The 59,551-nt window shown below is 38.1% G+C and overlaps 1 protein-coding gene across 1 annotated transcript; it reads left to right on the top strand.

The window, feature by feature from the left end:
- The first annotated feature begins 211 nt into the window (after positions 1 to 211).
- Positions 212 to 59,277, top strand: ABCA6 (ATP binding cassette subfamily A member 6). The gene is made up of 38 exons (XM_039229786.1): positions 212 to 307; positions 1,819 to 2,024; positions 3,095 to 3,252; positions 5,420 to 5,523; positions 5,916 to 6,142; positions 9,545 to 9,686; positions 10,527 to 10,712; positions 16,348 to 16,495; positions 18,073 to 18,238; positions 20,598 to 20,656; positions 24,168 to 24,278; positions 24,677 to 24,852; positions 25,062 to 25,181; positions 25,435 to 25,573; positions 26,337 to 26,427; positions 27,601 to 27,740; positions 31,609 to 31,725; positions 32,764 to 32,947; positions 33,341 to 33,507; positions 35,890 to 36,023; positions 36,786 to 36,923; positions 39,510 to 39,617; positions 40,488 to 40,661; positions 40,876 to 40,989; positions 44,216 to 44,335; positions 45,945 to 46,025; positions 47,544 to 47,635; positions 48,248 to 48,368; positions 49,190 to 49,307; positions 50,642 to 50,733; positions 51,450 to 51,628; positions 52,061 to 52,136; positions 52,214 to 52,308; positions 53,496 to 53,615; positions 54,029 to 54,169; positions 55,592 to 55,671; positions 58,010 to 58,065; positions 58,198 to 59,277. Exons 1-38 carry the CDS (start codon positions 212 to 214, stop codon positions 58,297 to 58,299), a joined length of 4,878 nt encoding a protein of 1,625 aa, XP_039085717.1. The 3' UTR covers positions 58,300 to 59,277.
- Positions 59,278 to 59,551: the final 274 nt, after the last annotated feature.

Below are 59,551 nucleotides of genomic sequence, written 5' to 3'. Positions count from 1 at the left end.
ACCGACTAAGCCACCCAGGCGCCCCTAAAATGATACTTTAAAGTCATTTTTTGTAGTCCTTAAAGGCAGGAACTATTTCCCTCCAAAATATGATCAAGGTTTTTCTTTTTGCTTTTCTCCCATTCTCCCCAAGGTGTTTCTTATTACACTTATTTTTCTGATTTATGCCACACCTTGTTAATTTTCGCCTTGTTTGTTCAATGCAGACTAAATGAATATGAAACAGAAAAGTGTGTACCAGCAAACTCAAGCACTTCTGTACAAGAATTTGCTTAAGAAATGGAGAATGAAAAGAGAGAGCTTATTGGTATGTTTGAAAGTTTACCTCTTTCTACAGCTCACATTATTCTTTTATTACCTGATGATGCACTCATTTTATATTTTAAGTAACAGACTGGATTTATTGATTTTGAGGTTGCCTCTAACTGTACTTTGCAAACTGAGAGTTTCATAGCAGTCCCCGAAAAATAATGTCACATTGCAGAGACTAAAAATATTCCTCATATTGTTTTTAAAAAAGAGATTAAATGAGAATTCAATTGTATGGGAAATTATTAGCAACTATTAATTTTTATTAGCAACTATTTATTTTATTAGCAACTATTTATAATTTTTTAAAAAATTATTGTTTATTTATTTTTGAGAGAGAGAGAGAGAGACACAGAGTGTGAGTGGAGAAGGGGCAGAGAGAGGGAGACACAGAATCCAAAGCAGGCACAGAGCCTGACACTGGGACTTGAACTCACGCACCAGGAGATTATGACCTGAGCCGAAGTCAGACTTAACCAACGGAGCCACCCAGGTGCCCCAGGGAATTCTAGCAGCTACAAAAGCTGCTACCATATGTAACAAAATTAGAGTAAAGAAATAATAAAAATGGTCCCTAGCAGAAACTGAGAAATTTTAATTTGGGGCACTGATTTTCAAAGCCATGAATTTTCCATGTAGGGATTATTTCCGAGAATTACGACCAAGTAACACCAGTGATTGTCAGTTTGCATTAGGTAGGTGGACTGTCGACAGGCTATTGCCCCAAATCTCAGAGGCTTAACTCAGACTTTGCCCAGAGTCTAAATAAGGTTGGCAGCGAAACTGAAGTGGGTCTGGTAGGTGAAGGAATGGGACCCTGCCATTTCCCTAGATCTTGGAGATCTCCCCTGGATGGTCTGAATCTAGTCAGAACATCAGAAAGTACAGGGATGGAGACAGAATATCGAAGGTTGTGCATGGGTCCACAAGCCAGGCCTTGAAGGATGCACATCATTTCTGCTCATGTTCCGTTGGTTAGAACTCAATCACTCAATCACTTGGTCCGACTCCATTTCCAGAGACTGGGAATGTAGTCTAGCATTGTGCTAAGCAGGAAGAGATTACTGATATTGGTGAACCACTGGGCAATATCTTAACTCTCAGTTCCTTTTCATGTGTTTTGATTTCCAATACAAGAATGTGACAAGTGACAAAAATGCTGCTATTTGCCACCATGTACTCCATCTGGGATCCTCTGTGTCTTAGAGACTATAACGTCAGATGCCCAGGCATAGGGATTGTCATCCTATTTGTCACCCCATTGGTTTTTATGATGGCTTCTGCAGTAGTTCATGTGTTAATGCAAAAGTTCATTTCTATTGTTAGAGAATGATCTATGTGGCCATCATCTCAGTTTGCATCTTTTTTGGGTCCCCTTTGATCTGAAGAATAGAGAGCAAAGAGAAGACAACCAAGTGGCATAATTGAAGTCTATCTTCGACAGCTCTTTGGCATTGGCTGAGCGTTTTAAGGGAATATACTCTAAATTCATTTTTCTCCCTGTTATAGGAATGGATGTTCCCAATACTTCTGGGACTGTATATGGGACTATTTTCACATTTCAAAGAAAAGACATATCTTCCTGAAATTCCTCCTCAGACTCTGGGAAGGGCAGATAACTTTAATAACTCTATAGGTGTTGTATATACACCTATCTCTGATATTGCACAGCAGATAGTGAACAAAACGACATTTGCTCCCTTTGTGAAAGGTAGGTGTACTAATGGCAACAAAGAATTACTGATATTATTTCATATCTTTTTGATATTTCATATCTTTTGAATTGATGTATACATGTTTATATCAAACTGACGGTGATCTCTTATGGAAATTATTTAGGTTATCAAGATAGCCTACAAATTTGGTTCCTTTTTCCTTTCCCTCATAACAATTGGTTTTTTAAAGGCTTTTAAGCCTTTGAGCTTGATGGGGATCCAGTTTAGGGAGGTCTACATTTCTTTTGGAATTTACCTAAAATAATCAATTTATAATTTCACATTTGCAGAATAGTGTCTAGGAGAATATGCCCTTTGTGGGTGTGGATGCTCATAACATTGAAATACAGTGATTAAGATTTATAACTTGGGAAAAAACATTTAAATAAAAGAAAATAAATCTGGTTATTAAGTAATAATGTCAGAACTATGAAAAGTAAGGATGGATAATCTAAAGATACTCTGTCCACAGATGGTATACTTTGTAAACATCTTTAAATGAAATCCTTCTAAATGAAATCACTATGTAACCAAGAAAACTAAGATAAAATGTGTATTTCACTCACAGGCACGGTGGGTGCAGTTTAGTGGTCTACTCTTTAATCTTCAATTTCTAACAGGTGACTTTGCTGGCTGTTAGAAATACACTTACTTGGCGATCTTAGCTGCCACATAAAGCAAAAATCAGATGAGGTGTCTTTGCTTCAGTAAATCTGAGATCTGGAATCCCCTGACTATACAGTAACTATTCCCATTACCTCTACTTTGTATCCTAATTCTCTTATGCATGCTTACCCTAGTATAATCCTTCTATATACCTAAAATTTGCCACAATACACGTCATTATTAAAAGAAAACACTCAACTCTCATGCATGTCTTCTGATTCTAGAATCTAAAGCATTAAAAAAAAAAATCTCCCTTTGCCTTTTGGGGTAAGTTTCATTTAAATGGAAAATGACTTTAGTGTAATTCCAGTGAAATATATATGATGACACAGTTGGATACCATATTCTATGGCGGTGAAACTGTACAATCCTCTGTCTATTTTTACCTTGTCATTCACAGAAAGCAGAATCATTGGAGTACCGAATCAAAAATCCATGGATAAAATACTTCTAGACAGTTTCTCAGACCTGGTGGGAATCATCTTTAATGATGCTTTCTCTTATAAGTTAAAATTTATTCAGGGATATCACATTCCATTTTTGAAGGAAGATCTTTTCACAGGTGACTTTCCATATAAAATATCATTATGGTACTTTTCATGTTTTTAACATAAGGAGTGGGTTGGGATGGACAACAGAGATGCTCTTGATAGAACATGATAAAATAGGGGCACCTGGGTGGCTTAGTCGGTTGAGCGTCTGACTTTCGCTTAGGTCATGATCTCGCGGTTCGTGGGTTTGAGCCCCGCGTCTGGCTCTGTGCTGACTGCCAGCTCAGAGCCTGGAACCTGTTTCAGAGTCTGTGTCTCCCTCTCTTTCTGACCCTCCCCTGCTCACGCTGTCTCTCTCTCTCTCCTAGAAATAAATAAAAATATTAAAAAAAAAAAAGAACATGATAAAATAGAGCACATTGTATCGCTGAACTTATTTCAAGGTCAATCGTATCTTCCCACTATAAAACATTATGGAGTCATTGGAGCGCCTAGGTGGCTCAGTTGGTTAAGTGTCCGACTTTGGCTCAGGTCACAGTCTCACATTCCATGGGTTCGAGCCCCACGTTAGGCTCCATGCTGACAGTTCAGAGTCTGGAGCCTGCTTCAGATTCTGTCTCTCTCTCTCTCTCTGCCCCTCCCTCGCTCGCTCTCTGTCTCTCAAAATAAAATAAAGCCATAAAAAATTGAAAAAAAAACATTATGGAGTCATCCAATGGATATAAAGTGAGCACACAGGGGCATGTTGCAAAGGATACAGAGTGATCAACACTGAGAGGTCCTGGCCTCAGGTGAGGTTCCAGGTTAGCAGGAAAAGTAGACATTGAACAGTTAAATGACAAGTGCAAAGAGAGGTGCTGAGTGGGTGGGAGATTTAGACCCGGGGTTCCTAATAAGCTGTGGGATTTGAGAAGTCTTATAGGGTGAAGTGATGTTTAAAACTAACTAGAAGGAAAAGCGCATGGAGGTGGCGGGGTGGGAAAAGCCTTGTATTTCAGAGAGAGGGAGGGCAGGTGTGAAAATCCTGAGATGCCAAGGGCATCTCTTAGTATACATGGAAGAAGATCAGTATAGCTGAACGGAGGACATGGAAACGAATGTGACAGAAGAATGAGGCTGAAATTAACTGAAGGGCTAGATCCCATGATGTTCTACAAACCTAGAGTGTTGGGGAGCCATTGAGGTACTTTAATCAGGGCAGAGAAGAGCTTAGACTCCCAAGCCTAAGGGAGCTCTCTGGATATAGCCCATGGAATGGATTGCAGAGGGGTCAGGGAGAGCATAGTGAAACATAACCAGGGAGCCAAAGTCAGCTTGGACAAGGCTGAGGCACCTGAAAAGGAGAGTGAACAGGTTTGAGGGCCTTTCAGGAAGCAGAATTGATGTGGCTAATAGAATCGGTTCTTTTCCATTTATTTACCAAGTGTCTTCTATGTGTCCTGCACTGTTCTGGCCCTGGGGTGGGAGTAAGCCAGACACAGAGGAGAGCCTGTTTGCATGAATCATTTGAGTCAGAGACAGGGAATGGGATAAAAAACTCTGCCAAGTGGTGATAAAACAACAAAGTAGAATAGAACAGGCTTGGAAGATAGAGTCTAAATGCTCTTTCAGATATTTTTATTTATGGTGGCCAGGGAAGACCTCTGTGCTGAGCTCACTTTTGAGAAGAGATGAGGATAGAGGGAAGGAGTGAGCCACGTATCCATCAGGAGGGAGAGCATCTGAGCAAAAAAAGTTCTAGCACAAGAGTGCGTTTAGCATCTTGAGGTACAGCAAGGAATCCAGCATGGTAGGAGCAGAGTGTTCGTTTTCATCTTTTAAAAAATATTTATTTATTTTTGAGACAGCACAGTTGGGGGAGGGGCAGAGAAAGGGGGGCAGAGGATCCAAAGCAGATTCTTTGCTGTCAGCAGCAAGCCCAGTGGGGAATGGGGGCTCGAGCTCATGAACTGTGAGATCATGACCAGAGCTGAAGTCAGACGCTCAACTGACTGAGCCACCCAGGCCCTCCAGCTTTCATCTTCTTTTAATTTCTAAGGCTTCCTATGCATGCTACAGTCTCCATGAATAAAATTGCCTTATTAAGAACTTGATTTGCTTTTTTTTTTCTCTATGGTTATAAATTCTGACTGGTGGAGGCTCCTCTAGATGGCTTTCTCTTCTATTCTTGTTTCTTATTCTCTAATGGCTTTCACCCGATAATGTTGCTTATGGTTATGCCTCCCTTTGTGCTTGTAGCTCATTGTTGGAAAGTGCATGGTGACTTTTCCTGTTCTTTGGCCAAATACTGGAATGGAGGATTTGTGACTTTGCAAACTGCAATTAACGCTGCTATTATACAAGTAAGAAAAGTTCTAATAATTAAACTCATTCCACAGGTATTGAGATTTTGATGAAAGATGATATATGCTCAGGTTTTCATACGTTTATATAATGAAGCAGGCATACAAATGCTGAAACTGGATTTATCAAAGGAATACACTGCTTTCGTTTTTAACTTTAAATTTTCAAGGGATTTCAGCATGACAGGAAATTCCAAAAACCAATGTACAGGAAGGTCTGTGTATCCACCTTCCAGTTTCTTCTAATGGTAACATCTGATATAACCACAGAACAATATTAAAATCAGGAACTTGATAATGGTATAATCTTCAGAGGGTGTTCAGATTTCACTACAGCTTACTCAGTTCCTATTTTTCAAATAATGATTTTATTTGTTTAAACCCTACTCTAGATTGCAACAAACCATTCTGTGACAGAAGAGTTGATGTCAGTTACTGCTATAAATATGAAGACTTTACCTTTTATTGATAGTAACCTTCTTCAAAAGGAGATGTTTATTTTCTACTGCCTTCTTTACTTTTTTCCATTTATACATTTTTTATCACTTAATGTTACAAAAGAGAGAAAAAAGTGTAAGGATTTGATGAAAATGATGGGTCTACAAGATTCAGCCTTCTGGTAAGTAACCGATTCAAGCAGTACAATGAATAATCAGAAATTAGGAAGCAGTAAAAAAGTGTCATTATTTCCAAAAATTACGGGTTAAGCCTGAGACATTGGCTCCTTGTTCTTCTGTTCTGATGTTTTGATTTAGTCCTTTTAAAATTGGGCAATATAAACTATTGATCATACTTGGCTGAGCCCTTTCACCGTACCGTGAATATATGAAGCTAATGCTGTGATAGAGGTACCATTACGGTCAGAGAGAATGGAAGAGTTACCCAATGTCAAATGGATGGTATGCACCACAGCTAAGATCCAACCCAATGGTACCAGTTGCAACTCTGCAGGTTGGTCTGCCCATGGTTATCCTTTGATTCCTCCACACTTCCTCATGTTGAGGGAAATATGATCCAATAATGGCTAGCTTGTGTTCAGAGGGTTCATCAGCAGGGATATATTTTTTTTTGCAACACTTAAGTACCATGTGTTGGAGTTGAGATAGCCTATAAAATGTGCCCAGCACATACAGCTCTTAAGATATACAGCATATTGGAAGGGCTCAATAAGAACATTTGTTCATATATGGGTATATTTGTCTCTTGACTCATTCAAAAATGATTTAGATGATTTTAAATATATATTTTGGATATATTTAAACATATGTTTATTTGTATATATATGTATATTTATGTATCTATCTATGTGTGTGTATTTGTATTAAATACAAACAAATGATTGAGGAATAGAAACAAGGACCTAACAAAATGAAAACAGTTAAGACCAGAAGATAAAAATGCAAATCATACAAGCTCTAAGCTTCCTAGAGGCCAAAGCAGAGAATCTGCCATGCAATCGGTTACAAATCCACATTGTCTAGGAAAAGGAAAAATAATCTGTTTCTTTTACCCTGAAAGAAACCCTAAAAGAAACCTAACATGGGGTGCTTGGGTGGCTTGGTTTGTTAAGCATCTGACTCTTGATTTCAGGTCAGGTCATAATCTCATAGGTGGTGAGTTCAAGCTCAAATCGGGCTCTGCACTGACAATATGGAGCCTGCTTGGGATTTTCTGTCTCCTTCTCTCTCTCTCTCTCAAAATAAATATATAAACTTAAAAAAAAAGAAAGAAACCTAACATTTAACAATACTGAACCCTGGGAAATGTATCTTTGTGTAGTGCCCACATCAAGAAAATTACTCTTTATGGATGTGGAACTATCTGATATGGTTGAGGAATTGTTTATTGAACAATCATTTGTAAGTCACATGTTCCCTAAAATAAATTTATGGTCTAGGAAATTTTAAATTTTCTATAAAGTGTATTTTATTAACAAAGAGTTCTGGTTCTAACATACATTAATTGTGAAATAGAAAAAGAGGAAACTGTGTTTCTGAAATGAAAAAGAGTGGTTTGCAGTGAAACTTTGGCAAGGGCAAAGGAATGAATGGAGTCTGATGGAGGGTAGAGAGGGGACTCTGTGTAAAAAGGACCAGTTTTCAGTTCAGAGAATGTCTTTTGGGGCAGTATCCTTGTACTCCCCTGAAAACAGGTAGCACAAGTCAACTCTGGATTAAAATCAGAAAGGTATTGGATATTTAGATGTGGATTCATTCTCAGGGTAAATGCTTCTTAGTGTGCATGTAACCTAAAGTTAGCAAAATTAAAAAAATATATATATCCTTAAAACTAAGAAGGAAAAAAATCTGAAATGTTTTTATTAAGTAAGGATGTCTATTGGAAATAAATTCTATCACAACCTTTTTTTTTAAGTAATGTGAAATAACTGTGAAATATCATCAGCATTTATTATTCAAGTGTGATGACTGAATTGCTTTGTTTTTATCATGAAGGTTTTCATAGCTTTTTTAACACCCCCCCCACCCCTGCCCACCAAACTCCCTGCAAGGAGTTCCCTTTTCAAGGTAATGTTTTAAGTTCCTTTATTTGTAATTCTCCTACTCTATAGAATTTCAATTCCCACCTGTACTAGTTCCCTTCTATACTCAGGAAGTGGATTCTGCAGAATGCCATATGCTTTTCAAAAATGCTGATGTTTCTAACAAAGGCTGAATCACTGTAATCTCATGACCTTTAAAAAGAAGTCGAATAAGCAGTAATTAAACACATCGTACTGGGGCCTATTGATGCAAGTTCCTGGTTTTAATACTCTCACTTTTTTTCAGCTCTTGAACTCTTTTTTATTTTTAATTGTTTTTAACGCTTATTCATTTTTGAGAAAAAGAGACAGAGTGCAAGCAGAGGAGGGGCAGAGAGAGAGGGAGACACAGAATCCGAAGCAGGCTCCAGGATCTGAGCTGTCAGCTCAGAGCCCGATGCGGGGCTCGAACCCACAAACCGTGAGATCATGACTTGAGCCAAAGTCAGATGCTCAACCGACTAAGCTGCCCAGACGTTCCAGATGCTTATTTAGTTGGGCAGTTTCATGTAGAGTAAGAGGACTGAGAAGAACGTGCACTGTCATCCCAGCTTTGTTACTGTTCTACCCTGTGGATCTGGAATAGGCCATGAAGTAACAGCAGGAACTACAGTTTACTTACCTGTAAAAGAGGATGCTTGTGGTCCTGTTAGATCTAAGACTGAATACCATTTCTTAAGAGCCACCTCATAAAAACATGAACACCAGCACACGTAAAGCAAAACCGTATGAACATGTAAGGCTGTATCCTAATTTATATTAGCTTTAAAAAAAAAAAAGGAAAGATGAATAGGAATAGCAAGAATAGGATCGGCCTGGAGGAGTTAGGAACTTTCAGTTTTCTACTAGGGAGAGTGGAGGTCCTACGGGCTGAAATCCTCAAGAATGATCCAATTATCATCTGCCCCCAGTGACTCCATGACTCCTTGATCCATCAGCAGCTGTTCTATTTCCTCCCACTTCTATACTTAGAACACCTTGGTAATATGTCATAACACGGAAGGCACAAAGAGCTTAATCTTTACTTCAGCAACTACACCTTTGAGACGTTTTTGTGCATTTTCACAAAAAAAGACAAGTACGAGAGTGCTCTTAGCAACAGCACATCAGAAATAAAAATTGAAACAATCTAGAAGTCCATGAGCAGGAGAATATTAGGATATAGTCAAACAATGAACTATTATACGGCAGGGTATAATATTGTATATGTCCAATGATAGAGGCAAGCAGCAGCAAAACATATACGGAGATACTATTTATGCAAGTGTTCATACTATTTATACAATAAGTGAATACAGAGCTGATGCCTAGCGAGGAGGCAGCCCCACAGCCCTGCCAGCGTAATATTAGTAATATTTTAGTTATTCATCTAAGTGGCAGGTAGAATGGTAAACACTGTATCATTCTTTAGATATTTTTGTATGTTATAAATATTTCATAATGAAGTTAAAATAATTGAAATAACTTTTTGTCTTCATTTAGGCTCTCCTGGGGTTTAATCTATGCTGGCTACATCTTCATTATTTCCATAGTCATTACAGTTGTTATAACATCTACCCAAATTATATTCATGACAGGCTTCATGGTCATACTTACACTCTTTTTCTTATATGGCTTATCTTTGGTAAGTTCATATATTTATTATCACGTTCTCTGCTTTAGATCTTAGCTAACTATGTAAAGGTAAAGTTTTCTGGAGGTTATTACAGTTCGTTATTTCCTTCATGTCCACTCTGTGCATGCGTATATGTATTTGCTTGAGAAAGTCTCTATGAGTCTTTGAGAAGATGATGTTATATGAAATCCAATTGGACCTTTCTTTTGCATAAAGGTCTGCACTTGGGATGAGCCCTGGGTGTTATATGTAAACCAACTTGACAATAAACTATTTAAGAAAAAAAAAGGTCTGCATTAATGAAATGATGCATCAAAAAGAAAAAAAAAACATTTGACTAAAAACATTTTGACTCTAAGACTTTTCTAGATGGTTAATGAGGATGCGCTTGAGGAGTGGACCCATTATGGTTTCCATAACATGGTGGCTTGCCCAGTATCTCCCTCTGACACTCCACCCTGCCCTCACTTCCCATGTCATCCTTCTTCCTTCATAAAACAAGAGCTTCTACATTCCCCCACCTCCCAGGGTGTTTTCTGGAGAGGGTACATAGGTGTTCTTTCTTAAGACATTAATTTGGTTTCTTTTGGTGTTTCCAAGTCTGCATTTCTATCCTTTTCCTCAGCACACACAGCTTTTCCCCCTGTCTTTTCTTCACCAAAAGCCTAGCAGTTGAGGAGGGCAAATAAGGATCCTCTTTACAAAGGGGTAGAGAGAAGGACTGAGCATTGTGATGCCTTAATATCTTCATTACCGTCTCATTGATAAATATTTATGTTATGATCTAAGGATCCATATTTATTGTTGAATGGCTGTTTAATAGCTAGATGTCTTCTCTTTCTCTTTCAGATAACTTTAGTATTCCTGATGAGTGTGTTGCTAAAAAAAACAGTTCTCACCAATTTGGTTATGTTTCTCCTCATTGTCTTTTGGGGGGGCGTGGGATTCGCTGCCTATTACAGACAGCTTCCGTCATCTCTGGAGTGGATTTTGAGTATTTGCAGCCCATTTACCTTCAGTGCTGGAATGAGTAAGGTAGGAGCCTAGTTAATTGTTTCATTATTGAACTTTCAAAAAAACTTGATATTTCATAACTTCATGGTTGCAAACCCTCTTTCTTTTTTTTTAATGTTTATTTATTTTTGAGAGAAACAGACAAAGAGCATGAGCAAGGGAGGGGCAGAGAGAGCTGTCAGCACAGAGGCCAATGTAGGGTTCAAACCCACGGGCTGTGAGATCATGACCTGAGCCCAAGTCAGATGCTTACCAACCTACTGAGCCACCCAGGTGCCCCTAAACACTCTTTCAAATTAAGAACGTTTTTGCTAAACAATTACAGCCTAAAGCTGGATTTAAGAATGTTATTATTACAGTGTAGAGATATCTTCATCACATAAGGAAGTTTGAATAAGAACATCTTGAATAAGACAGATTTTCCCCTCTCAAATGTATTTTCATTTTGAAGAATTTTTTTCTTGTTTCTCATATGCAACTATTTACCTTTCTTTTTTCATTATTTATTTAAATTCAAGTTAGTTCACATAGAGTGTAGTATTGGTTTCAGGAGTAGAACCCAGTGATTTATCACTTACAGATGACACCCAATGCTCATCCCAACAAGTGCCCTCCTTAATGCCCATAGTCCGTTTAGCCCATCCCCCCCCCCACTTCCCCTCTAGCACCCTTTAGTTTGTTCTCTGTATTTAAGAGTCTCTTATGGTTTGCCTCCCTCTCTGTTTTTATCTTATTTTTCCTTCCCTTCCCCTATGTTCATCTGTTTTGTTTCTTAAATTCCACATATGGGTGAGATCATATGATATTCTTTTTTACTTTATATAATGAAGGCATTCTCTATTAATTGTGTAAACCTCTTTTGGAAACCTCAAATCTGAAAAGTTTTCAAGAGTATAAATAAAGACCTTAGCAAATAGTTACTAAATATATCCAAACACTCATCAACTAGATCAAGAAATAGAAGAATGCCACAACTCCAAAGCTCCTCCGCACACTCCTTTCTCTTAAAGATAAAAGTTGTGTGATCTGCACTTCTTATTATCACCTAATGTGTGTTCCTAAGCATAATATTTAAGTGTTGCCTGTTTTCAACTTTATAGAAGTGATATTCTACCAAGTGCATGTTTGAAAATCTTGCTTTCTCCCCCACTCACCGTTATGTTTTTAGATCTCATCCATAGTTTGTATGCAGTTGTACTATGGTATTAGGTAATATTCCATTGTGTGGATATGCTGAATATGATATTGATTTTCTTATTGATGGACACATATTTTCTAGCTTTTGACTGCTATTAATTCTGCAAAAAAAAAAAAAACCTTATGCATATATCCTAGTGAATACAAGCATTCAGCTCTGTTTGGTGTATATCGAAGAGTTGAATAGTGGGTCTTAATCTTCATACCTACTGCCAAATAGTTTTCCAAAGTGGTTGAATCAATTTACTTTTGCACCAAATGTTTCAGACTTACAGTTGTTACAAATCTTTCCTGGCATTTGGTATCGTTAGTCTTCCAAACTTTAGAAATCTTGTGGATCTGAAATAATAATCCTTGGGATATTAATTTGCATTTTCCTGACTTTTGATGAAATTTAATTCTTTTTCATATACTTAGTGGCATTTTGGGTTTCCTCTTTCATAAAATGCCTATCCAGGGCATCCCCCCCCCCACTTTTTTTAGCTGACTTTTTATCTTTTCCTTACTGTTTCGTAGGAATTTCTTATATATGCTAGATATGAGACATTTGTTGCTGACATTTTTACTCTCTCAGTCATGCTTTTAATGAACAAAGGTTCTTAATTTTGGTAAGGTCCAGTTTGTCAAGTTTATTTTCTGTAGACTGCTTTTGTATCTTTAAGAAATCAGTGCATTCCCCAAGGTTATAAAGATATTCTCCCAGGGGTACCTGGATGGCTTAGTCGGTTAAGCCTCCGACTCTTGATTTTGGCTCAGGTCGTGATCTCTCAGTTCATGGGATCGAACCCTGCATCTCGCTCTGCACTGACAGTGCAGAGCCTACTTGGGATTCTCTCTCTGTCCCCTCTCTGTGCCCCTGCCCAGATCACAGGTGCACACATGCACACGTGCTTTATCTCTCAAAATAAAAGAATAAATTTAAAAAAATTTTTTAAAGATTGTCTCCCTTGTTCTTTTCTGGAAGCTCAATTGATTCTATTTTTTACATTTGGATATAAAATCCATTTCAAAATAACTTTTGGGTATCTATATGTAGAAGCAATATTAATTTTTTTACATGAATGTCCAATTTCTTCCACTTCATTTACTGAAAAGACCATCCTTTCCCTAAACAGACTACAGCATTTCCTTTGTTAGAGCTCAAGCAATCACGTATGATCCCGTCTGGTCTATTCTTGACTGTTGCCACATTATCTGAAAATTGTTTTTGCTTGGGGTGCCTGGGTGGCTTAGTTGGTTAAGCGTCCGACTTTCACTTAGGTCATGATCTCACGGTTCGTGGGTTCGAGCCCCGCGTCGGGCTCTGTGCTGACTGCCAGCTCAGAGCCTGGAGCCTGTTTCAGTCTGTGACTCCCTCTCTCCCTGACCCTCCCCTGCTCACGCTGTCTCTCTCTCTGTCTCCTAGAAACAAATAAACATTAAAAAAAAAAAGAATCATTAAAAAGAAAAAGAAAATTGTTTTTGCTTTATGTGTCTTGATATATGGTAGTAACAGTTGATTTTCTTCTCCAAAGAGAGACTTTTCTATTCTAGGTTTTTTGAATGGTGTGCATTTTAGAATTAACTTGTCAAGTGATACACACACATACGTGTGTGTGTACAAAGCTACTGACACTTGGATGCAGTTGAATTTTTCAACCAACATTTCAGGGAAACTGACACTTTTCTTTTGATCATGAATAATATATCTTCACATTCATTTTTCCTTTGTAATTGTTAATTATTGAGAGACTTACATATTTTTTATTTAGTCCAAAGTTTTATATACTTTTTAAAATACTTTTGATGTCATTATAAATACCATCTGCACTTAGACTCTTATTTTTCAATGTTTGTCGTAAATGTAGAGAGATGCAACTGATTTCTGTACATTAACACTGTATCCCGTTTCCTTGCTATCTTCTTTTAGTAAAACTAGAGGATCCTGTGTGACTCAGTTGGTTAAGCATCCAACTCTTGATTTTGGCTCAGGTAATGATCTCATGGGTTCATGAGTTCAAGCCTTACATCAGGCTCTATGCTGACAGCACAGAGTCTACTTGGGATTCTCTGTCTCCCTTGCTCTCTGCCCCTCCCGTGCTCGCTCGCTCTCTCTCTGTCTGTGTGCCAACAAACAAACAAACTTTAAAAACTAGTGTTTTTCTAGGTTTAATCCTGGGTTTTTCTTATGTATAATCATATTGTCTCCAAACAATGATGTTTATTTTTTCTTTTGCATTTTTTAATGCTAGTTACTTATTTTTCTTGCCTTTTTGCAGAGGCTGGACCTCCAGTATGTTGAATAGAAATAAATGCAAGCAGGGGCACCTGGGTGGCTTAGTAGGTTAAGCGTCCAACTTCAGCTCAGGTCATGATCTCACGGCTCATGGGTTCAAGCCCTGCATCAGGCTCTGTGCTGACAGCTAGCTCAGAACCTGGATCCTCCTTCAGATTCTGTATCTCCCTCTCTCTCTGACCCTCCCCTACTCACACTGCCTCTCTCTCTCTCTCTCTCAGAAATAAATAAAACATTAAAAAAATTTTTTTTAAAAGAAATAAATGCAAGCAAAGGAAAAGCTTTCAACATTTCATAAAAAGCATGAGTTTTGGTATTGGTCTGTGTACAATTGTTTTGCCAGGTTTAGGAAGATCACTCATCTTCTTAGTTTGTGAAGAGACTTTCTTTATTATAAGTGGATACTGAATTGTATCCTGTGCTTTTTCTGCATCTACTTCACTAACCACCTTAGTTTCCCCTTCAATCTGTTTTATGTTGAATTACATAGAGTGATCTTCAAATGTCAACCCAAGCTTGCATTCCTGGAAGGAACTCACCTTTGTCATGAAATGGTAACATTTTACAAAAATGGAGTTTGTATTGTCCAGTGTGAGGCACTGGGCTTGCCAGCTGGACTTCCTGTGTTGAGTTCAGCTTAGTCTCTTCTTACTGTGTGATTTTGACTTTGGTTGGTTAAGCTACTCAATTTCTCTGTGCTTCAATTTCACCATATGTAAAATGCACATAGAAATAATACAGCCTATCGGCACCTGGGTGGCTCAGTCAGTTGAGCATCTGACTCTTGATTTCAGCTCAGGTCATGATCTCATGGTGTGGGAGTTTGAGCTCTGCCATCAGGCTCTGCTTTGAGAACACAGAAATTGCTTGGGGCTCTCTCCCTCCCTCTGTGCTCCTTCCTCACTCTCTCTGTCTCTCTAAATAAATAAATAAATAAATAAATAAATATTTTTTTTCTATCTTTAAATTCCTTTTATTGAGGTTAAATAACAATATATTTAAACATATATTTTAGCTTGTATCATTTTGTTAAAAGAAACAGCCAAAGTACACATTTTTTTTTTATTTTTTTAACCTTTAATTCATTTACTCATTAGGAATGATTAGGAATTAGTTCACTTTAATAGGAAGACTGCAGTTAATATACCAGCTTTATTTGGTTCAAGGGTGAGCCCCTGATCTGAAAATAGTTATTGAATATTGTACCTTTTCTCCACTGGTTTAAAATGCTATCTTTTTTTTTTTTTTTTTTTTTTTTTTACAAATAGTTTATTGTCAAATTAGTTTCTACATAACACTCAGTGCTCATCCCCAAAGTGCCCTCCTTCATGCCCATCCCCCCTCTCCCCCACATCCATCAGTCCTCAGTTTTTGTCAGCATTCAAGAGTCTCTCATGGTTTGCCTCTCTCCCTTTCCCCCACCATTTCCGCCCTTCTTCTCCCCCTTGGTCCTCCGTCAAGTTCCTCCTAATCCTCCTATACGTGCAAACATATGGTATTTGTCCTTCTCTGCCTGACTTATTTCGCTCAGCATAACACCCTCAAGGTCCATCCATGTTGCTACACATGGCCAGATTTCATTGTTTCTCATTGCCATGTAGTATTCCATGGTATAGATAAACCACATCTTCTTGATCCATTCATCTGTTGATGGACACTTAGGCTCTTTCCATGTTTTAGCTAATAAATAAATATTTTTAAAAAATAATAAGACCTGCCTTATGGGATTATGATAAGGATTTAATGAGATATTATAAAAAGGTCTTAAAACAACACCTAGAACATTATACCTATTGTCACATGACAAAATTATAAACATATCTTTATTAGCAGAATAACTAGAAAAAAATGTTCTCTTATCATTATCCTACTAAGATGCTTCAAATAATTCTTCATGTTCTTTCAAACATTTGTATTTTTTTTGCTTCATAGAATAGATATTTTGCAATATTGTAGTGACTTTATGAAAACAAGAAAATTCTTAGAACATATTTTTTAAAATCAGTATTTCCTCCCAATGTTCCTTTGATTGTTGCCAAATAGAAATAGTTTCACCAATAACTTCATTATAGGGGTTTCTTGGAAAAGCTATTTAATAAAATGACAAATCTTGCTGCTGCTCTGGATTATTTTTATGTATTTAATTTAAATACTTATTAATTACTATTTTTGCTTGAATCTTAGATCATCCACTTGGATAGTACTATGAATGATGTAATTTTTCCCGACCCTTCAGGAGACTCCTATATAATGGTTGCAACTTTTTCTGTATTGGCTTTTGATGCGCTTTTCTACCTGGCACTGGCATTATATTTTGACAAAATCTTACCCTGTAAGTAAAAGTGGCATTTCTCTGACCTCTGCATATGTTGATCACATTGATTTTAACTTAAGGTTATATAAATGTACTTTAAGAAGTAAAGAATAAGGGGCATCTGGGTGGCTCAGTCTGTTAAGTGTCCGACTTTGGCTCAGGTCATAATCTCGCCATTCAGTTTGAGCCTCACATCAGGCTCTGAGCTGTCAGCACAGAGCCTGGAGCCTGCTTCAGATTCTTTGTCTCCCTCTCTCTCTGTCCCTCCCCTGCTCACACTCTGTCTCTCTCTCTGTCTCAAAAATAAACAAACATTAAAAAAATGTTAATAAAAGAAGTAAAGAATAACAAATATTTCCTATAACAAGGTGAATGAATGAGTTTTTTATTCCTACTTCATAGTTTTAACAATTTGAAGGAATTTTCATGGAAAAACAATTATTCTTCTGGTTTTAATAATATACATTATGAATATGCAGTGATTAAATAATGTTACTGTTTTCAAGAATCCCTGAAAGTATTTTCAAAGAATAATATATAAGATTTGTTTCAGAATGAGCTGAAATATATTAGTTCTTAACATGGCTTTGGCTAGTGTAGATCTATTGTATGGTGGAAGTGTTTAATAAGTAGTTCTTACAAGAATGTGGGGCAGATTGTGAACTGAACAGCTAGAAAGAGCCCCAGATCTGGAATAACCAGGTTCTCCCCTACTCCCTCTCCTTCTGGGAGGATCATTTCAAAAGGCGACATGTCCATCCTTTAAGGAAACAACAAGACAAAAATGAGAGAGGACATTTTCAGCCTTATTCTGAAATGTTTTCATATGTCGTTCATATTTACAGAACTATATTACCCAGTTAAATTTTCTCTATTTTACCAACAACCAAAAATTTCACAAGTGCAGAACTCTTTCCCACATGCTAGAATCAGGATGCCTTTTTCATGCACAATCTTGTTTACTTACCTTACTTTTTATGTTCTTTCCACTTTGTATTTAACACTGTCTTCTATATTTTATGAAATTATTTTATATATTCTTATCTTTCTGTCACTTCTGGTTTAATATCTGGAGGCCCTTAGCAACAAATACTACTTCCATGTTTTACATTTGGAAAATGACTGTATTTATCCTGAACAAATATAATTTCTTCCCATACTTTACATACACACTCCATAGGGACTTCAGTACTATGTCCAGTCATATTATTGTGATCAAGGGATTTCTTTAAGTTCATAAACATGTTTCCAGTTATTTTTAAGTGCCATATTAAGGCCTTCCCCCCTAATATTTGGTTTTATTCATTCTAAATACCTTTTAGACCACATTTTATTCAAGCCTTTGGTTTATATATATATTTTATTGAAAGTTCTATGGTATTGTTTGGCTTTTGTAATAATGTCTTATTTCCTTTGAATTTTCATTGTCTACATCATGACCAGTTTTCTTTTCAATAAAAGGAAGTTAGAAAGAAAACCATTTCTCTATGATGCTTAAGTCTAAGACATGCTGTGCTATTTTGAATAAGGCTTCTTTACTCTTGATTCTTACTAATGTTAATGATCCAATATTGTACTGCCTCTTGATTAATTAGGTGGAAATGAGTGCCATTATTCTCCATTATTTTTCCTGAACTCATCTTGTTTCCAACACCAAAGGACTAATAATAAGGTCATTGAGAAACAAATAGATCCTGAGCATCCTTCCAATGATTGTTTCGAACCAGTAGCTCCAGAATTCCAAGGAAAAGAAGCTATCAGGTAATCACACTTAAACCAACATGTGCGTGGGTGCAAGACAAATGAATTATTGACCAACAGCAACAGGATGAACCTGAGCAAAATGTTGTAGAAGAAATTTGTCTTTGTGAATGTCATTTTGAATTCTTCCATGTGACCTCCAATGGCTCTTGATTGCTCCTTGAAAGGAAAAGTCTCTTTGCTTTGCTCTGTATAATGTTACCACATCACCCGCCATCTTGTCTCCCTCCTTATCTCTCTCTCTCTTTTTTTTTTAATGTTTTATTTATTTCTAGGAGAGAGAGACAGCGTGAGCAGGGGAGGGTCAGAGAGAGAGGGAGACACAAAATCGGAAACAGGCTCCAGGCTCTGAGTGGGCAGTCAGCGCAGAGCCCGACGCGGGGCTCGAACCCACGAACCGCGAGATCATGACCTGAGCCAAAGTCGGACGCTCAACTGACTGAGCCACCCAGGCGCCCCTAAAAACGGAATTTTAAAAAAAACATTAAAACCCCACTTCAGTGGGTGTCCCACTGTGCAAAGAAAGGCAGAGATAAAATCCCATGTCGGATTCAGCACCTCTTAAGTCTTTCTCTTTTATATTTCCTGACTCTTTGATGTAACCCCACCCACTGCCAGCATCCTGGTTGAATAAATGTCCTTACTTTAATTTTGATCCATGCTCAGAAAAGAGATTGCCTAAATTCTGTTTCCTTTGAATTTCATGGTACACTGTACATGATCTTATGTAGTTCATGACATTTCTAATTTGTCGGAGCCTGGTTCCTGCCTCTTCCTGCATTAGTTCCTTTTGAGATTCTAATGTTCATTCAAGTTTGGTAATCACTCACTTATTTATTTATTTATTTATTTATTTATTTATTTATTAAATATTTTTCAACATTTAATTATTATTGAGAGAGCGAGACAGAGCATGAGCATGGGAGGGGCAGAGAGAGAGGGAGACACGGAATCTGAAGCAGGCTCCAGGCTCTGAGCTGTCAGTACAGAGCCTGATATGGGGCTCAAACTCACAAACTGCAAGATCATGCATGACCAGAGCCAAAGTCAGACACTTAACAGACTGAGCCACCCAGGCACTCCAGTCATCACCCATTTAGAGATGTGTGTGTTGGGGGAGGGGGGTGATATTCAAATGAAACCTTTAGATGTGAGAAAAGCACATCTGGCACTCGTGGAAAAGGATAGGGTCAGCATTAGGTTGGTGTTGAAGCCATGAGAATCAATGGGATAATCCATCAAGAGAGTGTAGAATGAGAAGACCATCATGTACATGGAGAACTTTGTGGAACACCAAGATGATGTGTCTGGCAAAAGAAGAGGACCTTACAAAGAAACAGAGAAGGAACACTTAGGAAAATAGGAAGAAAGCCAGTAAGTCCAATGTTACCTTGAATGTAGACACTTTCAACCAAGACACCGACACCAATATTGACCCATAATCCAACAAGTAAAGAAAGAGAAGTCTTTACTGCATTTAACAAGTAAGAGGCCACTAATGATTTCAGTATGAAGAGGTTCACTAGAATAGTGGATTCAGAATGATTGAGAAGGAAGTGAGAAAATTGACATGGTGAGATTATACTCTTGTTTTGAAAAAAAATTTTTTTTTAATTTTTTCACGTTTATTTTTGAGAAAGAGAGAGGTAGAGAGAGAGAGGGCATGAGTGGGGGAGGGGCAGAGAGGGAGACAACATAATCTGAAACAGGCTCCAGGCTCTGAGCAGTCAGCACAGAGCCCAATTTGGGGCTTGAAGGGGCTCGAACTCACCAACCGGGAGATTATGACCTGAGCCAAAGTCAGGCACTTAACCAACTGAGCCACCCAGGCGCCCCCAACATTTTTTTAAATAAGAGGAGGAGAGAAATCTGATTGTATCCAAAGCAGAGTTACAGGCCAAAGAGAATCTATTGGAGAGGAAACTATAGAAAATGGAGGTGACAGAGGGTCTGATTAATGAACAAGGCTGAAGGGGAAGGGAGGGGCTTGGAGGACATGGGACGGGGTGATAGGGGAGAGTTAAAAGGTGCAGATTAATGAGCTGACTGTGTGCAGAGTAGAAAACATCAAATATTCTAAGACCAGAGGAAGAAGGTAAGAAACAATTCCAAAGTGTTCTGCTTCTCTAAGCAAAACACTAATAATTTAATTATAACTTTCTAAAGGGACTTTTATTTTCTCCCTTGGGGAAAATGTTTAATCAAAAACAAGTTTTTGTCTTTCTGAGCAGACTGGTTATATCATCCCTTATGTCCCATAAGGTGGTTGGTGTATCTGTCACTGTGAGTGGGATTGTCCCTGACCTCTGCTGCTTTCACTGCTGTGTTGACTGAGTAAACACCACTTCTGTCATTGCAGAATCAAAAATGTTAAGAAAGAATATACAGGAAAGTCTGGAAAAACAGAAGCATTGAAAGGTAAAGAGAAACATTTCAGTGTTTCATTGACTTTTTATTGCAAAAAAAAATGGGGAGAATTCCATGTGAAAAATTAGCAAATACACGTGAGCAAAACAGAAAAAGAAAACCGAATACAAACAATCTAACTTCACCACTTGGAGGTTAACTATAATTGAGAACTGGCCATAAAATCCTTCTAGGTGTTTTTTAGATTCACTGCTGTACAGGAACGGGGTCATGCAATGAAAGGTATGATTTCATTTTGTTTTCAAAGATGAGTTTGCTAAAAACAACGTTGCATTTTATCTGCACTGCGAGGAAAGACCATCTAGACTTAAAATTGATAATTTTTTTGTACTAGCCCAGGGAATTTATATAGTTTCTATGTACTGGTGAGAGTAACTAAAACAAGGTGAGTGCAAACTGAGGGTTGCTGGAGAGGAGGTGAGTGGAGGGATGGGTTATAAGTGTGATGGGCATGAAGGGGGATGAATACTGGGTGTCACAAGTAAGAAATGAACCAATGGGATCTAGTCCTGAAACCAAATCCACACTTTATGTTAACTAACTTGTTTCAATAAGTAAAATAAATAATAAAAAATAAAGGAGTAACCCCACTGACCGTGAACAAAGCTTCACAAGTCACTATCTCCATGGCAAACACCATTATAAGTTTGAATGAACCGATGTATCTGATACTAAATTCTGACAAATCATTTTCTATAACAAATATTTAAGTAAGCATCCAAGTTAGCAGCTCCATTTTATAGAGAACAGCTTGTGTTTATTAGTAATGATTTTCAGGAAGAATGTAACTGATTTTTACAAGAGCTGGAAACCTGAAAAGCTAGAAAAGAAGAGCCAGGGAACTTTAAAGTTGAGAGTTCTCCGCCCAGTGTGTTAGGATCGCATTTTCTTTCTAGCACATAGTGTTCTCAGTGTTACTTATTCCTCTGAGATCATTTCTCACTCCGAGAATTTTGTGTATCCATGTCAGCAAATTTATTCTCCGCCCCTCCCCTCCACCCCCCCCCAGGTTTTTCCCATCCAATACCATCTAGATCTGTGGTTTCTTTCTTTAATTTTAGCCAAGGATATAGTGAAGTGTTTTTTAAATTTGTCATTTCAATTTCCAGAGTACATTATGAACTACTTTTGTACTCATCAATAACCATGAACTACTTTTGACATCCAAACATCTTCAAAAAAATTTAAAAATTAAAAGTGATGAAAATCACTGCATCGAAAAACTATATGAAAGTGACAGTTCCAGCTGCTCTTTAGGAGTAAGAGGGAACCTCAGGCTCTCAGCTTCTCCCCATGCAGCTACTTCCTATAGGAACCTTGGAACACCTTTGAGAACAGGCTTTGAAATCCTTACCTGCAGCCTATCTTTCAGTGGCTAAATAGCATTCCCTTGTGTGGACACCTCCATTGACTTACACTAGTGAATGAAATTTGGCTTGTTTCCAGTTTTTTCCTTATCATAAAAAAAAATGCTGGGAGTGCCTGGGTGGCTCAGGCAGGAGCTCAGTTCCTGATTTCAGTTCCACGGAGCCTTGCATTGAACTCTTGTCAGCATGGAGTGGCTTTGGATCCTCTTTCTCTCTCTCTCTCTCTCTCTCAAAAATAAATAAATTAACATTAAAAAAACCCACTATAATGAGGCTTCTTGTTCAATCATTGTGAATATAGTTGTAGAAGATAAATTTCTAAAAGCAGATAACTCAAAGGGACTATATTTTTAAGATTTTTTATTCATATTTCAAATTATTTCCCTCCAAGGTTGTAAAAATGTATACCCTTGTGGGAAGAAGCAATAATTAAAAACAACAACAGTAATAATAGAAACAAACACTTAAAGTTTATTGAGTACTTAGTGTGTGCCGGAAACTATGATAAGTGAGTTACACAGACTGTTTTTCATTTAATCCTAGGAGATACTTAATATCTCTTCCATTTTGTAGATGAGGTAACTGAGGCTTGTATTTCTTTTTTTCCAGTTAATATGGGTCAGTTCCAGAATAGATATCATCAGCCTTCTCTTACTTTTGAAAGCACTATTTTTTAAAACAGTAAATGTAAACTTGTTTTTTTAAAATATTTTTTAACTGTTTATTTTTGAGAGAGAGAGAGGGAGAGAGAGAGAGAGAGAGCAGGTGAGGGAAGGGCAGAGAGAGAGGGAGACAGAATCTAAAGCAGGCTCCAGGCACTGAGCTGTCAGCACAGCTCTATCATGTGGGTGGGTCTCGAACCATGAGATCATGACCTGAGCCAAAGTCTGCTGCTTAACTGACTGAGCCACCCAGGCGCCCCAATGTAAAACTTGCTAATGTACTTGTTTAGTTCTCCCAATATTTTTTATTAGTTAATTCATCTTTTTGATAAATTTAAAAGCTTATTTCATTAATCTTTATTTTTTATGTTTACTTTGGTCCATCTTAGATTTCTTTTACATTCCATAGTCAGTGTATCCTAAAGCAGTAACATATTATTTTAATTGTATTTATCCCACTGCTGTTACTATGTTACTAACATATTACTTTAATTATTATAGTTTTCCAATACTAACATATTATTTTAATTAATAATAATTTTAATAGCATGTGGCCAAGACTAATTTCTTTAATTTTTTAAATTTTCTAATAATACTATTCTTTAACTTTCTTAATTACTTGAGCTTATTTTTCCAATGATTTTTAGAATCTTTTAAGCAAATTATAAGTGAGGGTTTTAATGGATTGGATTACAATAGGAAGAATTTTCTCTTTACATGTAATTATTATTATCAGCACATTTAATAGCTAAGTAAAGTGAACCTCATAGCGTTTAGTTTATTCAAGGTCATCCAGATAGAAAATGGATGAACTGGAATTCATCCCAGTTACTAATTAATCTCAATAATGGTTGGAAGTAGGTCACATAATTTAATTGAAGGAACCTGATCTTTTAGACATAATGTATTATAAAATTCTTAAGAATTTCGTCCAACGACTTTCCATAACTGAGTCTGGTTTTCACTTGGTATAAAGAAAACAAACAAAAAATAACAATGTAAATGTTTTTTTTTTTTTTTGGCCTGTAAATGCAAAAGGTTTGTAATAAAAGAATAGAAAATTTATAACAGGAAAATAAAATGTTTGGTTGATATATTTTAAAAGGTCATCGGGGTCATGAGGAATGTTTATCATTTAATATTTGAAAATGTAGGCTAGAAAAGAATATAGAATATGGTCAGAATCTGTACAGATATATTTATGTGTTCACATACTTACACGCATATACAATGGAAGTAATTGTATTCTAATCAATACTTGAAATTGTAATTAATTTGATCTTCTTAAGTGGTTGTATTTATTTCACAAATATTCTACAGTAAGCCTATTATTTTAGCGGCCAGGAGAATATTGGATAACCTATTGAAAGAGTTGAGAATATACAACTAAAATAAATTTTCCATTCTATGTTTAGAACCAACCCTTTCTAATGCCCTCTTATTTATAATGTGAATATTTTATTCTAAAAACAGACTTACTCTTTGACATATATGAAGGGCAAATCACAGCAATTCTGGGTCATAGTGGAGCTGGCAAATCTTCCTTGCTAAACATCCTTAATGGGTCATCTGCTCCAACAGAAGGTGAGCAAAAAGAAATTTCTCAAAGGCAAGATGTCCAGTGATAGAATGAGGTCATATGTTGCCTTTCTTATTTTAAGTTTACATTTAGCTATGTAAGAGAAAATAATGCTTGCTTATCTAACATTGTTTACCAGACTGAGTGTGCATATATTTTATATTTCCCAAATTTTTATGAAAATCATTATCCTTATTCCATTGCTATGCGATATTCCAGGGAAAATATATACCACCCTGGACATACATTTATGTTAAGATGAATCAGTGGGTATTAATAAATTACAAAGTTATTATTTTAGACATCTGTGAACATATGCCAGTGTTTTCCTGTAGAAGATCTTAAGCCTTAATAAAACACATTATCTTCCCAATGTTAAATTATTTTTACCTTCTATGTTTAGGATCAGTTACCATCTATAATAAAAATCTCTCTGAAATGCAAGACTTGGAGGAAATCAGAAAGATAACTGGCGTGTGTCCTCAATGCAATGTTCACTTTGACATACTCACCGTGAAGGAAAACCTCAGGCTGTTTGCTAAAATAAAAGGGATTCGGCCACAGGAAGTGGAGCAGGAGGTAAATCAGCCTGATTACCGAGTTAAATTTGCCAAGTTTAATCAGGACCACAGAATTCCCCTCAGGGATTTACCTACCCTATCAGGAATAAAATTTAGGCAAAGAGGGCCTATTAAAAAACATATATATATCTACTACCGTCATGGGCAGTTAAAATGGTATAGTATGCATCATCTTGGATTCTAAGTTTTGTGTGCTTTCTTGCATAGGTACAAAGGATTTTATTAGAACTGGACATACAGAACATTCAGGATAACCTTGCTGAACATTTAAGTAAAGGACAGAAAAGAAAGCTGACCTTTGGGATTGCCATTTTAGGAGATCCTCAAGTAAGTGAGATGACGTGTGCGGTGGAATTCAGATTGAATATTAGTAAAAAGTCAAGCTCTTCTTTTATCCCTAAAAGTAGTAGAGATGCCATTGTAATGTATCAAGAGAGAATCTCTGGTAAACTATGATTACAAGTGTACTGGAACATAAACCCTAGAGAGTATTATTTGGTTTTGACTGTTCTCCATGCTGCCAAGTGGAAATAGTTAATGTGTGTGGGAGAGAGATTTTATATGTTATCCTCTTCTGTAGATTTTGCTATTAGATGAACCAACTGCTGGGTTGGATCCCTTTTCAAGGCATCGAGTGTGGAGCTTCCTCAAGGAACACAAAGCAGGCCGTGTGATCCTCTTGAGTACCAATCTCATGGATGAGGCTGACCTCCTCGCTGGTAATTGTTGCTGTTATCTCAGTATTACCATCAAGAATTTGGAAAATGTGTATTTCTGGGGCAAGGGTTGTGCTTTTATGACCTCGGTGCACCTTCCATGCCATAGCAGTCTGAGGAGTCTAATACCCCTATAGTCTAATACCTCATAGTCTAATAATCCTATAGTCTAATACACTATAGTCTAATACTCTGTAGTCTAATACCCCATCATCTAATAGCCTATAGTTTAATACTCCATAATCTAATACCCCATAGTCTAATACCCCATAGTCTAATACCCCATAGTCTAATACCCTATAGTCTAGGACCCTATAGTCTAATACCCCATAGTCTAATACCCCATCATCTAATACCCTATAGAACTCCACACCAACTACATTTGCTAGATTATGACCCCTAATTTTTAAAAAAAATGGATTTTTTTTAGCTTTCAATTAATCTAAATATGGAAATCAATATATATGTGGTTAAAAACTATCCACTTATTGTCTAGCATCCAGAATAGAAAATGGCTCAGTGTAATTTCTGGGAATTTTTTTTCAAGAATTATTGGAGAGCACAGAAATAGGCTGGAATTCTTAATCTCATTTTTAAATGCATCAATTTAATGTGTATTTTGAATTTTTAAATGCACATTCAATATATGTATTTCCTGTGGAACGGTTTTCCTTTGGAAATCTGAGCTTTGGCTCCTCACCTGTATTTTCTAGTGAGGGAAGAAATTACTCCCATCATCCTTTCTTTCTTGCTTCTTTTTAATCAGATAGAAAAGTGATCATGTCCAATGGGAGACTGAAGTGTGCAGGGTCTTCTGTCTTTTTGAAGAGAAAATGGGGTCTTGGATATCACTTAAGGTAAAGACTTTAAGGGTACATTGGATATAAACATATCTATGTTTTTAATGCTGGTATATCAAAAAAGCAGACCATTATGGGGGTCATCTGGCCTTGTGCTTCATATCTGCCAACCTAGTGATGTGTGCTTTCCATGTTTTTCCTGCCTCCTTGTACCTCTATTAATGCTAATGATATGCAACATTTCAGGGAGATAAGCCCAGGCTGACAGATCTCAGCGGGGCTGGACCACTTTCCAGGTAGCTGCCCTGGGCATCCTAAAGGCATCCTCAACCTCTCTCTTTTTCCCACCCTCTACTTTTCCTGGCTGATTCATACAATCCTATAACATATTTTCATTCTTTCAATGGGCAAAAATGAAATAGTTTCAGAAGCTAGTATTGTGGTAGGGACGCCTCCCTAAGGAGAGAGAAAAAAGAGAAGACTTCAAGGTCACCTAGATATGAACCTAGGTGCCTACATCCCCTATGACCTTGTAAACTGAGACACCTTAATCAGACTGCATGTTTATGTGTGTTACCATATGTGGGAGACAAAGAAATAGAAAATGTATTTTAAAACTCTGCTATGTGATGTGGGCCACTCATTTCTGTGGGTACAAACCTAACTGAGCGGTGCCAGCATGAATAAATTTGCTTCCTGGAAAGAAAAGCCTCGGTGTCACGACTCTCTGTGCGAGAATCCTGCTACAGTATCAAAAGTGGGAATAAATCGGTGGCAGAGAGGAAGAGCACTGTGTCTAACAAGAAAATGTGCCCTGATTAAAAAGAATTTTTAAAAACCCAAACCTAAAAACCCTATGACCAAACAAAACACACATGTAGGCCAAACTCTATTCATCACTAATTCCTGATATCTACACAGTTGGGTGTAGTAGTTATTTTCCCTAAGCAATTCCTTCTGCCTAATGTTCTCACCTTGCTCTGCTTATCTTCCTACTTGAAATACAGTTTCAATTACAGCATGTATTTGTATATTTGTAGTTGTTTTGAATTTTCAAACTGATGATATTATTATTACTTCTGTTGTTGCTGTTATTATTATTTACTCATTTTGTTTGTTCCCTAAAGCCAAGTAAAGCAGTACTCAAAGGCTAGGTATTCAATAAAAGCTCTTCTTTTGTGATAGCAGTAGAGAAAATACAAATCAATGATCTTTTCTTTTAAATATTAGTTTGTACAGAAATGAAATATGTGATCCAGAAAAAATAACATCCTTCATTAATCATTACATCCCTGATGCTAAATTAAAAACAGAAAACAAAGAAAAGCTTGTGTATACCTTGCCTGTGGAAAGGACAAATAAATTTCCAGGTAACTTAAGTATGATTACGATGGAATGAAATTTGGGAATAAGGGGCGCCTGGGTGGCTCAGTCGGTTGATCATCCGACTTCGACTCAGGTCATGATCTCGCGATTTGTGAGTTCAAGCCCCGCGTGGGGCTCTGTGCTGACAGCTCAGAGCCTAGAGCCTGCTTCAGATTCTGTGTCTCCCTCTCTCTGCCCCTCCCCTGCTCATGCTCTCTCTCTCTCAAAAATAAATAAACATTAAAAACATTTTTAAAAAGGAAATTTGGGATCAAGTTTCCAATTCCAAGTCACCTCATTATTAGTTTTCATTATATAATGGATTTAGATTTGGTTTTAGGTTGGGTTCTCGAGATTAAGAATTTAGTGCAATATGTTTGGTAATTGATGCCTAGAAACAGCAGTGGGGAATGGGGCATGAGAGAAGGAAACGAAGGAAACCAGGGAAGTCTGCATTATTGAGCAGGTGTTTGCAATAAGAACTTGAGATACAATATCACTGGAATAATTAAATGAATAGATGAGGAAGGGGCTCAGAGGTGTGTCACCTGAGGGGTGACGAGGCTAGGGTATTTATTCACCGCTCTCTATCCTCCATCAGTTAAGGGATGCTTCCAGCATTGTTAAATTTCTAACCCATATGACTTGTGCTCCACATAAGCTCAGCATACTTCAGAGCCCAGAAAAAAATGTCATCAGACAGATGTTAGTAAGCGGATTTATAGGTGAGTACAGAAGAGATGGGGGGTGAGGCATCAAGGTGTCTGTGATAGGTTCCCTTTTGAATTTTAATTTAATTGTCTATAGATTTATTATGCAGAAATTTATTCTACAAAAGTATTCACCATGGGTTCAGTCTGTCAGGTAGCAGTTCCAACCTAGGGTTTGTTCAATAAGCAGTTCTAACAATCGCCCACTTTTTGTACAATGTTTACTACGGGTCAGGCACTGTCCTAATTTTATATGTATAGACTATTTAGTCCTCACAACTATTCTATGAGGTACATGCTAGAGACTTCCCTATCTTAACAATGAGGAGATTATCTCAGTTCTCTTTTTATTTAAATAGCTTCCCTTTTGTTGAAATAGTTTATTAAAGGTTTAACTCTCTGCAGGCCTGATTTAAACAAACTCTTTGGATGATTCGATCTTATTAAGCAAAGATTCAGGAATTCAGATGTAGTCTCACCCCCAAATAAGGCAGCTCTCTGTGTCCTTGTAGGAGCTGGAAGGGTGTTCTCAAGTCCATTGGCTATAGTATGTTACTCTGTTCTGGGACTGATGTCCAGTGAGATGCAACTAACCTACCTTCTTTTTTGGCTGGGGAAGAAGAGTGAGTTATATGCTGATACTACCATGAGAACATGTCACACCAGAGTCCGAGGCCTCTGCAAGTCCAATGGCATACTTATGTCCTATACAAAATATGGAAGAGATAAATAATACATATTTGTTGGGAACCTCCTAAATAAAAGACGCTTCTTGAGGTACTAGGGATACAGAATTAAATAAGACATAGGAGTCCCTACCCTCTTGGAGCCTATATTCTATCGGATGGGGAGAAGTAGACACGCACAATAAGCCCAGCTATGTTACAATTTTATGATACAATAATAAACAAGGCTGTATGGGTTAGAGAGATAATGAACATCAGGGTGGGGTTTATATGGAGTGTCAGAAGTCCCAAAAAAGAAAATGATCAAAAGCATTCCAAGCAGAGGAGAGAAAGGGATATCTGGGGTGCAGTGAGTACAAGAAGAGACTGACCAATGGGGATGGGAAATGCTGTAGGGATAGATACAGGCTCGCTCATATAGAGGTTTAAAGGTTGTCATGTGGTGTTTGAATTTTATTTTAAATGCACTGATAAGCCACTGGAAGTCATTAAATGGAGGATGGATGTGATATGATGTATATTTTCATTCTTTGGCTATAAAAGAGTACTCTGAATATAGAGGAAGGAGAGACACTGGGAGACCAGCCATGTGACACGTGAAAGATGATGATCGTTGGGCTACCATGATACTGGTTGAATGATGGATAAAAGTGGGTGGCTTTGAAACCCATATATTATATAAATTTATTTACTTATTTATTTTGAGAGAGAGAGAGAGAGAAAGCAGGAGAGCAGGGGAAGTGCAGAGAGAGAGCGAGAGGAAGGATCCCAAACAGGCTTTGCACAGTATATTAGCACTTGAACTCAGGAACTTCGAGATCATGACCTGAGCCAAGATCAAGAGTCAGGCACCTCTGAAACATATTTTGAGATAAAGCCAAAGAATCTGGATGATGGCCAGTCAGTGGAGCATGTGGAAAAGTGAAAAATCCAACGAGATTTCTAGAATTTTGGCCTGAATCACCAGGTGGGAGGTGGTGTCATTTATTGTAAAATGATAAGAGAAATAGTTGGATAGAATGGAGAAGGAGGAATTGATGTTCGATTTTAGATGTTTGCTTTGAGATCCTTTTAGACTTCAAAGTGGAGATGTCAAGTAGCCAAGTATCCATTTGATTATGGGACATTGGACATCAGAGAGCACTCAAAGTGAGAATTGAACTGGGAGTCATTAGCATACAGATGGATTTAATGCAAAGGGATTGGATTTGAGTGTATGGAAAGAGAAGGTGATCTAGAACTGAGCCCTCAGGACAAAGTAGAAGAAGAGCGAGAGAATGGTGGAAATCAAGAGCCCACCCATGAACTTGAAGGAAAAACAAAAGAATATGTACATTTTTATTAACTCAAGGGAAACAATGTTTGTAGAAAGAGGAAGTAGTCAACAGCTTTGAATGTCACTGAGAGAGAGAGACAGAGACAGAGATGGGGCAGAGAGAGTTAAAAGAATGGTTTAATAAAGTCTTTGTCCATTGACTTTAAAATGTGGAATCACTGGGGCGCCTGGGTGGCTCAGTCGGTTAAGCGTCTGACTTCAACTCAGGTCATGATCTCATGGTTCGTGGGTTCCAGCCCCGCGTCGGGCTCTGTGCTGACAGCTCAGAGCCTGGAGCCTGCTTCGGATTCTGTGTCTCGCTCTCTCTCTGCTCCTCCTCAGCTCATGCTCTGTCTCTGTCTCTCAAAAATGAATAAACATTAAAAAAAAATTAAAATGTGGAATCACTGATGGCCTTGGAAAGAATAGCTTCTGTGGAAGAATAGGGATAGCATTTGGATTTGAGGAGTTCAGTTCAATAGGGTGTGACAAATTGAAGGTGGTAGAGTAGACAGATCTTTCAGCCATGGATACATGTGTGTGGTGGGGATGGGGGGTGGGAAGGAGAAGGTTAGGGTTTTTTTGTTGTTGTTGTCGTTGTTACTTGTCTTTTTTTAATGGATGACCTTACAGCATTTTGCCTGCTGCTTGAGATGGCCTAGTAGATGTGGGATAAATTGATGATACAGGCCAGAGAAGGGGAGGGGATTACTTTAGGAAGTCTTCAAGATGCCCAAATGGGATGGAATTTGGAACACAAGTCAGAGAGGTAGCCTTTGGTGGGAACAGCCATAAGTCTTCCACCCGTACAGAACGAAGACACAGAATACGGGTAGAAATGCACATTGATTTGTGATGTAGAGGTGAGAAGATGATATTCTTTCTGATTGCTCATATTTCTTCAAAGAAGTGTTCTGCAAGGTCATGAGCTGAGAATAGAAGGTAGAGTACAGATGGTTTGAGGGTAGAGGGGAAAGTTCTGACACATTCATTTCAGAGAGGAAGAGCATTCTAATAAAATGTTGCTTTTGCTTACTGTGATAGTCAAAGACATATATTCTCTGAACAAAATTCTGGACCATCTCCTAAATAAGCATTAGTTTACTGGGTTTTGTTATCAGTATGATATTTAAAATGTATCTATTCCCATCTGTTGTCTTAGACCTTTTCAGTGGTCTTGAGAAATGTTCTGGCCAGGCTGTGATCAGTTATGACATTTCCACATCAACTCTGAGTGATGTCTTCATGAAATTAGAAGGAAGATCAGCTATCGAACAAGGTAAATTCATTGTATAAATAACAGAAAATCAGTTTCCAAACAATCATGTATGAATTTAGTATTTTATAATGTCTTATGCATGATCTACACTAAAGAATGTGAATAATTCCAAATTTGACTCTGCCGTTTGGGAAAGGCTGTCATTGTTTTTCAACATGATTACTAGGACTGAACACAGATCCTTTCTTGGAATGTACCAAATTTCCCTTTGCAGATGACTTACTTCCTGTATCAGTGGTTTTCCCCTATTCCCCAGACGCCCACTGCTCCTTGGATATTTCAAGGATGTGAAAGTGTCTCAACCAAGGTCATGAAGGCTGAGCAGATGTCTCACAAAAATTGTTCTTAGCTTGTTCATGTACAGAATTCCTCTAAGGTCTTAATGGGGAAAAAGCTAGGATCATCTCCTATGTATTTTAATGGGCGATATAATCAGAGCAGTCATTTATGGAGAGGCTATGCCAGAAAATTGGATCAATATGTGGATTTAGTCATTACCTTTCTACAATAACCTTTCCAAAAAAAAAAAAAATGCCATTGGCACCATTTTACATAGGAGAAAGCTAGACCTAAGAGCTCTTACGTGATTGGTCCCAAATAATGGCACTTATCATGTGTTTGAGAATCAGGTACAGGTCTGGTGGTTTCAGAGCTCGTAATCTTTCACCTGCATTTCAGAATTATTAACAGCCTAAGAGCCAACATGTAGGCATCAATGATTGGCTTTTTCTATGGAGAATATTTCTTGAAATCCCTCAGAATATTGTTACAATATGGAATCTTCTATGCCTTATCAAATGAGATCACCCTTTACTGAATGCTTTTTTGGGTATGAATTTAGTTATATTTTATCACTGAGTTTATTGAATGTGGATATCATAAATATAATTTGTGTCTTACATTGTTTCCTTTGTAGCTATGGTAAAACAATTTTTAATTGTTACTAAAAAAAGAAAACTGTGATGCTCAAGGATGGCATTAATAATGTGTTTGTGTGTGTGTGTGTGTGTGTGTGTGTGTGTGTGTATGTGTGTGTAGATTTTGAACAAGCAGAGATGATAAGAGACACAGAAAGCCTACATGACACAGAGCCAGCTTGGTCTTCTCTCCCTGAAATGCAGAAGGCTGTGAGTGACTTTGGCCTCTGGAAAATGCAGATCTGTGCAATAGCACGGCTCCGTTTCTTAAAGTTAAAACGTGGAAAGAAAGAGCTTTTGACCTTGTGAGTATCAGTGTACCGCGATTTTGTTAGTGAGTTTCAAGAGAGGGTTGAACCAGAAGAGAATTTAAAACTAGAGCATGGTACCCAACATTCCTGCCAGAAAACAGATAAATACAACATTTCATTTTACTGACAGTCGTAGAAATGCCTGTATAGCAGCACTTGATCGGCCTCATACATAGGTCTGTTTGGTTTTTATGGTTTGATAGCCTGGTGTTTATATAGCAACACCTTTTAGTTCTCTGTGATGTGCTAAGGTCTGACTTTCAAAATTTTAGTGCCCATAATCATGGGTGGCATAGTACCCACCAAATATTTGTGAAATATTTGTGAAATGTCTGACAGCAAATGAAATTGCTACAAATACATGTTTGTTTGTTTTTTTATTGGTAGGCTCTTAGTGTTTGGAATTGCAGTGTTCCCTCTGGTTGTGGAAAAGATACTTTATGCTGTATTATATCAAAAGAGTGATTGGGAATTTAAACCTGAACTGTATTTCCTCTCTCCTGGACAACCCCCTGAAGACCCTCGTACCAGCTTATTGATCATCAATAACACAGGTGAAGAGAAAAACAAGACTTTAATCTATAACCAAGTTATTTTTATGGAGAGGGGGAAAAAACATAAATAAGAAAATAAAATGTGTGGTTAGACTTCATTTATAGAAAACAGCTGAGGAACTATGCATATTTGCTCTGATTTTGGAGATGAGGTGTGATAAGACAGAAGGAATGTGGGATCACTAGTTAACCTGGTTAAAGAAGAACTGCCTATCTCCCCGACCACCCCAAGCTATTATGCGAGAAGGAAACAAACTTCAGTATTGACTGAACTACTCTATTTGAGGTCTCTTTGTTACAGCAGCCTAACCTGTTCCATAAATATTATACACACTGATTGCTGGGAAAAGAACATATTGTTGTACCCTAGGCCCCTCCAGTAGGATCTAGGAAGATTCCTCAAGACAGAAATGTACGGAGCTCCCTACTTCTCCGCCATCTTGCCTCTCCACTTAAACTTTTTTCAGGACTCCTCAAGACAGTCTGGTACCCATGCTCTTTTAATTCTAAATTATGGGTAATTGACTTTGTCTAACTTCTTGTTTAACTTTGAGGAACATTTTGTTTCCACCGAAGATGTCAAGCATATATATATGTTTCAGCATAGGAGTCCTCTCTAGATGAGTAACCCAGCCCATTCCAATATTCATATGTATCTGTGGCCTCAGGTTGTAGGTTCTCCTCTTTAAACAAAGGTGGCCCTTTAATTTCTGTTTCTCATTTTTCTTTTCAATTTGGGTTTTAGAAAGTAAATTTTAGTCTCACTCTGCTACCTAAAATAGGAAGTCTTGCTACTTGCATATTTTATTTCTAAGATCTAGAAATGTTCAGCCTATTTTTATCAGCCTATTTATTTTATTTATCAGCCTGTTGTTGTCTCATGTATACACTTTCCAGTTGTTCTAAGAACAATCTACTTGGATTAACTTGTTTTATTTTTCTTCCCTGTCCTCAGTTGTGAGGTATTTTGTGATTTAAGCTTGGGGCTTCTGTGCCATCTTGTTCCTCTTTTCTCAGAATATGATGATTCTTGGTAAGATGTTCATCTTTAAATCAAAGAATCTCTGTTTGCCTAAGTGAGTGTGGGTAACCATTAAGGTTTCCTTCCTTCAGCGACTATGGAAATGGGGTGTAGCACACGGTGCCTCAGGATGCCTGGAAAGCTTATCTTCTATGTGTCCATTCCTTTCCCACCTGGTGGGGGTCCTAATTCATCTAGGGCTTGACTCTGTGTATCTGATCCCAGAACCCCTTCTGAGTCACAGTATAAATTCCATTTCAAAGTCCAAATGAGCACAAAATGAGAGTCCTCCTTTTTCCTTTTTCTATTCCATCCTGTCCTTTTAATTGTCTGGAGCTCCTTTCAATCTTGTCCTGGCGTTTTCCCCAAACGGTGTCTCTTTTTTTTAAACAAGTAAGTCTGGGGACTTGTCTACTGAGCACAGCTGCTCTGTGTGGAACACGGGGAGAGACAGGCCTGTGGGCACTTCGTTTCTGGTGGGGGTGACCAGTTAATGAGCATGACTGTGGCTTCAGAGCCCATGTTGCCCCCTTGAATTTGTCCACTCTGAATTTACATATCCTGGAGATTGGCGTTTCCTTTATAGTGGAAAAAGGCTGTGGGTTTTTCTCTGTCAAACAAATCTCATCTGCTTTCTTCTGTAGGGGCATATCAAAAACTTTGGTCTGATAGGGGCACTCTTCATTTTTTACACCAAAAAAAACCTATATATATATATAAATGTATATAAAACATTTATATATTTAAATATTTAAAATACATTAACATATTTTCTATTTATGCATATTTAATACATATACATATATTCTATAAAATATATTAATTTCTATATTAATTTTATAAATTAGTACATTATATAAAATATATGTTAATTTACATAATTTAAAATATATGTGAAAACATGTATTATATATAAGTAATATGTATGTATATAAAATATATGTATATGTTAATACACACACATATATTATTTACTTTTCTGTTTTTCTGAAGAATAAGGCAGAGAGGGAAGTATTGTTATTGGCCCTTTTAGGCTGGCTCATCTGAAGTAAATAAAATTATTGTATTTTCACAAATTTTTTAGTTCAAATGTATTTTTTGTAGCCAAGAGTCATAAAATAGAATTATCTTGTTTTAATAGTTACATGTTAACTTGCCCTAAAAAGAATTATAAAGCTAACTCATCACAGCACAAGATTTGATAAATAGGAGATGGTGGAGTACACTAATATTATTGGGAGAGAATTGTCTTCACATAATAGTGTATAAATATTGACTTAAAATTGTGTTGTGGTTTATTTTAAAGATTTGACATCTATGTTCTTTCATTCTGTGGCCTTCTGTTATTGATTTCATACTAGAATCAAATATTGAAGATTTTATACAGTCACTGAAGCATCAAAATATACTTTTGGAAATAGATGACTTTGCAAACAGAAATGGCACTGATGACCTGTCATACAATGGAGCTATCATAGTTTCTGGCAAACAAAAGGTATGTTTGCCTCTTGCCTCTTGCTTTTACTTTCATGAAAAAAGAAAAAAAACCAAGTGCTACATTTTTAACTGTTTTAAAAAATGGTCAACCCAGCTTGTACACTGCAGATTGGTTTAAAAGCATTTGGGAATCATTACTGAATAAACTGAAATGTAAATTGGCTTTTGTAAAATGTTTTCTATCTTAACTTTGGAATTAGATGATTTCTGTGTTTGAAAGTAGCTAAATGTAATTGCATTCTTCAGATTCAATAAAATATTAGACCTTATAATTACCAACCATGACTTTAAGGAATCCTATTCAATGGCAAACTAGTCTAAAGCTATTTCTATGTACAGTTGACCTTAAACAACATGGGTTTTAGGGGTACCAAATCCCTGCACAATCAAATATCCACGGATAAGTTTTAACTCCCTAAAAACTTACCTCCTTAGAACCTACTGTTGACCAGAGCCTTACTGATAACATAAATGATCAATTAGTACATGCTTTGTGTGTTATATGTATTATATACTGTATTCTTGCAATAGGGTAAGCTAGAGAAAAGACAATGTTATTGAGAAAAATCAGAAGGAAGAGAAAATACACTTAACACTACTGCACTACATTTATTGAAAGAAATTCTCATGTAAGTGACCTGTGTCAGTTAAACCTGTGTCATTCAAGGGTCAACCATATTGAGAATATTAATATAAAAACGTTTTTGTTGTTCTTTAGTGATTTAGAATTAACATTACTTTGTCTCTGTTTTATTCAAAGGATTATAGATTTTCAGTTGTGTGCAATACCTTGAGGCTGCACTGTTTTCCTATTCTTGTGAATATTATTAGCAATGGACTCCTCCGAATGTTTAATTCTACACAAAATATTCGAATTGAGAGAAGCCCATATCCCTTTGTAAGTGCTGGATTTGCTCATTCTAAACAATTAGGAATTCGGCAAGCAACGAGTGTGTTCCCTCTTTAACTTTTAGATATTCATAATTGATTGTTAATCCTAAGATTTTTTTTTGTCCAAAGACTTAACCATTATATCTAACAAAATATGATTTTTTTTTCTTGGTATTATCAGAGAGTGCTCATGGGGGAATACAGTTCAATACTATGTCAAAGTCTTCTAAAGAATCTTCTGCAAAGATACAGATTTCATTGCAGAAGTGTATTGGAGAGAGTGTGAATGAGGGTGTGTGTGTTTGTGTGTGTGTGTGTGTGTGTGTACACTGAATTGGAAATCAGGAACGCTTGTAAAACAGCTTTAGAATCTTGTAAATCTAATATAATTTGCTCATGGACCCTCACTGACTAAATGGATGGTAGACGGATCTGAAGGAGAATTGGCCAGTTCTTGGGCTATCTGCATCCCGATTAATTCCTTCATCTACCTGTAGTTGCTCTGCATCGCAGGGATATCTGAAGTCCACAGGCTGCATTTCCACAGTTCCTTGTCAGCTGGCGATAGCCTGGATCTAGACAATAGAAAGCAGTAGTGAGAGGCTGGAGAGCAAGAGGGCCCTGCAACCTGGAGTCCAGTCTCTAGTCACATTTCTCCCTTCCTTTGTCCCTCCAGCCCAGAAGTGACAGTGTCTTCTTGCTTCATTCTCCTTCTTGGCTTCTCTGCCCTTTCCACCCATGTGACCATTGCACGACTCTTTTCTAAGTGCTGAAGGTGGTATTGGTTTTCTGGTTAGACCCTGATACTCAAGAGGGATCTCTTAGAGCTGACTCAAACTATTTCAAACCAGGCGATTGGAAATAGAAAAAACAGGATTAGAAATGGAGCCATCGATCAGTCGTCTAAGTGTCTGACTCTTGATTTTGACTCAAGACATGATCTCACAGTTGTAAGATTGAGCCCCAAGTTGCAATCTGTACTCTGCGTGTGGAGCCTGCTTGAGATTCTCTCTCTTCCTCTCTCTCTCTGCCCACCCCCCTGATTTTGTTCTCTCTCTCTCTCTCTCAAAAGAAAAAAATGGAACCATCAAAAGGGGAAGGCCATTTTGTGACAAAGGGATTGAATTCAGTTTTGTTTTCACAGCCTTAGTGGTACATGCAAGAGGAGATGAACAGAATATACTTGAGAGGTCAGCAATGGACATATGCATCTATGAGTTGAAGCCACCATTAACTCTGAGAACCAGGACAGTGCAAGAGTAGTGTTGTCTGAAGGGAAAACTCCAGAAAATAGAATCAACTGGCAGTAGAAAGAGATAGATGTCCCCTCTTGGTCTCCTAGTTTCCAAATGTCATTACATATTTATTCAGGATCAAAGTAGACAAGGCACATGGTTCCTCTCTTAGGCATCCTCAGTGGCACACACCTTTCTTCTCTCAGCCGTTCTTAAGAAAACAGTAATGTGTTTCCCCACCAGGTGAAATATTTGAATGTATAGATGTAGCTTCTAAAGCCTTAAGTAAAGCTTGAGAATGGTAGAATTGTTTTGAGATAGCCGACTGTACTGCTGAACTGTCATTATATCCAAGAGACAGTCCTGTGCCCGGGCTAACTGAGCATAGGCCCAGCCCCAGGCAGACACTGACTTGGGAATGGTGATTCAAAGTTCATCTCCTGGCCTGTTGGCTTGGTGGCATAAAGGTCTTTACTTTAGAACACATCCAACTGGATGCTGATGTCTTCACTTATCCATCACTTGGGTTGCTGAGAAAGACATGCTCCTCAGACCTGAAAAATCTGTTTTTCCAGGATCATAATTCCCAAGTTATTATTTCTGGTGTTGTGGCCAAACCACACACCATAAAATCCACCATCTTAGCTAGCCACTTTTAAGTGTATAGTTCAGTAGTGTTAAGTATACTCGCAGTATTGTAAAACAGATCTCTAGAACTTCTTTGTCTTGCAGAACTAAAACTTCATACCCATCAAACAAGAACAGCCCATTATTCCCTTAACACTGGCCCTGGAATCATCATCCTACTTTCTGTTTCTATTAACTACTTTTGATACCTCATATAAGGACAATCATGTAGTATTTGGTTTTTTTGTGACTGGCTTATTTCCCTTAAAGTAATGTCCTCAAAATTCATTCATGTTGTAACATGTGACAGGATTTCCTTCCTTATAAAGGTTGAATAATATTCCACTGTATGTATATATCACATTGTGTTTATTCCTTTATCTGTTCGATGGACATTTGGGTTACTTCCACCTCTTGGCTATTATGAACAGTGCTGCTATGAACATGTGTGGGCAGATCTCTCTTTGAGTCCCTGCTTTCATTCTTTTTGATGTACACCCTGGGGCCTGAGTTATATTTTGCTTCTGGTTTTCTTCTAGAAGTTGAAGCCTCATGTTAAATGATCAGAAATCATTTCCCTTCCCACCTTCATGCACAGATGTTGCTGAATGAGGCATACGCTTTTATTTCGAATTTTTAAGATTTCAGAAAGCATTTTCTGTATGATAATTAGTATTTGTTTCATTTTTTAAAAATATTCACAAGTTAAAATACCTTTTTTATATTTGCAGAATTACATGTTATTCCGGATTGGGCTGCCAGAAGGTTCCATGTTCTTATTTTGGGTGGTATGCAGCATGTCCCCTTACATCTCCATGAGCAGTATCAGCGATTACAAAGTAAGGAAAGTGTCGGGAGGAGAAAAACTGCAGGCACTTCAGTAATTGTGTTTTAAAAGCTGTGTGTTCACAATGTTTCCCTGTGGAAAAAGTATATATATAAACATCTGCTTAATTTAGATAGTATAGTTAAGCATTATTTCTATAAAGTCACAAACTTTCCTTCTAAAAACACAAAATATCTTTTACTTCAAAATTTCAGGAAAAAATGCAATAATTTTACAGGGACTCAAAATAATTTAAATATTTAAAGGGGACTCTTATACAACTTTCGACTGTGTTATTTCCCAAGGAAAAGGAAGAAATCATTGATATTCACACTGAGTACAAGCCTGAAGACTTAAATCCCCTTTCTACTATAATAGACACAGATCTCTCTTTGAGATCCTGCTTTCAGTTCTTTTTGGTGTACACCCTGAAGTGGATCCTGAGCTATATTTGACTTTATATTTCACAAAGATAAAATTTGTGGTTGTATTTGTGTTTGGTCCTATCTGTGATCCAAAACAGAACAATTCAGATTTATCCAATGGGCCAGGAGATGAACTTTGAATCACCATCCCTATCCTGAGCCTGTAACTCCCAAAACATACTTGGGTAATGGATACTTTCTTGTGCTTCAGGTCACAGAGCAATATCGCTCTTGAAGGAGACCTGTGCCTTGATCATTATGAGATCTGCTTTTCTATTCATTAGGCATGTGTTAAAGTGGGAATCAAACCTATAAAATAAAACATATTTCCACAATGGCCACCATCCTGAGGCTTTTTAAACCTCAGGTTCTAAATAGCATGTGCATAATTAAATTATTAGATGTTCTACAAGTTGTTGATTTCAACTGAATCTATGTATCTTTTGTTTTCTCATCAGAGGAGAATTAAGTCCCAGCTATGGATCTCAGGCCTCTACCCTTCTGCCTACTGGTGTGGGCAGGCACTGGTGGATATTAGCCTCTTCGCTTTTCTTCTCCTTTCAATGTATTTAATTTTCTACATAGCAAACATAACGAGCATTTATATCACAAGTCGAATTGTGTTTGCTTTGGTGAGTAACACACTATACAGACAATATCTTATAAATTATAACATTTGATATTTTCTATAAGCAAAACATATGCATTTTCATTTTGTCATGAAGTAAAGCCAAAACAAAGTTCAAAGTGCATGTGCAATAAGACATTTAAAAATATCTGTAATTTAATATTTCCCTCAGTTAGTACTTCAGTGTCTGACTCTGATATTATTTGTATTCTCTTCAGGTTGTGTTTACGCTTGGTTATGCAGCTTCTCTGGTCTTCTTGACATATGTGATATCATTTATTTTTCGCAAGAGGAGAAAAAATAGTGGCCTCTGGTCATTTTGCTTCTTTTTTGTAAGTATATATACAAAGCTATCGATAGAGAGAGAATTATTTTTTAATCTTTCAATGTGACATTAAATATAGTCACCTTTGCCTTGAGAAATGGGAAAAAGTAATACCTTTCACTTACACTATATAGAAAGGAGAGGAAATGTTACATGTTTCTGAGTCAGTGACGTTCCTGAACAATTCACACACAAACCTTTGACTACGGTTTCTGGAGAACCTTACAGAAGACCTGAAGTATAAGATGCTGCTATTGAGTTTATGGTCTTCAGAATACAAGTGCTTCCTGGTAACATTAGAACAAAAATTGGCTTTGTAGCATGTGACAGAACAGTCCGTTTCTACCATCTTGAAGAAAGTCTTGCTTAACCTCAGATGCTGATAATTTCAGAGACTGAAGCTGTTTTTGTACCTATGCCAGAGAACTTACTGGTAAATATGAATGAAAGATTACTGAAAGCCCAAGATTGCTGAAAACTTGGACAGAATTTTGCCAGCCAAGTTCTAGGATTTCAAAGTGTATCAGTTCAACAGAATATGAAGGCTTTCCAGACTTGGTATGCCAGAATCTTCCTGAACAGCTCTCACTGCTTGACTTAGGGAGCAGGAAAAATGCAAATAATGAAAGTCTCATGAAAGCACATTTCCTTTAAAATGTGGTAGAAGGCAAAATAGAATCCTCATTATCATATAAATTCCTCTTGCATAATTGTTCAGCTGCAAGTGAATAAATGAACAAATGAAGAAATTTGACTTTGCTGGTTCTAAAGAAAGTCAGACTAATGCAAATCACCTGTCCTTTGAGGTTTGTGGAGTAATGTGATGATTGAGATGTTCTCACTGTGATATGAGCAAACTAGTAAATAAAGGGCTCCAGCAGATCAATGAACATGCAAGCCTAGAACACGGTTTTTCAAATAGAAATACAATTATATATGATTGGATGGCTTTTTCTTCTTCTGCCCACTATTTTTGAATTATTATAGATTAAAAGAAGATGAGGCAGTATTGCAGAGGCAAAGTAAATTTTGGAAAATAGAGATTTCTTTGTTCCAAATGTAAAAAATATATATGTACTCTAGTGTTCCAGTATAATATACATGTTTATAATTTCTGATTATTTTCCTTTTCCCCTTTTCATATTTATCTATTTTAGGGTATTTGTCTATTTTATTTTTCTGTCAGTGAAAAGTAGCTACCTGCTTATGGAATATTGGAATGTCAGATTTGAAAAAAAATCATTATCTGGTATAATTCACCTTATTTTATAGAGGGGGGGAAATGAGTAACTTGTTTAAGGTCACACAAAAATTAGTGATGACTGAAGAATAAAATTGAAGTCTCAAACATCACGTCATTCCTCATGTCCCAAGATACGAGGTAGTAGCATGCTTGACAATACTAATTTAAATTTTGTTTTGATCAGCATCTTGATTTTAGCGTGAATCTTTGATTTACAATTTAGCATCCATCTTCATAGAGACCTCAAGCTGTTTGCAATAACTTTCTGCCTGGTACAAAGAACTTGTCATTTTGTTTGAAATCTATGTTGAGGCTACATGTACTGTGAGAACTGATCTTTCATCATGCAGTTAGTATCCATTTAAACCATGCTACTCTTAGCACTGAGGTCATTTGTAGTCACTCAGATCATATATAAAAATGTATCGGATGACAGTCAGTGCAGCTGTCCTTTTGTGGTTTGGGGTATATTTGGAAGGACAGTGTAGGCAAAGGCTTTCCATCATTGAGTGAAGCCACAGTCAGCTGTTAATTTGTTTCTAGAGTCCAGTGGATTCTCATAGCCCACAGGGTGTGGTACTTCATGGGTACCTTAGGTCCTTGTCTAATAAGGAGGCACCTGTCAGCGCATGATGGAGGTTACCACACCTTCTTAGCACACTGAGTCTTAGCATATTTCCTTCAATGCAGTCTTGTTCCAGTGGATGAGAGAGGAGGAAAAAACAACTCACAAAAGAAGAAATTTGGAGACCTGGTACAACAAGAGGAGTTAGATGAATGGACTAATGGACTTATAGTTATCAAAAATAAGGAGATAGGGGAAAAATTAGACAAGTGTGATCTCATGGAAACTGAGAGAATCGAAATACATAAATGTGGATAAGCATGCGATACCTTCGCAGAGAGATTGTAGTGGTTGTAAAATGAGAAAAATTTTTTGGATTTGCCATCTAAAATGCTTATTGTGCTCTTATTGAACACTTGAGTACAGCTTACTTAGTTCTATTCCCAATTGTTTTTATATGTAGATTATCCATTGCCCCAAACTATAAATTCGCTGAGTAATCACACAACATTCCCATCTGTAACCATCCCACTAAACAGTATAGTTTTCTGACATAAAGACCTAGGAATCACACACACACAGGGTTTTGAGTTCCAACTTTGTCACTGACTAACTGTGTGGTCTTGAGGATGTTATTTATGGTCTCTGAACCCTGGATTTCCCATACAAAGAAGAAATAGTAAGAATGACCATATTATGGTGCTATGAGCATTAAAACAAACAATGCATGCTAAGTTCTTAATGCCTGGGGTGTGTGTAATATTCAGTGAATTTAATAGCTACAATTTTTACTATTTTTATTATAATTCTTACATTAATAAGATCCAGCAAAGGTTCAGTACAGTGCTCAATACACATAAACTGACGAATAAACTGATTCTTAAAACAGAACAGTGAAAAATCATCTCTATCCCCCATCCCACATTTACCAGTATTTTAAAAGGAAATAAGTTCATTGTAATCAAAATGCACAATCTCAGTAAAATTACCTGTTTGGAATGGGCAATAAATGGAGCAAGAATGACATTGAGAAAGCATTAGTTTAGGTAGGAGGCATTATGGACTTCTAAAAATAACTACCCATATAGCTTCTCATCCTATGCAGGTTTTTATACATTCACAATATTGTTACCTTAGCTATAAAAAGGTGATTTCTCTCTTTATCTTATTGTCTTAGATTGCATGTAATGCACCATCAGGAAGTCTTTGCCTTAATCTCCAGATTTTTATCTAAAATGTTTCTGTTGGGGAGCAAACAGTCATATTTATTCTCATTAACAAAATCCCTTCCCTTCCCTTCTCCCTCTGAAGGTATGTGGGGAAATTCTGTTATATATGATGAGAACATTTACATTTTAAATATTTTCCTAAATATCAGTGGACTGTATATGTTTGACATGCAGTATATCTTAACTTGCCTTGTAGACTGCAACCATCATGTTTGACACCCTTGTAATGAATTACTTCAACTTACCTATCTTGATTTCCAGCATGATATTAGTTCCCTCATCTACCATGGGTGAATTTCTAGCTTTTTTGGCCGAGGTAAGAAATATTAACCACTATGTCATTAATTTTGAATATGCAGCCTATTAAAGTGCTTTGCCCCAATTCCATAAAGACAAAGTACAGGTTGGTGGTTTCCTGGGGTTGGGATGGGAATGGAGATTGACAGCAAATGCATATGAGGTATCTCTTTGGGATGATGGAAATGTTATTAAGTTGAATTGTGGTGATGCTCTCCCAACTCTATAAATTTACTAAAAATCCTTGAATTGTATACCTCAAATGAGTGAATTTCCTGGCCTGAAAAATTAACCTCAATAAAGCTTTGCCATATGCACTTTGTAAAACATAAGCAATGTCAAATGCTATTCAAGTCTAATGCCAGATTGAAAAATGTTGCCTAGTTTAATAGGTATTCATTATCCATTGTGAGGATAAAACCATCTACAATGCCATTTAGTCGTTCAAAAATATACATTAACCAGTACTCTGTGGTAGGTCCTGTGCTGGTCATTGGGGACACCTGATGAACAAGATGGCAAAATGCATCTTTTCACCGTTCACTTGGTGAAACAAGTCAATGCAAAAGGATTAAAGGTTCCAAAATAGAAGGGCAAAGTGCCTAGGGCAACACACAAAGCATAGTTGACATGTTCTAGAGAGTCAGAAGATTCTTCTAGGGGGAGCAGTGCTCCAACAGGATCCTGAAGAATGAGTCAGAATTAATTAGTGGGAGAGTGGAGCAGGAGGTAAGCATAATCTGTGCAGGGAGACAAAGACACTGAAGCAGGAAAGACCAGGAGGCATTAAAGAAAGTGGGAGTCAGATGGAAAGAAGTGTACAATGAGATGAGCTGACTAGCTCAGCCAGGAACATGCTCTTTAGAGCCCCACATCAACTGGGATGATACTTCAAAGAAAATAGAGAAAGTGGCCCTAATCCCTCATGTTCTTGGGGACCCAGGGAAGCCTTCTGTCTGCAAAAGTCCTCTTCCATTGATTGAGCAACACTTAGAATTCTCAACCGGAAATTCATTCCTTGTTTAAACCATTTCTTCCCCCCAAATATAAGCAGACCTGCCAAGTGAACCACACTAACTTAGATCTGCCATACATTATTTAGGAGGAATGAGCCACTTTCTGAATGTACTGACTGAGGAAGAAAGACTAGCATGATGTGGCTAACTATTATGGTGGGAAAGTCACCACTGGGGTAGGAAGGGCCCCAGAAAAGGCTCTTGAAGAGCATTTGGGGCAAATATTTTCAATCCCTATTATTTTTCAAAAGGATCCTCTCTCTGTGATGCTTTCAGTAGACTTGAAGCAAATGTTAAACCAAAAGATTTAACAACGACAACAACAACAAAGATTGGAAAAGAGGAACAAACATAGGTCTCCCTGAGAGACAGCATGGAGTAGGGGTCCCTTCTCTTCCCTGCAGGAAATTACTTGTCACCAGTGCACACAGGGGAATCAAGCTTAATGCTTACATTGAAAATATGCAATGTAGACTTCCATTCGATTGACTGGTTGGTTGGTTGGTTGGTTGGTTGGTTGGTTGGTTGGTTGATTGGAATTCCATACTATTTAAATGCATATCATAAAGTTGATGAATTTCCATTTAGCTCTTTTTCTTTTTGTCTATGCAGAGAGCCCAGGTGCACGATGATTCAAACAATCCAGACCACCATTTTGACCTGAGTGCAGTTGATCTTCTAGTATGCCTAATAGTAAGAAGGCCTTTCTACCTCTCTATCTATTTTTTTATAGTTATAATTTACTATAATAACCATTTGGTCTTATCTGATGGGTACCAACTTTGACAGCCCTTTTGATATAGTCTCAGAATAAGATAATTCAAATATGATTCCAAAGCATGAGTTAGTTTTTATATGCATGAGTGGACTGGGTAGGTCCAGAATTTAATATGAAATTAATTTTTCATGTTTATTTATCCTGTTTATTCCATCTCCAAATTTGAGAGAGCTTATAAGAAACATAGGTTTGATATAGCTTAAATCCTTTGCATTAGAGATAAAAAGGGCAAAGTTGAATAATAAAAATGAAAGGAAACGATTTTGTTTGTGTGCTTAGGCTGAAGAAAGCAACTGTCTCTGAATACAATGTGTCACTACTTTTCCAGATATAGGAGTAAAAATGGACAGAAGTCTCTGCCTTTGTGGAGCTTATATTCTGGTGGGAGGAGACAGACAATACACTAAAATAAATAGTATATATTGTGTCAGATGGGTAGTCATGAATAGGCCTGATTGAGAAATAAAGATCAGAGGTGGGGCAAGATGGCAGGCTGTAGGGATAGCTTGGGGAAGAGTGTTCCAGTAACAGGGGCATGAGGGACCCTGGCTTGTCCCAGGGTGAGCCAGGAGGCCAGTGTGGCTGTGGCAGAGTGACCAAGGAGAGAATGGTACAAGAGAAGGTCTCAGAGGTCACAGGGTTTAGTGCGTGGACAGAAAAAGCTCACACAGAGCATTCTGGGTCACTATAAGGACTAACTTTTCTTTTGAGTAACCGAGGACACATTGGAGGGTTTTAAGCAAAGCAGTATGAATAGACTTATGTTTTATTTTATTTTTGTTTTTTTCAAGGTTATTTATTTTGAGAGAGACAGAGATGGTGTGAGTGGGGGAGGGACAGAGAGAGAGGAAGAGAGAGAAAATCCCAAGCGGGCCCCATACTGCCAGCACAGAGCACAGTGCAGGGACTCGAACCCATAAAACCCTGAGATCATGACCTGAGCCACAAGCAAGAGGTAGATGCTTACCCGACTGAGCCACCCAGGCACCATGTTTGTTGGGTTTTTTTAGTTTATTTATGGACTTGTGTTGTAAAAGAGTAGCTCTAGTTACCGTGTTAAGCACAGATGTCGGAAGCAAGGGGAGAAGGAGAAGGGTACCAGGGAGCAAGGGGTTGTAATATTATAACGAGAAATCATGACAGCCTGGACCTTGGCGGGGAGCAGCACAGGCAGGAGTAAGAGACAGTTGGGTTCTGGGTGATTTTGAAGTTAGAGCAGGGGAAATCCGCTGACAGACAGGATGTGGGTTGTGAGCAGAAAGGAGGCAGATGCCCGAAGCTGGATTGTCACTGTGCAGCCAGATTTCTCCCCTATTCGTAAGAATGATTCACCTGCATTTTACCTGAAGACAAAGACCAGCAATTTAATTTAGACATTTAAATAAAATTTGTGAACTTATGCCTACATGTAACTGTTTTTTCTTTGCTCCTAGCCCTACTTTCAGACGTTGATATTGGCTTTTATCCTGAGATGCATGGAAGCAAAGTGGGGAAAGAAAATAATGCGAAGGGATCCTGTTTTCAGGTTGGGATAAAACTTGATTTTGACCTCAATATCCTATTTGAACCTCTCTGCATAGTGGCCGCAGTACTGACTCATTGATGTGGGTTTATATTTACAACATAGGCAGGATGCTGATTTTCACAATGGTCGCTGGATTGCTGCCTTACTGCCTGGAAATAAGACTCTCAGTCACTAATCAGCAGAAGGAAGTTTTCAGTTCCTCAGAAATTTAATGAATACTCCCCTCTAAGATGATCACACATCCCTGAACAGAGGAGATGGAATGGAGTTGGTTGAGCAATGTAGTTGAGAGTATTTTCATAACGGACTTTCTAGAAGATGCTGAAGCAAATGTCAGGTGTGATTTAGATAGGCTCAGAGGCAACAGAAAAAATGTAGGTGACCTGAATTTTCGAGCAGCAGCAGTATTTGCCAGCAAATTTGCATGGGTCAGAGATTCTAACTGGAAGACAGGAACAACATGGAGAAGGCAATTCTGGCTACAGGAATGGGAGTTTGTTGAATCACCAGTTTGTTGAAAGAAAGGGCAATGGTACAACCACAGAGATGCTGATTGAAGGATATCATTCGTAATGAAGAAATACTATGCACTACATTTCATTTTCTCCACAGAATTTCCCCCCAGAGTAGAGGTGCTCAGCCTAACCTACAAGAACCTGATGATGAGGATGAAGATGTGAAAGCAGAAAGGATAAGAACAGCGACTGCACTGGTCACTTCACATTCAGACGAGGTAGAAAAACAAGTGACAAAGTGCATGTTAATGGCCCTATATTCAAGAAGTGTCAAGAATAGAGGTGGATCTGTTGGTTTTCTTTTTGAAAGTTTGGAGTTTGGTGCCTTTTCAAAATTCCTAAATATACAAGTGCTTCTTTGGAGCGTCCTGGAAGCTCAAAGGAGAACGTGGAATATAAAGGTTTTATTCCACTTAAGAAAAAAAAGTTTTAATGTTTATTTTTGAGCGAGAAAGAGACCAAATGCATGTAAGGGGAGGGGCAGAGGGAGAGGGAGGCACAGACTCTGAAGCAGCTCCAGGCTCTGAGCTGTCAGCACGGAGCCCAACGTGGGGCTCAAACCCAGGAAACACAAGATCATGACCTGAGCTGAAGTCGGACATTCAACCGACTGAGCCAACCCAGGTGCCCTGGTTTTATTCTCCTTCTGAGAAAAATGGGCTTTGATAGGTAGAGCTATAATTGCAAAACCAAAAATTTCACAAGGTGGAGAATTTATGTGAGATTTGTTACAAAATACTGAATGGGAATTAAGATTTAAAGTGTTTTAGATGTTGTGATGTGCCCCCGAGCTTCAGCACTTCTGGAAAGGCAAGGAGCCAGTTTCCACGAAGCTATCTGTTTTATTTTAGGAGCAAGAAATATTGTTGACACCAATGAATGCATGTTACATTTGAAACAAGCGACATTGATTTGATTACTCTCCATTTAAAATATACTTTGTTTTATGACATAGAGTAAGAAAGATTCTAGCAGTGAGAATGTAGGAACTTAACATCTCTTAATCTTAAGAAGAAAATCACACTGTCCTCTATTCCAGAAACCTGTCATAATTGCTAGCTGTCTCCACAAAGAATATGTGGGGAAGAAGAAAAGTTGCTTCTCAAAGAGGAAGAAGAAAGTTGCAGCAAGAAATATCTCCTTCTGTGTTAATAAAGGTTTGGAAGAATCACTTAAGCTTACTCACCATTCTTTTACAAGTACCCACTGAACATCTATGTTATAGGCACCATTGTACTTGCTGAAGCATTCATTCATTCGTTCATTCAACATATATTTTTAAGCATGCCAGGGACTACTTTGGGTTCTGGAATATAATCATGAAAGAAATAGGCAAGTCCCTAACTTCATGGATTTTACATCTTAAGAGAGGATCAGAAAACAGAAATAACTTACCTAGAGAAGTGTCGGCAAAAAAGCAATTTCTTTTTCTTTTTTATTTTTTTAAATGTTTATTTTGAGAGAGAGAGAGAGAGAGAAAGAGATGGGGAGAGGGGCAGAGAAAGGGAGACACAGAATCTGAAGCAGGCTCCAGGCTCTGAGCTGTCAGCACAGAGCCCGACGTGGGGCTTGAACCCATGAACCACAAGATCACGACCTGAGCCGAAGTCCAGTGCTTAACGGACTAAGCCACCGAGGCGCCCCAGCACATAAGCACTTTCTATGTGGAGCATTCAAATACGTATAATAACACAAGCAACTTGAGGCTACATTCACTTAGGGTTAGGGAAGACCTTTCTTGAGAAGTAACATTTAAGCCTAGACCTGGGTGATAAGAAGGTGTCAGTTACGTGAGCAGGAAGAGATCGGAGCACCCAGGGAGAGAGAACAGCGAGGCCAGGGACTCAGACTTAGGGCTGCCTTTGGAAAGGTCGAGGCTCAGAGGTCAGTGGCTGAATTTGCAGGTGGGAGGGAGGAAGTCCAAGAGCAGAGCTGGGCCAGATTAGATGCTGCTCTGTGAAATACAGCCAGGGGGTTAGATTTTTACACCAAGTTAGTAGAATGCCACGGGAGGGTTTTTAGCCAGCTTTTTGTTACCATTTAAGCTTTGAAAAAAACTTCACATTAGCTATTGTTTGCTTGTAAATATGGGTGGCAGACAAATTAAGAGGCTCTTATATCAGTTCAGATGAAAAACGATAGTGGCTTGGACGCAGGTTGGGGAATTCAGGATGGACAAAATGTCCTTGACTTTCCAAGTTTAGGAATCACTTAAACATGGACTCAAAACATCTGTCATCTACTACCAAAGCACATCTGGCACATTTTTCCCTGAAACAGTAATCTGGAAAACAAAAGACTTATTGACATCAGAGCCACAAGATTTTCACTAGTATTTCATATAATTATAGGAATTAAAGAACATGGTTTGGTGACATGAATTACAAACATGTTATAAATTTCAAAGTAGTACCACGGGTGCACATATCTCAGAAGAAATAGATTTGTGATAATTCGCTTCCCAGATTGATAATCAGTGATTCTCTTTCAGGTGAGATTTTGGGATTGCTAGGCGCTAACGGTGCTGGTAAAAGTTCATCTATTAGAATGATTTCTGGGATCGCAAAGCCCACAGCTGGAGAGGTAGTAAAAAATGCAAGAATGATTTTCTTTCCCAAAATATAAATTTCATGATAAATGCAGGCTGTATCTTTGTAAGACTCTACTTTTAGTAGTTTCAGTAATTTTCTGTAATAAATGTATGAACCAGTTTCTGTTATATTTTTTTTTTAGCTTTCTAATTTTTGTATACTTATTTATCTTTTTAATTAAACATTTCTTATTGAAGTACAGTTAATATACAGTGTTTAGTTTCAGGTATACAATAAAATGATTTCAATATTTCTATCATTTGCAACAACGTGGATGGGTGCAGAGGGTATAATGTGAAATGAGTGAAATAAGACAGAGAAAGACAAATGCTTTATGATTTCACTCTTAGAATAATTTTTTGATGCTGAAAATACTGATATTCTTTTAAAAAATTTTTTTTAATGTTTTTTATTTATTTGTGAGAGAGAGAGAGAAACAGCATGAGCAGGGGAGAGTCAGAGAGAGGGAGATACAGAATCTGAAACAGGCTCCAGGCTCTGAGCTAGCTGTCAGCTCAGAGCCCGATGCAGGGCTTGAACCCACAAACTGTGAGATCATGACCTGAGCTGAAGTCGGACACTTAACCGACCGAGCCACCCAGGTGCCCCAAAAACTGTGGTATTCTTTAGCTCAGTGTTGGTTTTCTGAAGAATTGCGAGATTGGAGAAAAGGCTACGTGTGTGTCTAAAACCGGTTTACTTTCTCAGGTGGAGCTGAGAGGATGTGGTCCCGTTGGGGGTCGGCAGGGAGACACCACGGTGGAGTTCCTGGGTTACTGTCCCCAGGAGAACGTGCTGTGGCCCTGCCTGACAGTGAGGGAACATCTGGAGGTGTTCGCGGCCATCAAAGGGCTGAGGAAAGGGGACGCTGCTGTTGCCATTTCCCGGTAAAATGAGGTCATGTGATTCCTTTGTGTCCAGAGGCAGGGAGGGCGGCTATCCTACTGATGATAGATTTGCGAATAAAGAATGGAGAGTAGAAATGACACTTTTCAGAGTGTCAGTGTCGAGCAGGGATGGAGGTCAGGAGCTGTGTCCTGCATCCTTGATTGAGGGATCTTTAAAAAAAAAAAAAAGTAATAATTGCATATAATAATTGACAGTGTTAAATGAATGAATGATCATGAATAGTTACGCTTCAGAACTTTTGACGAGATGAAAAATCTTCCATGTTCTGAAACAAACGGTTTTTTTCTTTGATCGTTAGAGTTTCAGTGTAATAGCGCCAAGCTTCCTTCCGAACGCTATTACTCTTCCGTGGGATTACATTTTCCAAAAACCCTCCTTTGAGCTGATATTCTCATCCTGTTTTCCATCAGATTGGTGGATACTTTCACGCTGCATGAACAGCTAAATGTGCCGGTGCAGAAATTGACGACAGGAGCCACTAGAAAGGTACGTGTGATGTGTGACGTTATTCCAAGTGCTGATATGATGGGAGCAGCAAAATAAGCTGCCTGTCTGCTTTTCAGTTGTCTTTTGTGCTGAGTGTCCTGGGAAATTCACCGATCCTGCTTCTGGATGAACCATCGACAGGCATGGACCCCAGAGGACAGCAGCAAATGTGGTGAGCGCTGTCATAACCCTCAGAGCCAGGAGTATAAACTATATAAAAGCTGTGTTTTTAAACTGATCTTGGAACATCAAATCCACTCATTTGTAATCTAGTGAAGATAATTCATATAATTGGGGAAATAAATATATTTAACATATAGATTCTCTAATGTATTATTTCATGTGGTATTAACATTAAAAAAAAAAAACCCTTAGGATGAGTGGGTGACTCAGTTGGTTAAGCCTCCAACTTCAGCTCAGGTCATGATCTCAGGGTTTGTGGGTTCGAGCCCCGCATCAGGCTCTGTGCTGACAGCTCGGAGCCTAGAGCCTGCTTCAGATTCTGTGTCTCCCTCTCCCCCTCCCCCACTTGCTCACGGGCGCACGGGCTTGCTCTCTCTCTCTCTCTCAAAAATAAATAAAAACATTTTTAAAAACTTTTTTAAAACTTTTACGTCTTTTGTTGGAGCTTTAGGTCTTGCAATTTGGAGTATAATTTTTTAAATTATTGAGGTGTATCTAACAAGCTTATTTTAGAAGCTATGAACTTATATATTTCCCCGTTTCTTTTTCTCCCGCCTTTACCAAATCTGTCAAATTTGCTCATTCAGTTTTTCTTAATTTTTAGTCATTTTTACTTTCCTTTCTAGGACGTTCCATTTGGATTAATAAAATTATCTTGTCCAAATTCATATCTGTGACTGTCCAATAGTTTCCCTTCTTCTTTAAATAACTTTGTTGTGGAAACTTTGTACAAACGTAAAGAGAATCATCGATGAATCCATATACCCATTACCCATTTCAACAGTCACCCACCCAGGGTGCACCCTTTACATTATACTTCCACCCACTTCTTTCCTCCACTCTCTTATTAGTACGAAGCAAACACTAAGCAGCCTATCCTTTATTTATAAATATTTAAGTTAGTTTCTTCAAAAGAAAGGAAATTTTCTTTTTTCAAAACTTAACCAGAATGCCATGGGTGTACCTAGGAATATTAAATATTAATATTAAAGCATTACAAATATTAAAAGCTTCACATTATCAAAAACTTTATCAATATTCACATTTCTGCTTTTTGAATTAGAAACTTGACCTGTAAATATGATTCATAAACTGTATTTTATCTCTACAATTCTCCCTCCATTTCTCTCTTTTTTTCTACCCTTTTTTTAATGGCAAGTTTTTTATTCATTCCAGGCAGGTGATCCAGGCAGCCATTAAAAACACAGAGAGGGGGGCCCTACTGACCACCCATTACCTGGCTGAAGCTGAGGCCATTTGTGACCGCATCGCCATCATGGTATCTGGAAGGCTGAGGTGGGTGTCTTTCTGGAGTCTGTGCTTGACCATCAAAACAAGATTCCCCATAGAAAGCACAAAATCACTCTTAGCACCTGGAGTTCTCCCCTTCAGCTCACTCAGAGATATACCCTTTCCTTCCATTTGAAATGTAAAAATAATGTAAGAGGGACACCTGGGTGGCTCAATCAGTTGAGTGTCTGACTTCAGCTCAGGTCATGATCTCACGGTTCATGGGTATGAGCCCCGTATTGGGCTCTTCACTGACAGCTCAGAGCCTGCTTGGGATTCTCTCTCCCACTCTCACATCCTCTCTCTCTGTCTCTCTCTCTCTCTCTCTCTCTCTCAAAAATAAACATTTAAAGAAAAGAAAAAAGTAAGAAACTTAAGAAGCAATCATTTTTCCAACACATTTTCCTTCTTGCCCATAGGTGCATCGGCTCCATCCAGCACCTGAAAAACAAACTTGGCAAGGATTACTTTCTAGAACTGAAAGTGAAGGAATTGTCCCAAGTGACCTGGGTCCAAGCTGAGATTCTGAAGCTCTTCCCACAGGCTGCACAGCAGGAAAGGTGAAACAGCTTCTGATCATGGAGAAACCTATTGACTTTACCCACTAGAGTGGTTTCTTTTCAGCTCTGTGAGAACTTCAGGATGACTTGACTTCATAATAAAAGTTAGGGACCTCAAAAACTGATTTACAGACTCCTCCAGATTATAAGAGATTTGAGAGCCACCCAGGAAGCTGTGTCCCCTGGGAAGGCTTGAGGACACCTTACGTGAGCCTCCTCAGCCGTCCAAGGCTGGCCCCAGCCCAGAACGAGACTTGGAAAAAATGTGGGAAAGGAACTTCTCCTGCATGGAACCTACATGGGACCATGGTTGGCCCCATGGCATCCTCCATGGACTCCCTGAATATATTTAAGAGATGTAAATATAGACAGTTTCAAAGATGTCATGTATTTAAGGTGACTTCCCCTTCAGGAAACAAACAGCAGTCAAGATCACCAAACAGTCTCCCTCTAAATGAGTTTTCATGCCTCAAAATGGAAGATAGAAAGGCGCACACGTGTGTGTGTGTGTGTGTGTGTACTTACATGTACATGTATGTTTGTGTATGTCTTCCTGTTGGTGGGGGAGGGTGCAAGGAGGCCAAGCAAGAACTGAATTTGGAACTCCTTGGAGAGGTGAGCACACCAAAGAAGCAGAATCCCAATTGCTATTTCCATTTCAGCACAGCATAAATAGAATGGAATTATCTAAGGCTGTGCCAGGGCAGGCCACCCAGTCCTGTGTCCAGACTTGTGGTGTCACAAATGCAAGAAGCGATTTTGATCTAGGTGGGATGAGCATGAGTGGCCAGGCTGGAAGAGCAGGGGCTGGGCTGCAGAGGGACAGTTGGGAGATCTGAACAGCTGTAGGGCCACCTGGGGGCATCAGACAGTCGTTTGAGAATGAGCTGAGTGAGCCTGGGCATGAAGTCCTACGGCCCGAAGTGGCAAGCAGAAGCAAGATGGGGCAAATCCAAATCCCTTCCGGTCTTCCTGTCCTCAGAGCTCAGAGAAGGTTATAGTTAGAGCCTTTTGACCTTGCCCTAGTCTGTCCCTCTCTCTTAACCTCACACCTCCCTTTCTTTAGCTTTCTAGTGACAAGGATGGAAATACTAAATTAATTAATTGCAACCTAATTTAAACGAAGCAGAGGGATTAGTTCAGACGTCCGTGTTCAACAATAACAAAAAGTTTGCATACACTGAGCATAAATGCAATAATGCTGCATTGTTTGTAGGAGAATTAGCTCCCACAGCCAGCCACCAAAGACATTTGAAGAATTTTCCATTGCTAATGTTGTTTATTTTATATGTAAGCCGTGCATTAACTGGTATTATTTTTATTTTCTTCAAAGGAAATTGATGTCAGTATCAGTATTTATTTTGATGGTCACCTTTTCCCCTTGAAACTCAACATCAAATATGACCTTTTGCATATTCCCAGGCATTCCTCCTTCTTGGCCTATAAAATACCTTTGGCGGATGTTTACCCTCTATCTCAGACCTTTCACAGACTTGAGGCAGGTAAGAGTTATCATTATAAAATAAAATTCTGGAAGAATCTGTTCAGACTTAGGTAATAATTTCATGGTAGATAATTGTGTAATATGTTTTCTTTTTTTAAAGTTTGTTTATTTTGAGAGAGAGAGAGAGCATGAGCAGGGGAGGGGCAGAGAGAGGGAGAAAAAGAGAATCCCAAGTAGGCTCTGCACTGTCAGCCCGGAGCCTGACGCAGGGCTCCCGTCCCACCCACTGGTAGATCCTGTGAGCTGAGCTGAAGCCAAAAGCCCACGCTTAACAGACTGAGCCCCCGGGTTCCCCATTATATGATACGTTTTTAAAATATGCAAATGCTTCATGATTCAAAGAATTCTAATGGTGGGTAGTGGTGGGATTTAACCCCAACTATGGTGAATCCAGTTCTCTGGAAAGAGGTTTATCTCCAGTGCATGAGCTGAAGCTACACAAAACACACAACTGAGCTGGTTTTATTGTGAATTCATAACATGAACTCGCAAAGCCCGGAAGTGGGGCCTGCTTCGCCTGCGGATGTGCAGTCCATTCACACCAAGTGCCCTCTACTCCTCTTACACATCCATCTCCTTCCTGCTGTTCTCCCTCGGCAGGTGCCCTGGCTTCATATTTCACGAGTAAAATAAGAGCCACAGAAACCTTCCACCCACCGATCGGGAGACCTGCGTCTGTGCCTGTGTGCTCTGCTTCCTGTCAGAGCGAATGCACCGTCTCTGTCTCTTGCTCAGTCAGCTCCCCTGCTCCCCTACATTGTGCACGACTCCTCTTGCCACTTGAAATTCTCTCTTCTTCCTCTTCATCATCACTTCTCTGCCTTCTGCTGGGTCGGTCCCAGCAGCAGACTGTCATGGGGTAGTTTCTCACACAGCACAGTGGTGAAGACCTCCAACTCCCTAGCCGGCCCCTCTACCTGGGTAAAGCCACGGAATGCTTGCAGGTCTAAGATGACCCATGTCTAAAGGAGGGAAGGGGAGCCTGGGGGGCTCAGTCAGGTCACAGGGCTTCGGCTCAGGTCATGATCTCCCCGTGGGTGAGTTGGAAACCACCATCAGATTCTCAGCTGTCAGCGCACAGAGCCTGCTTCAGATCTGTCTCCCTCACTCTGGCCCTCCCCTGCTCTCTCTCTCTCTCTGTGTCTCTCTCAAAAATAAACACTTAAAAAATTAGAAATGAGAGATAATATCAGTGCCCACTTGGCAGTGTCGTTAGGAAGATTAAATGAGTTCATTGTAAAGTGCCTAGACCCGTACGTGGCCCATGGCATTTCAGAGCATATGAATCCCGGGTTTACTCCCTCCACTCTGGACACCCTGACTTCCCAGCACTTCCTCAATCCTACCAGGCATGTGCACTCCTGCCTCAGGACTGGAATTCAGACAGCGAGATTCTACTGCCTCCTAATTATCCGGTTTGCTTTCTCACTTCTTTCAAGTTTCTGCTCAATTCTTACCTTGTATCTACGGCCAACCCCAACCATCCTGTAAAAAAGGAGTGCTTGGCACTTCCTGTGTCCTTTACCTGATTTATTTTTTCTCCATAGTAGCAATCATCATTTATTATATACGTAAGTCCTTATTTATTTAATGCCCATATTCCTGCCACTAGAATGCAGGGGTTTTGTTTTCGCCCCTCCTTTACCAATGGTCCCAAGTGTGGCTCACACACAGAAGATTCTCAATATTATGAGTAGTGAACTGGGAACACTTGAATATGTAAATTGAAGATCATTCTCATGAGGATTTCCTGGTGGTGACGCGCAGCGTAGAGCTTGGTACAGCAGATAAACTGGCTGAAGACAGTTTCATGGAAATATTGGGTCCTTTCAAAGTGGAGGGAATGGGATTGAAACCTTCCTTCTGGAAACGAATGTATGACATACATACTAAGTGATAAACCATATCAAAACGTAATATGAGAATTTTTTAATATCAAGGTTAATTTACCTTGCATTTTTAAAAATCTATTTATTGTCAAGTTAGCTAACATACAGAGTAGTCTTGGCTTCAGGAGTAGATTCTCGTGATTCATTGCTTACATACGACCCCCAGTGCTCATTCCAACAAGTGACCTTCTCAATGCCCATCAACCATTTTCTCCATCCCCCTCTCCCCCACCCCCATAAACCCTCAGTTTGTTCTCTGTATTAAGAGTCTTAATTTGCATTTATATTAATTCTATGACTTTTCATGATTCCATTCTTTCACCAAGACATTTGTTTTTTTAGCTTTGTATTTATTTTAATCGTGTAAATTTTTATTTTGTATGCCTTTGAAAAAATTCTTAGTAATAAATTGTAAGCCTCTGCTACTAGTCTTTTTTCTCCCCCCAGTGAAACATAAATTTAACCTGGAAGAATACAGCCTCTCCCAGTGCACATTGGAAAAGGTGGGTCAGCTTTTATGGTGTTGTATCATTCCTGTAAATTTCACATGAAAGTAACATGCATATTTCCTGTTTATTTGGAAGACAATCAACAATTTGGTAATTGTTTTTCCTTCTGCTGCGTCTCCTATTTAGGTATTTTCAGAGCTTTCTAAGGAACAGGAGCTGGGGAACTTTGAAGAAGAAATTGATACAGACATGAGATGGGAACTCCTCTCTCCTTCAGATGACTCTTAAAAGCTCAAACCTACTGATTCTTTGTATCATATAAGCTTATGTTATATGTTATAATTGGCAGTGTGCATAATTTTAAAAATGATTAACATCAATATGAGGTATATTTTGTGTTTTTAGTTAACAAATGAATAAATTTCAAAATTATTCTTCTTAAATTTAGGGATAATAGAAAATCTGTGATAAAGGCAATACAAAGTGTTAATAATGTTACTTAAAGTCCAGGCGCCAGGTATTGTGAAAATAAAATCACAAATTTGGAAAGTTTTTGAAGTACAATTTCAAACATGGCACATAATTTTGAAATATCACATTTACTAAAAACTCCCCTTGCCGCAATATGTGCTACATGCCCATTTGGGATGCATGAGGTTTATGGGTTTGCTGTAAAACACAAGTAAAATTCAAGAGTCTTCCTCTGAAATCTTTTCAGAAATTGTTTTGAAATTCACAGAGTAAGGGGATCCCTCGAACTCACAAATGAACAAGCACGTGCCTCAGAAAAGCAGTTCGAACAAACTTTTTGAAAACAGGGGCACCGCGGCATTTGTTCAGATTTTTAAAATTTTGAGTATGTTATTTTATGATTGTGGGAGGTGCTGATTTCTCACCAGGTCGTTAGTAGTTTTCTGTGTACAGTTGATCCTTGAACAACATGGGGATTAGGAGTGCCCAACCCCCGTGTAGTCAAAAATCCGCATATGACTTTTGACTCCCCTAAAACTTAACCACTTATAACCTACAGCTGACCAGAAGCCTTCCTGATACCATAAACAGACAATTAACACATATTTTGTATGTCATATGTTTTATATGCTGTGTTCTTGCAATAAGTAAGCTAGAGAAAAAACAATGTTATTAAGAAAATCATAAGGAAAAATACATATACTGTACTGTATGGTAAAAGATCCATATGGAGGTAAACCTGCACAGTTAAAACCCACATAGTTCAAGGGTCAACTGTATTTTCTGCTATTTTAAAACCACTTCCCTCTTACATATGTATATGTACATGTGTTTATATCTGTATACACACATGCATCATTTTTCTTATTAAATTTTTTAAAATATATATGAGCTTTACATGTAACTTAATTTTTTTTCCTTAAACAATAGTTATTTCATTTTGAATATCACCAGAAAATTTTTTGAAGACCAAACAATATTCCTGATATCCTTTTTTTGGTGGTATGTTTTATAACTCGAAACAAATTGTGATACTCATTGAAGAACATTTGTATAATGGAGAAAAATA

Source organism: Hyaena hyaena, unplaced genomic scaffold, assembly GCF_003009895.1.
Source record: "Hyaena hyaena isolate Hyena2069 unplaced genomic scaffold, ASM300989v1 scaffold_39, whole genome shotgun sequence".
Taxonomy (NCBI): Eukaryota; Metazoa; Chordata; class Mammalia; order Carnivora; family Hyaenidae; genus Hyaena; species Hyaena hyaena.
This window is presented reverse-complemented; position numbering and strand designations above follow the sequence as displayed.

Excerpts from the sequence above, each read along its gene's own strand:
- ABCA6 (XM_039229786.1), top strand. The coding sequence starts at position 212 with ATGAATATGAAACAGAAAAGTGTGTACCAGCAAACTCAAGCACTTCTG. Across the intron at positions 50,734-51,449 it reads CAAAGCCCACAGCTGGAGAG|GTGGAGCTGAGAGGATGTGG; the intron begins GTAGTAAAAAAT and ends TTACTTTCTCAG. Across the intron at positions 52,309-53,495 it reads AGAGGACAGCAGCAAATGTG|GCAGGTGATCCAGGCAGCCA; the intron begins GTGAGCGCTGTC and ends TATTCATTCCAG.